The sequence below is a fragment of the Bubalus bubalis genome, chromosome 19, assembly GCF_019923935.1.
Source record: "Bubalus bubalis isolate 160015118507 breed Murrah chromosome 19, NDDB_SH_1, whole genome shotgun sequence".
Taxonomy (NCBI): domain Eukaryota; kingdom Metazoa; phylum Chordata; class Mammalia; order Artiodactyla; family Bovidae; genus Bubalus; species Bubalus bubalis.
Genome location: NC_059175.1, coordinates 101,337 through 173,425, shown reverse-complemented (window position 1 = coordinate 173,425; position 72,089 = coordinate 101,337). Strand labels below are relative to the sequence as shown.

Here is a 72,089-nt window from a genome sequence, read left to right as displayed (position 1 = left end):
AAAAAATAAATAAATAAATGAAGTTGGCATTGGTATCTACTTCCTCCTGATGCCATTTAGTTTTGCAGGCAAAAATGCAGCAGGGGAAGGGAGTCAAGTGGATTGGAAAGTCAGATGCAGAGGTCAAAGTTGGGAAACATAGTTTTATGCATAAATGTCTGCCTTTTATCTAAAGTGGTGATTTGCAGGATGTCAACTACAAACTCTTAAAGAGATGGGAATATCAGACCACCTGACCTACTTCCTCAGAAATCCATATGCAGCTCAAGAAGTAACAGTTTGAACTGGACATGGAACAACAGACTGGTTCCAAATAGGGAAAGGAGTATGTCAAGGCTGTATATTGTCACCCTGCTTATTTAAATTATATGCAGAGTACATCATGAGAAATGCTGGACTGGATGAAGCACAAGCTGGAATGAAGATTGCTGGGAGAAATATCAATAACCTCAGATATGCAGATGACACCACTCTTATGGCAGAAAGCAGAGAACTAAAGAGTCTCTTGATGAACGTGAAAGAGGAGAGTGAAGTTGGCTTAAAACTCAACATTCAGAAAACTAAGATTTTGGCATCTGGTCCCATCACTTCATGGCAAATAGAGGGGGAAACAGTGGAAACAGTGACAGACTTTATTTTGTGGGGCTCCAAAATCACTGCAGATGGTGACTGCAGTCATGAATTTAAAAGACACTTGCTCCTTGGAAGAAAAGTTGTGACCAACCTAGACAGCATATTAAAAAGCAGAGACATTACTTTGCTAACAAAGGTCCACCTAGTCAAAGCTATGGTTTTTCCAGTGGTCATGTATGGATGTGAGAGTTGGACTATAAAGAAAGCTGAGCACCAAAGAACTGATGCTTTTGAACTGTGGTGTTGGAGAAGACTCTTGAGAGTCCCTTGGACAACAAGGAGATCCAACCAGTCCATCCTAAAGGAGACCAGTCCTGAATATTCATTGGAAGGACTGATGTTGAAGCTGAAACTCCAATACTTTGGCCACCTGATGCAAAGAACTGACTCACTGGAAAAGACCCTGATGCTGGGAAAGATTGAAGGCAGGAGAAGAAGGGGACGACAGAGGATGAGATGGTTGGATGGCATCACCGACGTGATGGACATGAGTTTGAGTAGGTTCCGGAAGTTGGTGACGGACAGGGAGGCCTGACGTGCTACAGCCCACAAAGAGTCACAAAGAGTTGGACACAACTGAGCTATTGAACTGAGCTAAAGTACAAATCGGCACTTTCCAAGAGCATTGCCAATGACTAAACAACAAGGGCATTTGCCATCTCTCTCTGAGGAGACTGAACCCCTGCTGATGCAGCTGTTGACCTTCAACACCTGCTAAGGGAGTGCAGGGTGGAGTGAGGCACCCTGTGCTCGAGGGAATCTGGTGGGACAAATCTTTAGATAGTTGGATATTTTCAGGAACAGATTTTATGATCCCAATCCTTGCATCTCCTCATATCCAGAAAAGCACTAAATCGCTTCATGATGACACCATATACTGGTGACTAGCAGAAAACCTCTTGTAATGTAGGCACTTGATTGCACTGAACTCGCACTTTACTATATCTTATATATTGACCTTCCCTGACTGTCTCATTGGAGCAGTCTCTCAGAGCTATCAGAAGTGCTGCCTCCCCAGCTGCAGTCCTCATTTGGTCGCAAATAAAATTAACTCACAACTCTCAAGTTGCGCATCTTTTTAGGCAACAAGGGCTGTCCTGGTAATTCACTGGTTAAAAATACACTTTACAATGCAGGAGACATGAGTTTGATCCCTGGTCTGGGAAGATCCAACATCCCATGGGGTAACAGAGCCCATGCACATCTACTGAAGCACATGAGCCCTAGGGCCTGTGCTCCACAATAAGAAAAGCCACTGATGTCAAGCAGGGCCCTGTGGCACTCCAGGACATGGAGATGTTTCTGTCCCCCATTACTTGTAGGCAGGACTCCTGTCTCCATGAACTTCTCTGAGTTCCAAAGGGCAGTATCATTTCAGTGCAGTCGCTCACTCATGTCTGACTCTCTGTGACCCCATGGACTGTAGTATGTCAGGCCTCCCTGAGCATCACCAACTCCTGGGGCTTACTCAAACTCACGTCCATCACGTTGGTGATGCCATCCAACCATCTCATCCTCTGCCGTCCCCTTCTCCTCTTGCCTTCAATCTTTCCCAGCATAAGGGTCTTTTCCAGTGAGTCAGTTCTTTGCATCAGGTGGCCAAAGTATTGGAGTTTAGTTCAGTATCAGTCCTTCCAATGAATATTCAGGACTGATTTCCTTTAGGATAGACTGGTTGGATCCCTCACAGTCCAAGGGACTCTCAAGAGTCTTTTTAAACACCACAGTTCAAAAGCATTAATTCTTCAGTGCTCAGCCTTCTTTATAATCCAACTCACATCCAGACAGGACTACTGGAAAAACCGTAGCTTTGACCAGATAGACCTTTGTTGGCAAAGTAATGTCTCTGCTTTTTAACATGCTGTCTAGTTTGTTCATAGCTTTTCTTCCAAGGAGCAAGTGTCTTTTAATTTCATGGCTGCAGTCACCATCTGCTGTAATTTGGGAGCCTCCCAAAATAGTCTGTTACTGTTTCCATTGTTTCCCCATCTAATTCCCATGAAGAGATGGGACCAGATGCCATGATCTTAGCTTTCTGAATGTTGAGCTTTAAGCCAACTTTTTCACTCTCCTCTTTCACTTTCAATAGGCTCTTTAGTTCTTCTTCACTTTCTGTCATAAGGGTGGTGTCATCTGTATATCTGAGGTTACTGATATTTCTCCTGGCAATCTTGATTCCAGCTTGTGCATCTTCCAGCCCAGCATTTCACATACATAAAAGTTAAATAAGCAGGGTGACAATATACAGCCTTGATGTACTCCTTTCCCGATTTGGAACCAGTCGGTTGTTCCATGTCCAGTTCTAACTGTTGCTTCTGGACCTACACACAGATTTCTCAGGAGGCAGGTCAGATGGTCTGGTATTCCCATCTCTTGAAGAATTTTCCACAGTTTGTTGTGATCCACACAATCAAAGGCTTTGGCGTAGTCAATAAAGGGGAAGTGTATGTTTTTCTGGAACTCGCTTGCTTTTTTGATGATCCAGAGGATGTTGGTAATTTTATCTCTGGATCCTCTGCCTTTTCTAAAACCAGCTTGAACATCTGGAAGTTCATGGTTCACATACTGTTGAAGCCTGGCTTGGAGAATTTTGAGCATTACTTTGCTAACCTGTGAGATGAGTGGAATTGTGCGGTAGTTTGATCATTTTTTGGCATTGCCTTTCTTTGGGATTGGAATGAAAACTGAACTTTTCCAGTCCTGTGGCCACTGTTGAGTTTTCCAGATTTGCTGGTATGTTGAGTGCAGCACTTTCACAGCATCATCTTTTAGATTTGAAATAGCTCAGCTGGAATTATATCACCTCCACTAGTTTTTATTGTAGTGATGTTTTCTAAGGCCCACATGACTTCACATTCCAGAATGTCTGGCTCTAGGGACAGATCACACCATCATGGTTATCTGGTTTTCGTGGTTACCTTTTTTGTACAGTTCTTCTGTGTATTCTTGCCACCTCTTCTTTATATCTTCTGCTTCTGTTAGGCCCATACTATTTCTGTCCTTTATTGTGATCATCTTTGCTTGAAATATTCCCTTGGTATCTCTAACTTTCTTGAGGAGATCTCTAGACTTTCCTATTCTATTGTTTCCCTCTATTTCTTTGCACTGATCACTGAGGAAGGCTTTCTTATCTCTCCTTGCTATTCTTTGGAACCCTGCATTCAAACGGGTATATTTTTCCTTTTCTCCTCTGCCTTTAGCTTCTCTTTTCTCAGCCATTTGCAAGGCCTCCTCAGACAACCATTTTGCCTTTCTGCTTTTCTTTTTTGGGGGATGGTCTTGATCACTGCCTCCTGTACAATGTCACAAACCTCTGTCCATATTTCTCCAGGCACACTGTCTATCAGATTGAATCCCTTGAATCTATTTGTCACTTCCATTGTATAATGCTAAGGGATTTGATTTAGGTCGTACCTGAATGGTCTAGTGGTTTTCCCTACTTTCTTCAATTTAAGTCTGAATTTTGCAATAAGGAGGTCATGATCTGAGGCACAGTCAGCTCCCAGTCTTCATTCTGCTGACTATATAGAGCTTCTCCATCTTTGGCTGCAAAGAATATAATCAATCTGATTTTAGTAGTGACCGCCTAGTGATGTCCATGTGTAGAGTCTGCTCTTATGTTGTTGGAGGAGGGTTTTTGCTATGACTAGTGCGTCCTCTTAGCAAAACTCTGTTAGCCTTTGCCCTGCTTCATTCTGTACTCCAAGGCCAAATTTGCCTGTTACTCCAGGTGTTTCTTGTCTTCCTACTTTTGCATTCCAGTCCCCTGTGATGAAAAGGACATCTTTTTGGGTGTTAGTTCTAAAAGGTCTTGTAGGTCTTCATAGAACTGTTCAACTTCAGCTTCTTCAGCATTACTGGTTGGGGCATAGACTTGGATTACCGTGATATTGAACTGTTTGCCTTTGAAACGAACAGAGATCATTCTGTTGTTTTTGAGATTGCATCCAAGTACTGCATTTCAGACTCTTTTGTTGACTATGATGGTTACTCCATTTCTTCTAAGGTATTCTTTCCCACAGTAGTAGATATAATGGTCATCTGAGTTAAAATTCACCCATTCTGGTCCATTTTAGTTCACTGATTCCTAGAATGTCAACGTTCACTCTTGCCATCTCCTGTTTGACCACTTCAAATTTGCCTTGATTCATGGACCTAACAGTCCAAGTTTCTATGCAATATTGCTGTTTACAGCATGGGACCTTGCTTCTATCACCAGTCACATCCACAGTTGGGTGTTGTTTTTGCTTTGGCTCCATCTCTTCATTCTTTCTGGAGTTATTTCTCTGCTGATCTCCAGTAGAATATACTAAGAAGAGGTGGCAATAATACACAGAAGAACTGTACAAAAAAGAGCTTCACGACCCAGATAATCACGATGGTGTGATCACTCACCTAGAGCCAGACATCCTGGAATGTGAAGTCAAGTGGGCCTTAGAAAGCATCACTATGGACAAAGCTAGTGGAGGTGATGGAATTCCAGTTGAACTATTCCAAATCCTGAAAGATGATGCTGTGAAAGTGCTGCCCTCAATATGCCAGCAAATTTGGAAAATTCAGCAGTAGCCACAGGACTGGAAAAGGTCAGTTTTAATTCCAGTCCCAAAGAAAGGCAATGCCAAAGAATGCTCAAACTACCACACAACTGCACTCATCTTACATGCTAGTAAAGTAATGCTCAAAATTCTCCAAGCCAGGCTTCAGCAATTGTGAACTGTGAACTTCCAGATGTTCAAGCTGGTTTTAGAAAAGGCAGAGGAACCAGAGACCAAATTGCCAACATCCACTGGATCATGGAAAAAGCAAGAGAGTTCCAGAAAAACATCTATTTCTGCTTTATTGACTATACCAAAGCCTTTGACTGTGTGGATCACAATAAATTGTGGAAAATTCTTCAAGAGATGGGAATACCAGACCACCTGACCTTCCTCTTGAGAAACCTATATGCAGGTCAGGAAGCAACAGTTAGAACTGGACATAGAACAACAGACTGGTTCCAAATAGGAAAAGGAGAACGTCAAGGCTGTATATTGTCACCCTGCTTATTTAACTTATATGCAGAGTACATCATGAGAAACGCTGGGCTGGAAGAAGCACAAGCTGGAATCAAGATTGCCAGGAGAAATATCAATAACCTCAGATATGCAGATGACACCACCCTTATGGCAGAAAGTGAAGAGGAACTGAAAAGCCTCTTGATGAAAGTGAAAGTGGAGAGTGGAAAAAGTTGGCTTAAAGCTCAACATTCAGAAAACGAAGATCATGGCATCCGGTCCCATCACTTCATGGGAAATAGATGTGGAAACAGTGGAAACAGTGTCAGACTTTATTAATTGGGGCTCCAAAATCACTGCAGATGGTGATTGCAGCCATGAAATTAAAAGACGCTTACTCCTTGCAAGAAAAGTTATGATCAACCTAGATAGCATATTAAAAAGCAGAGACATTACTTTGCCAACAAAGGTCCGTCTAGTCAAGGCTATGGTTTTTCCTGTGGTCATGTATGGATGTGAGAGTTGGACTGTGAAGAAAGCTGAGCGCCAAAGAATTGATGCTTTTGAACTGTGGTGTTGGAGAAGACTCTGAGAGTCCCTTGGACTGCAAGGAGATCCAACCAGTCCATTCTGAAGGAGATTAGCCCTGGGATGACTTTGGAAGGACTGATGCTGAGGCTGAAACTCCAATACTTTGGCCACCTCATGCAAAGGGTTGACTCTTTGGAAAAGACTCTGATGCTGGGAGGGATTGGGGCAGGAGGAGAAGGGGACGACAGAGGATGAGATGGCTGGATGGCATCACTGACTCAATGGACGTGAGTCTGAGTGAACTCCCGGAGTTGGTGATGGACAGGGAGGCCCTGCGTGCTGTGATTCATGGGGTCGCAAAGAGTTGGACATGACTTAGCGACTGAACTGAACTGAACTGACCGACCTGAGGAGTTCATCTTTCAGTATCCTATCTTTTTGCCTTTTCATAGTGTTCATGGCATTCTCAAGGCAAGAATATTGAAGTGGTTTGTCATTCCCTTCTCCAGTGGACCACATTTTGTAGGAACTCTCCACCGTAACCCGTCCATCTTGGGTGGCCCTACGTGGTATGGTTCATAGTTTCATGAGTTAGACAAGGCTGTGGTCCATGTGATCGGTTTCGTTAGTTTTCTGTGATTGTGGTTACATTCTGTCTGCCCTCTGATGGATAAGGATAAGAGGCTTATGGAAGCTTCCTGAAGGGAGAGACTGACTGAGGCAGAACTTGGTCTTGTTCTGATGGGTAGGGTCATGATCAGTAAATCTTTAATCCAATTTTCTGTTGATGGGTGGGGCTATGTTCTCTCCTTGTTGTTTGACCTGAGGCTAAAGTATGGTGGAGGTAATGAAGATAATGGCAACCTCCTTCAAAAAGTCCCCTGCACACACTGCTGCACTCAGTGTCCCTGAACCTGCCTCCAGCCACTGCCAATCCATGCCTCTGCCAGAGACTCCTGGACACTCACTCCTGGGCAAGTCTGGGTCAGTCTCTTGTGGGATCACTGCTCCTTTCTTCTGAGTCCTGGTGTGTACAAGGCTTTGTTTGTACCCTCAAGAGTCTGTTTCCCCAGTCCTGAGTAAGTTCCGATGGCTCTGTGGTGGGATTAATGGCGACCTCATTCAAGAAGGCTGATACCATACCCAGGTCTGAACCCAGAGACCCTGCCCCTGTGGCAGGCTATTGCTGACCAGTACCTCCACAGGAGACAAACACAGTTCTGGCCTAGTCTCTGTGGGGTCTCTGGGTCCTGGTGCACACAAGGTTTGTTTGAGCCCTCCAAGCATCTCTGGCGGGTATGGGGTTTGATTCTAAACGTGATTTTGCCCCTCCTACTGTCTTGTTGAGGCTTCTCCTTTGCCCTTAGACATGGGGTATCTTTTTTTGGTGGGATCTAAAATTCTCCTGTCTGTCGTGGTTTGTGCATGGGTTGGAAAAGAATTTCCAGACATGAGACAGAATGAGAGGGAAATACATTATATTAGACTGGGAGACACTGTTAGAACAGCAGGCCAGCTCAAGGGAGAACCAACATTGGACAGGAGTCCTTAGTCCACTTTTATAGCCAGAGTACAAGGAGTGGGATAGGGGTCTTGCCAGTCATTTTCTGATTGGGTGAGGCATGTATACTGGGTGGGGGGAAGAGTAAGGTAAATACCTTTTCTCTATGGGGTACGACAGGAGACAGGTTATACTGGTCAGGAGGACCTGAAATTCCTTAGTAGTTACAACATTGGGGATGGGAGGGAAGGTTAATAAGGGTCTGGTTTTTCCATTCTTTTGTCCTTGGGTCACGACACTGTTGATGGTTGTTCAACAGCGAGTTGTAATTTTGGAGTTCTCACAGGAGAAGATGAGCCCAAGTCCTTCTACTCTGCCATCTTATAGTCAACACAATCAAAGTAGAGGCAGCAAGGAAACCACCTGAGGCAGAAGTTCATCAAGGTTAGGAGACAGACCACCCAGAATCCTTCATACACCCTAATCTTGTCAGCAACCCCATCCTTTTAAAACTGCAGAAGATTTAACTGCTTTTATCATTATCACGTACTCCTGCCTGACCATATAAGTTTCCCTACTCACAGTGGGGGCTGGGGGAGGGCACTAGTTGGTGCTTACTGTGTTCCTCCTTTGCTGGTAAAATAATGAAGCCACACTTTTTTTCTTCACCATTATTCTGTCTGCTTATCTCTGTTTGGCATTGGTGCACAGAGAGCCAAGATTCTGGTAATATCACCAATGAGAAGGAGCAATGGCTGCGTGGCACAGGAGCAGCTGAGAGGAGATACCCCACATCCAAGGTCAGGAGCAGCGGCTGAGAGGAGATACCCCACGTCCAAGGTAAGGAGCAGTGGCCGGGCTTTGCTGGAGCAGCCATGAAGAGATACCCCATGTCCAAGGTAAGAGAAACCTAAGTAAGACGGTAGGTGCTGAGAGGGCATCAGAGGGCAGACGGACTGAAACCAAAATCACAGAAAACTAGCCAGTCTGATCACATGGACCACAGCCTTGTCTAACTCAATGAAACTAAGCCATGCTATGTGGGGCACTCAAGATGGACAGGTTATGGTGGAGAGGTCTGACAGAATGTGGTCAACTGGAGAAGGGAATGGCAAACCACTTCAATATTCTTGCCTTGAGAACGCCATAAACACTATGAAAAGGCAAAAAGATAGGACACTGACAGATGAACTCCCCAGGTCGGTAGGTGCCCAATATTCTACTGGAGATCAGCAGAGAAATAACTCCAGAAAGAATGAAGAGATGGAGCCAAAGCAAAAACAACACCCAACTGTGGATGTGACTGGTGATAGAAGCAAGGTCCCATGCTGTAAACAGCAATATTGCATAGAAACTTGGACTGTTAGGTCCATGAATCAAGGCAAATTTGAAGTGGTCAAACAGGAGATGGCAAGAGTGAGCACTGACATTTTAGGAATCAGTGAACTAAAATGGACCAGAATGGGTGAATTTTAACTCAGATGACCATTGTATCTACTACTGTGGGAAAGAATACCTTAGAAGAAATGGAGTAGCCATCATAGTCAACAAAAGAGTCTGAAATGCAGTACTTGGATGCAATCTCAAAAACAACAGAATGATCTCTGTTCGTTTCAAAGGCAAACAGTTCAATATCACGGTAATCCAAGTCTATGCCCCAACCAGTAATGCTGAAGAAGCTGAAGTTGAATGGTTCTATGAAGACCTACAAGACCTTTTAGAACTAACACCCAAAAAGATGTCCTTTTCATCACAGGGGACTGGAATGCAAAAGTAGGAAGACAAGAAACACCTGGAGTAACAGGCAAATTTGGCCTTGGAGTACAGAATGAAGCAGGGCAAAGGGTAATAGAGTTTTGCCAAGAGAATACATAGCAAACACCCCTTCCAATAATACAAGAGAAGACTCTACACATGGACATCATTCAGATGGCCAACACCAAAATCAGATTGATTATATTCTTTGCAGCCAAGATGGAGAAGCTATATAGTCAGCAAAAAAAGACCGGGAGCTGACTGTGCCTCAGATCATGACCTCCTTATTGCAAAATTCAGACTTAAATTGAAGAAAGTAGGGAAGACCACTAGACCATTCAGGTATAACCCAAATCAAATCCCTACAATTATACAGTGGGAATGAGAAATAGATTTAAGGGACTAGATCTGATAGACAGAGTGCCTGATGAAGTATGGATGGAGGTTCATGACATTGTACAGGAGACAGGGATCAAGACCATCCCCAAGAAAATAAATGCAAAAAAGCAAAATGGCTGTCTGAGGAGGCCTTACAAACAACTGTGAGAAGAAAGCGAAAAGCAAAGGAGAAACAGAAAGATATACCCATTTGAATGCAGAGTTCCAGAGAAAAGCAAGGAGAGATAAGAAAGCCTTAATCAGTGATCAACGCAAAGAAATAGGAAAACAATAGAATGGGAAAGACTAGAGATCTCTTCAAGAAAATTAGAGCTACCAAGGGAACATTTCATGCAAAGGTGGGCTCAATAAAAGACAGAAATGGTATGGAACTAATAGAAGCAGAAGATATTAAGAAGAGGTGGCAAGAATACACAGAACTGTACAAAAAGAGATGTTCATGACCCAGATAATCACGATGGTGTAATCACTCACCTAGAGCCAGACATCCTGGAATGTGAAGTCCAGTGAGCCATAGGAAGCATCACTACAAACAAAGCTAGGAGAGGTGATGGAATTCCAGTTGAGCTCTTTCAAACACTAAAGGATGATGCTGTGAAAAGCAGCACTTTCACATAGGTAGAAATCAGCAATTTTTCTCACCCCAATCTGGCATGGCTCACCATGCCAGCAAATCTGGAAAACTCAGCAGTGGCCACAGGACTGGAAAAGGTCAGTTTCCATTCCAATGCCAAAGAAAGGCAATGTCGAAAAATGTTCGAACTACCACACAATTGCACTCATCTCACATGCTAGTAAAGTAATGCTCAAAATTCTCCAAGCCAGGCTTCAGCAATATGTGAACCATGAAATTCCAGATGTTCAAGCTGGTTTTAGAAAAGGCAGAGGAACCAGAGATAAAATTGCCAACATCTGCTGGATCATTAAAAAAGCATGAGAGTTCCAGAAAAACATCTATTTGTTCTTTATTGACTATGCCAAAGCCTTTGACTGTGTGGATCACAACAAATTGTGGAAAATTCTTCAAGAGATGGGAATACCAGACCATCTGACCTGCCTCCTGAGAAATCTGTGTGTAAGTCAAGAAGCAACAGTTAGAACTGGACGTAGAACAACAGACTGGTTCCAAATAGGAAAAGGAGTACGTCAAGGCTGTATATTGTTACCCCGCTTATTTAACTTGTTTGCAGAGTTCATCATGAGAAACGCTGGTCTGGAAGAAGCCCAAGCTGGAATCAGGATTGCCAGGAGAAATATCAATAACCTCAGATATGCAGATGACACCACCCTTATGGCAGAAAGTGAGGAGGAACTAAAGAGTCTGTTGATGAAAGTGAAAGAGGAGAGAGAAAATGGTGGCTTAAAGCTCAACATTCAGAAAACTAAGATCATGGCATCTGGTCCCATCGCTTCATGGAAAATAGATGGGGAAACAGTGTCAGACTTTATTTTGGGGGGCTCCAAAATCACTGCAGATGGTGATTGCAGCCATGAAATTAAAATACACTTACTCCTTGGAAGGAAAGTTATGGCCAACCTAGACAGCATATTAAAAGCAGAGACATTTCTTTGCCAACAAAGGTCCATCTAGTCAAAGCTATGGTGTTTCCAGTAGGCATGTATGGATGTGAGAGTTGGACTGTGAAGAAAGCTGAGCACCGAAGAATTGATGCTTTTGAACTGTGGTGTTGGAGAAGACTCTTGAGAGTCCCTTGGACTGCAAGGAGATCCAACCAGTCCATCTTAAAGGAGATCAGTCCTGGCTGTTCACTGGAAGGACTGATGTTGAAGCTGATACTCTAATACTTTGGCTACCTGATGCAAAGAGCTGACTCACTGGAAAAGACCCTGATGCTGGGAAAGATTGAGGACAGGAGGAGAAGGGGACAACAGAGGATCAGATGGTTAGATGGCATCACCGACGTGATGGACATGAATTTGAGCAAGCTCCGGGAGTTGGTGAAGGACAGGTAGGCCTGGCGTGCTGTGGTTCACGTGGTCACAAAGAGTCGGACATGCCCTATCGACTGAACTGTACTGAATTGAACCAATGAGAAGCCTGAGCACAGCAACTAGAGAGTAGGCCCCATTCACTGCAACTAGAGAAAGTTTATATTCAGCAATGAAGACCCAGCACAGATAAAAACGGATATATATTATTAAAAAAAAAAATTCAGTGGTGATTTGCAAGTGGGAGCAATTTTTCTCACCCCAATCTGCCTGGGCTCAGGGCACAACTTTTGAAAGAATGACATAGCCCAAGGATACAACGTAAACCAATTAGAATCAAATGGGACTGACATGGCAGACAAGCCTAGACATTGATCTTCAATCAGCAAGTGAAGTGACATACCCAGAGGTGCCATGACAGTTCCAAGGCATTGTTACAAGACCAAGGAGCGGGCAGTGGCCCAAATCCTGGTATTCTTTGCCCCTTCCCCAAAATAGTTAGAATAATCTTCCCACTCATTAGCATATGAAATTACCCAGCCTATAAAAACTAACCTTGACAAATTTTGGGCCTCAAACACCCTCTGTGATGGCCACACTCTGTCTGTGGAGTGTGCTTCTCTCCAAATCTGAATAAATCTACTTCTTACCTATCACTTTGTCTCTCACTGAATTCTTTCTGCAATGAGATATCAAGAACCTGAGCTTCGTTAGGTCCTGAAACCAGGTACCATGGATTTTGGCAGAGTTTGAGTCCCAGCCACGTGGGTTCAAGTCCAAAGCAGGGTTTTGACTGGGTTTGAGTCCCAGCCACGTGGGTTCAAGTACCAAGCAGAGTTTTTGCTGGGTTTGAGTCCCAGCCATGTGGGTTCAAGTTCCAATCTGTGGTAAACGGTTTCACTACTACCATATTTTAAGTAGAAATTAGGGATACTGCTAGGTAGAAATCAGGAAGGCATCCTACAATGCCTTCCACAAAGAAACATCCAGCCCAGAATGTCAACTCTGAGTTCATTGGAAGGACTGATGTTGAAGCTGAAACTCCAATACTTTGGCCACCTGATGTGAAGAGCTGACTCATTGGAAAAGACCCTGATGCTGGGAAAGATTGAGGGCAGGAGGAGAAGGGGACAACAGAGGATGAGATGGTTGGATGGCATCACTGACTCAATGGACATGGGTTTCAGTGGACTTCGGGAGTTGGTAATGGACAGGGAGGCCTGGCGTGCTGCAGTTCATGGGGTCGCAGAGTCGGATATGACTGAGCGACTGAACTGAACTGAAAGGATTTCTTTACCACCTGAACCACAGTGAAATCCCATGGACAGAAGAGCCAAGTCCAGGGGGTCGCAAAGGGTTGTACATGACTGAGCACAAATGAACCTTGGAGTTAAGGGCCCTGAAGCACACACTGGATTCTTCCCACTGCTCCTAGAGTGACAATAAAGAACCTCACCATATCCCTCCAGGCTACCTGTTAGGGCAGTATGTCACCTGTTGGAAACAGCAATATCCCCAGGCTAAATCAAGTCAAAATGGAAGTTTATGGTGAGAATGCAAAGGTATTATGGAAAGTGTAATGGGGAAGAGCAAAACCTGACTCCACTTGGATCTACCTCTTACTCTTTAACCTTTGTCTTTCCTTGCTTTTGTTATTATAATCACTAAACAGATGCTATCCCTAGCTGGAAGCATACATAATGGCCTGCCTCAGGGAACCTGCCTTTCTGCCTGAATGTTAAAGTGCCTTTGTTCAACTCACAGGGAGACTTTATGACCCTGCCCACCTGTGAATGGCTGCAGAAAAGAAATTAACACACCCCCTCCTCAATGCTGGACTAGCCAAGAGATATTTTGCAAGACTTATGGCCTCCTGATACAAAGAGCCAACTTACTGAAAAAGACCTGATGCTGGGAAAGATTGAGGGCAGGAGGAGAAGGAGTGACAGAGGATGAGATAGTTGGATGGCATCATCAACTCAATGGACATGAGTTTTAGTGAAGGACAGGGAAGCCTGACATAGTGCAGTCCATGGGGGAGCAAAGAGTCAGACACAACTGACCAACTGAACAACAACAATGGCCTTTTTATTTTACTTCCTCACCTCCTCCCCTACTCAGTAAATGAAACTAGCATCCAGACCCCGATAGGATGGTACTTGGTACTCTAGGGTACTAGCCCTCCATCTTCTCCAAGCCCCAGCTTTTCAGATGAAGTTGCTGTTCCTTGCTTCAACACCTCTTCTCTTGATTATTGGCCTGTTGTGAGGCAAGCAGGAGAAGGGAATGGCAACCCACTCCAGTATTCTAGCCTGGAGAATCCCATGGTCAGAGGAGCCTGGTGGGCTGCTGTCCATAGGGTCACACAGAGTCAAACATGACTGAAGCGACTGAGCATGCATGCATGCTTTGGAGAAGGAATGGCAACCCACTCCAGTATTCTTGCCTGGAGAATCCCAGATACAGAGGAGCCTGGTGGGGTGCTGTCTATGGGTTTGCACAGAGTCAGACACGACTGAAGCGACTTAGCAGTAGCAGCAGTGAGGCAAGCAGACTGAGCTTGGATTCTCTAACAGAAACACACAATGTATAGGTTTAGAAAGTCACCAGGGGGACTTCCCTGGTGGTTCAATGGTTAAGACTCTGCACTCCCAATGTGGGGCTTCCCTGGTGGCTTAGTGCTAAAGACTCCACCTGCAAGCAGGGGCCCTGGGTTTGATCCCTGGGTCATGAAGATCCCCTGGAGAAGGAAATGACTACCCACTCCAGTATTCTTGCCTGGAGAATCCAAGGGACAGAGAAGCCTGGTGGGCTACAGTCCATGGGGTTGCAAAAGAGTTGGACACAACTGAGCAACCAAGCACACACTTCCAATGCAGGGGGCCCAGTTTTGAGCCCTGGTCAGGGAACTAGATCCCACATGACACAACTAAGAGTTCGCATGTTGCAATTAAAACCTGGTGCAGCCAAATTAAAAAAAAACAAACAATGACCTTTAATTTAAAAAAATAGAGAAAGCCACCAGGAGTCAGTGTGGCCAGTGTTCTCAGCCATCTCTACATCCCAGTTTTCTCTCCCAACAAATGCCTTTCTTTATGACTATCTTGCATATGGTCCAATATACTAGTCTTGGCTCCACTTTGACTCTAAAACTCCCCATGGCCTTTCAGCTTGACTGCCCTTAGTTAATTGGCTTCATCTGACAACAACCCTGTGATTCCCAGATGGATTAGATGCATGTAGCCTGGGCTAGTATTCAAGCTGACTTTGGCTACAGCCAGACAACTGCAATTGCCTGAGAGACCAGGATTGAGAACTGGCTAAATGAGATCAAGCCTGAGCTCCATGAGCAATAAAAAATAATTATTGCTGTTTTAAGCCATTATGTTTGGGTGACTTATTACACAGCAATAATTGGAACATATTTTGGTATTGGAAGCAAGTTGCTGCTATGACAAAAACCTAAACAGCATTACAATTCTGCTCCCAACATCTAAAGACCAAACACAGATTTCTTATTATAAATCACAGTATCACAATCATCCTTGGGTTTGATCAGCAGGCAGAAGCTGGAGGGGCCACAAAGAGCATGTCAGTGATCATCTAAAGTGGCTTTAGAGAGGAAAATGCTAGTGGGAGCTGGAGAAAACGGGACCCTTACAGGTGGTGGAAAGTTTGGAGACACTACTGTCTGTTGTAATATAGAAAAGTAGGGAACATATTTCTTAAACACGATTGTTACCAAGTCCAAGTTTGCTCTGCTTGCCCCAAGACAGGTCATTAAACTGAGAGGCGAGGTGGTGAGGCAAGGAACATGACTATTTGGAAAGCCCAGCAGACTGAGAAAATGGCAGACTAGTGTCTCCCAAAAAAAAAAAAAAAAAATCTTATTGGGTCTGGATGCTGGTTTATTTTATACAATCTGAGGGGGAGAGGTGGTGAGAAAATAAGGTAAAAAGGTCAATGATCTTGCAAACTATCTCCTTTATTAGCCAGCATCAGGGAAGGGATGTGTTCATTTCTTTTCTGCAGCCATTCACAGGTGATGGTTCCCTGTGGCAGGCCATTTTGTATGCTCACAGCTATAGACAGAGGTTATAATAATAAAAGCAAAGGTTAAAGTAAAAAGAAACAGATCCAACATGGAGTCAGAATTTGCTATTCCCTGTTACATGATGATCTGACCAACCTGCCTATTGTTATTGCTCCATTGCTAAGTCATGCCTGACTCTTTGTGACCCCAATGCAAAGAAGAGACAGCAGCTAAAAAAGGAACATTTTTGGCTTTCAGTTAAAATGTAGAGGGTATGTAAAAGAGCCAGAGTTTTCTGGGTTTGAAAATAAAAGTACTTCTCACTCTTAGCTTCTCCATAGGGCAAAATATTCTCAAATTAAAATGGCTTTCCAGCAAAGGATGAGCACAGTGTCTTTCATTAAGAGCTCAGAAATATCTAAAAAGGCACCTAGCTAACAGTTCCAAACAGATAAAATGCTTCTAAAGAGCATTATGCTGTATCTCCCTATCTCTCTTCATAAACAGTAAGAAAAAAAGATCACTTTTTTTGGTTGTTGTTATTATTTAGAAAACCTCTTAGAAAAAAGACGTCTAAGATTCTTAAGGGCAGCCTGAAAAGGCATTCATGATAGAAAAGGACATACAGGGGCCAAAGAGTTCTGTGGCCATGGCTTTTTTTCCCATGTAAGGAACTCTAGGAAATCATTTAAAAATCCTATTTTTTAGAATCAGTTTGAAGGGGAAAAAAGGAGATACATAACAATATACATCGGAGAAGGCAATGGCACCCCACTCCAGTACTCTTGCCTGGAAAATCCCATGGACGGGAGCCTGGTAGGCTGCAGTCCATGGGGTCGCTAAGAGTCAGATATGACTGAGCGACTTCACTTTCACCTTTGACTTTCATGCATTAGAGAAGGAAATGGCAACCCACTCCAGTGTTCTTGCCTGGAGAATCCCAGGGACGGGGGAACCTGGTGGGCTGCCGTCTACGGGGTCGCACAGAGTTGGACACGACTGATGCAACTTAGCAGTAGCAACAATATACATAACAATCTGATCTATATCTTTGAGTTCTGTAGGAATTAAGGCAGCCACTCAGGTGGAGGATGGTAATGGGATGCTAAGATCCCAGACTGCTCAGAACCTAAGGAATACTGACTTTCCCTGACTCTTGTGACTTCAATCAACCAAAACTTGAGCTCTGTCAACCTCTGCCCCATTTCTCTGCTCAAGCCCCTTCATGAATATGCATGTACCCTAAGCTTAAAACTTCCCCAGTTTTGCTTTGGGGAAGATCCCTGGTGTTCTCCTTGCTGCTGCAAGTAATAAGTCTTTCCTTCTCCCACTCTTTGATTTGCGTATGTCATTTGGTTTCCACACTCACTATGAAGTAAACCCAGATTTCAGATAACAGGCAGAGCTGCAAAGAAACACTGAATAGAACTAGACCCTGATCAAGGAACCCTCAATACATTTACTGCAGTGTTCAGATGCCTAGCCCACAGTTGGATATTGGATGTGGAAGACAGGTGGATTGTTTTTTTAATCCACAGATACTCAGATTGAGAAGACTCATTCTTTAAGAAGACTCATTCTTAAATAGCTGTAACTAAGAAAGCACAGGCAATGCATCTCAGTCATACCTGGAAGCCAAAGACAAAATCCTGGACTTCAAGCCTGAACCCGAATGGCATGAGATGATTGTGAGAATCTTGGGATGGAATGACCACACAGTCAGAAGCAGATTGTGGCAGTTTTAAATATGACTTTCAAAATCTTTGACATTCCTGGCATTCCCTCCTTCTCCTCAGTTTTGGCTTGATCAACTGAACATAGCAGAAGTGGCCCTGGGTCAGTTTTCAGCCCAGATCTTAAGAAATGAACAGCTTCTACTTGTTTCTGTTTCCTTTTAGATCCCACACATCAGATTTAGAGGAAGCCCCAGGCCACAGGGAGAAGTCAAGTGTATCTTACAGCAGATACCCCAAGTAAGATCTCAGCATCAGGGGCTAGACATGAAAGTAAGAAGGCTTTAAGATGATTCCAGCTCAGTTGATATCCAGTCATAACCAGATGACAGAAAATGAGAGAGACACAACTAGCTAAGCCCAGTTAGGACCCCAAAATATGTGAGGTAAGAACTAAATGAGTGTTTTTAAGCCACTAAGCTTGGAGTGATTTGTTACACAGCAAGGATATCAAACCAGTCAATCCTAAAGGAAATCACCCCTTAAATACCCACTGGAAGGACTAATGCTGAAGCTGAAGCTCTAATACTTTGGCCACTTGGTGCAAACAGGTGATTCATTGGAAAAGACCCTGATGCTGGGAAAGATTGAGGGTAGGAGGAGAAGGGGGCAACAGAGGATGAGATGGTTGGATGGCATTACTGCCTCAATGGATCTGAGTTTGAGCACACTCCAGGAGATAGTGAAGGGCAGGGGAGTCTGGTGTGCTGCAGTTCACGGAGTCACAGAGTCAGACACAACTTAGCAAGTGAACAACAGTAACAATCTATAACCAGAACAAATAATTTCAGTAGTTTATATAATACCAAATTTTTGAATGTGTGACAATGAGCATAAATAACTTTAAAAATTATAAGAAGTCACTAAAAATTAAATTAAAATGTACTAATATGATACGCTTTGGAATCAGAAAGAATTAGGTTCAAATCTTGGTTGGCAGGCTTCCCTGGTGGCTCAGTGGTAAAGAATTTGCCAGCCAATGCAGGAGACACAGGCTTGATCCCCGATCCGAGATCCCACATGCCCTGAAGCAACTAAGCCCATGCGCCTCAACTACTGAGCCTATGCTCCAGAGCCCAGGAGCTGCAACTGATGAGCCCACAGGTGTCAACTTATGCGCCACAGAGCCCGTGCTCCACAGGAGAAACTAAGGCAGGATGGAGATGGGCCGCCCCAGGGTAAAGTGATTAGAGATTCATTCCCTGTGGACTGAAACTCCAAGGGGAGAACAGCAGGACAATTAAGGAGAGGAGGCTGGGCCCTGCCAGGACCACATATTTTTCATTCTTGAATTCAGGAAGACCTCGCTGACCACACATGTGCAGAAAAGCACCTTGGATGCCAAAAGGGGGTTATTATGTTCTACCTAGACTCCTTTTCAGTAAAATCCATCTTGGCTAAGAGATGCATGCACACACATGGAAGGATCATGATATACACCAAATATGGATTGTGAACTAGGCAAATCAAAATGATCGGCCAAAGGAAAACCAGAAGAAATACCCCATAAAAGTAATTCAAACTGCCATGAGGGTGTGACTCAGTGACTCTTTCTCTCCCTGAGTCTGCCCATGTGCCTATCTACACTTACTGCACCTTTTTTCTCTAAATAAATACTTTACTTATTTCACTACTTTTCATCTTTTTGGAAATTCTTTTCTGCAAAGCCGAGGGCCAGGGCCCTTCTCACTACCACTGGTCTAGTGGCTAGGATCTGGTGCTTTCACCACCGTGACCCAGCCCAATCTCTGGCTGGGAATCCAAGCTTCCCTCCCAGCTGTTGCAGGCTGGAGCCATCTGAGATCAAAACCGCCACAATGAGAAGCACCCACAACACAGCAACTAGAGAACAGTTCACACAGCAACAAAGACCCAGCACAGCCAAAACTAAATAAGTAAATAAAATTACTCAAAAAAAACCTAGTTGGCATCCTGTTAGACGTATAACATTAGATAAGTTACTTAGCCTCTATGATTTCCAGTTTCTTTCTCATTAAAATAGTTTAAAACAAGAACACCTATTGTCTAAGGTCATTGTGAGCTTTAAAATCAGAATAAAGGTAAATCCCTTAGCCCAGTATATGGTACATAGTTGCTCAATACACAGCTATTTACAGTAGGCAGGTAGCTAGGTATGAACAGAGAAATGGGGGCAGAGGCCAGGCTGCAGGAAAGCACACATCTTGTAAGGGGGATGGGGAGGTCCTTAGGCTAACAAATGAAAGCAGAAACTTTTAAACTGACAGGAAACCATACATTTTGTGTGATAAGGCAAGAGGAGAAGGGGATGACAGAGGACGAGATGGTTGGATGGCATCACGGACTCAATGGACATGAGTTTGAGCAAACTCTGGGAGATAGCGAAGGACAGGGAGGCCTGGAGTGCTGCAGTCCATGGGGCTGCAAAGACGATGGACAGGACTGAGGGGCTGAACAACAACAACAACAAAGGGTGAAAACAATGAAAACAGTAACAGACTTTATTTCCCTGGGCTCCAAAATCACTACAGATGGTGACTGCAGCCATGAAATTAAAAGACGTTTACTCCTTGGAAGAAAAGCTATGACCAACCTAGATAGCATATTAAAAAGCAGAGACATTACTTTGTCAACAAAGGTCCATCTAGTCAAAGCTATGGTGTTTCCAGTAGTCATGTATGGATGTGAGAGTTGGACTATAAAGAAAACTGAGCACCGAAGAATTGATGCTTTTGAACTGTGGTGTTGGACAAGACTCTTAAGAGTCCCTTGGACTGCAAGGAGATCCAACCAGTCAATCCTAAAGGAAATTAGTCCTGAATATTCATTGGAAGGACTGATGCTGAAGCTGAAACTCCAAAACTTTGGCCACCTGATGCAAAGAACTGACTCATTAGAAAAGACCCAGATACTGGGAAAGATTGAAGGCGGAGGAGAAGGGGACAACAGAGGATGAGATGGTTGGATGGCATCACTGACTCGATTGACATGAGTTTGTGCAAGCTCTGGGAGATGGGGAAGGACAGGGAAGCCTGGCATGCTGCCGTCGATGGGGTTGCAAAGAGTCGAACATGACTGAGACTGAACAACAACAACAAGCCTTCAGGAGAGAAGTACCCGTCATGCACCAAGGCCATGACACTTCTGATTTAAGCTAAATAAGGACAAAAATCCCTCTTCCCCTTGGAAAAATGGAGCTGGGATGAAAATCAAGGAAGATGGCCCCCAAACTCCTCCTTCCCCAGGAATATTTTACCCCTTCATTTGTATGCCCCTCATAACTAGTTTGCAAAAGAAACAGGATGGCAGCTCCTCACATGTCTGCCCACTCTACCTCTGAGAGTGTTATCTTTGCTTAAATAAGCTCTCACTTTCTCTTTTTTTTTTCCACTTTACTTTCTTAACCTCTCTGCACTGTCTCTGAATTCCTTTCCACAAAGAAAGAACTTTACATTCACTGGGAATATCACCATTGTTACCAACATGATGGATAGACAGGCCTCTGGTAATTGTGAACTACAAACTGGCACTTGCCAAGAGCATTGCCAATGACTGAACAAGGGATTTGCCATTTGCCTCTGTGGAGACTGAACCCTGTGCTTCTGCAGCTGTTGACCTTCAGCACCCCTGAGGGAGTTGAGGGTGGAGTGAGGCACTCTGTGACCCAGGGAATATGGTGGGACAGGTCTTAGATAGTTGGATATTTTTAGGGAAAGATTTTATGATCCCAATCCCTGCATCTCCTCATATCTAGAAAAGCACTAAGGGATGAAGGGATTCTTCATGATAACATCAGATCCTTGTGACTAGGAGAAAACCTCTTATAACATAAATGCTTGATTGCATTGACATTCCCCTTCACCAAATCCTTATATATTGACTTCCCCCCACTATCTTTTCAGAGCAGTCTCTCAGAACTCTCTCAGGTGCTGCCTCCTGGGCTGCAGTCCTCATTTTTCCCCAAATAAAACTTAACAATTCTCAAGTTGTGCATCTTTTTCAGTCGACATAGTGAACAGGCCTTCTCTCATATAAGAGCTCTAACAATTCTTTTAAGTGGGCTGGCCAAGTGCCAATTTGCCTTGTGCAACACTGGTTGGAAGACTCTGGAAATACACAGTCCAAACAGGGCCTAGCCATTTGTTTGGGTCCAGATGGAAATCACTCCTGAACAGTTACTACTGGAAATAAACACACTTTCTGAACTTGAGCATTGGTGGGTATGAAAGTAAACAGGTGAGAAGCGAGCAAGGTAAAGGAGACAGACTTCTATACCACAGACAAGATCAACACTGTACAAATGGAGTCAGTTTCTAAAGAGCAGATGGAGGATCTAGTGTGATTTTTACATTAGCTACCCAATTCAGCTGTTACTGAGTCCAAGCTCACCCTGCTTGCTTCACGACAGACCAATAAATCAGAAACGAGGTGCTAAGGAGATGAATCCAACTAACCAAGAAGATGGTAGACTAATGTCTCAAAATAACCATCCTATGAGGTCTGGATGCCAGGTTCTTTTATTGATCAGAGATGCAGGGAGGTAAGGAAATAAAGTAAAAAGCCATTAATTTTGCAAATATCTCAGAATGGCAGGCCTCAGGCAGTGTATAGTGTTAGTCACTCAGTTGTACTAGACTCTTTGAGACCCCATGGACTGCAGCATGCCAGGCTCCTCTGTCCATGCAATTTTTCAGGCAAGAATACTGGAGTGGGTTGCCATTTCCTTCTTCAGGAGATCTTCCTGACCCTGGGATCAAACCCAGGTCTCGCACGATTGAAGGCAAATTCTTTACCATCTGAGCCACCAGGGGAGCTTCAGGCAGGGGATATGTTAATTTCTCCTTTCCTGCTGTCTACAGTGGACAGGGTTATGAACAAAGGCACTTTAGCTTAACAGTCAGGCAAAGGGGCAGGATTCTCTGACGTGTACCATTATGTATGATTAAATTAGAAAAGCAAGTCAAAGAAACAGTTCCAACAGGGAGTCATAATTGGCTCTTTCCTTAAACAAGCTAGTAGAACTTCAATTAAATATTGAATTTTCACAAAGTCCTGAAGTTTATGTCACAGAACATCCAAAGCAAGAAGCAGTGGGGCTCATAACATAAGGAAGCATACGATCCAGTTCGATGTTAATTTAGTCATTCTTAACATTTCTTCACTCATTCCACTTCCAGAATGTGTTCCCTTGCTGGTTTCTTTGTCTCAAGTCCCACCTAAGCTGTTACCTTTACCTCTGCCCAAGTAGAGTTTATAAAATATGATTCTAATCCTGACACTCCCAAGCTTTTAAATCTCTGGTGGGTCCCTGTTTTTTGGACAAAGTCCAAACTCTTTAACACAGTTCAGAAAAAAACTTTACAGTCTGGGCTTCAAACCCTCCAATGGTATCACATTGCTTTGAGTATGTGTTTGTGTGTTCAGTTGCTAAGTGGAGTCAGACTCTTTTTGGCCCCATGGACTGTAGCCTGCCAGGCTCCTCTGTCCATGGGATTTCCAAGGCAAGAATACTGGAGTGAGTTGTCATGCCCCTCTTCAGGTGACCTTTCTAACCCAGAGATCAAACTCACATCTCCTGTGTCTCCTGTATTGCGGGTGGATTCTTTACTGCTGAGCCACTGGGGAAGCCCTTGCTTCTAGAATGGAATACAAATTATTCCCAGCATCCTGCTAAGTCACTTCAGTCATGTCCGACTCTGTGCAACCCCACAGATGGCAGACCACCAGGCTCTGCTGTCCCTGGGATTCTCCAGGCAAGAACACTGGAGTGGGTTGCCATTTCCTTCTCCAAAGCATGAAAGTCAAAAGTGAAAGTGAAGTCACTCAGTCGTGTCCAACTCCTAGTGACCCCATGGACTGCAGCCCCCCAGGCTCCTCCGCCCATGGGATTTTCCAGGCAAGAGTACTGGAGTGGGGTGCCATTGCACTCTCCGTCCCTGCATCCTACCAGGTCCCAAATGAACTGGATCCTCTCTGACCTCACCTCTCCCCACGTTCTTTCTCCCCTCCCTCATTCAATTCCAGACACACTGACCATCTTCTTTCCCTAACATGCCTCAGAGCCTTTGCACTGGCTCTCATCTCTGCTTAGAGAATTTTTCTTGAGTTCTTTGCATAGCTGATTCCTTCTTAAACCTTCCGAACCACGCAATCTGTTACACACACATCAAAGAGTCAGCTGACTTTCTTAACTGTGTTGCACAGGAGCCATTTCTGACTCTGCTCCAGAGAAGACAATTCTGACTCCATGTTGGAAACTGTTTCTTGAACTTGCTTTTCATCACGTTTGTTACTATAATCCTCCATAATGGCTTGCCTCAAAGGACCCTGCCCCTTTGCCTGACTGTAAACTGAAGTGCTTTGTTCACCTCATAGAGAGATAATCTGACCCTACCCACCTGTGTACAGCTACAACAACAACAACAAAAAAAGAGATTAACACACCCCTTTCAATGGCTAACCCTTCTTAGAGATGTTTTGCAAGACTAAAGACCCTTTTTACTTTACTTCTTCACTGTTTCTCCCTCTCTATTCTGCCTTTTCACTTTGGTTCCTCATTGCTTTTCTCTCTAAGACTCTGTAACAGAAACTAGTATCCAGACCCCAACAAGATGGTTACTCTGAGACATTAGTCTGCCATCTTCTTGGTCAGCAGGCTTTCTGAATAAAGTCATATTCTTTGTCTCAACAGCTCACCTCTCGGATTCACTGGCTTGTGGTGCAGCAAGCAGAGTGAAATTGGACTCAGTAACAAAAGCACTTATTATAAGCTGTAATTATCTCACTTCTTTATCTGCAGGCCCCATGAATGCAGGAATCCTATCAGCCAGGGTCACTGCATTATCCTCAACTCAGGAACAGTGCTTAGCATACAGTATGTGCTCAAAAATTTTGTTGGGCATGAATGAATTTCCATTTTCTAGACTTGAAATCAGACAGCTTAGGAGATTCACTTAAAGCAGCAGTGAGCCAAGTCTGATTTTGAAATCCAGGATCTAGACCAGTGCTGCTCAAAGCAGCAGGTCAACAAACAACTTGTTACTGGTATAAGCCTAAGGCAGTGACAGATTGTGCCCAAATGGGGAACAATACAATGCTGCCTTCATCAAGCTTGTGCGTGATTGTTCAGTCGCTCAGTCATGTCTGACTCTTTGCAACTCTCTGCACTGTAGCCTTCCAGGTTCCTCTGTCCATGGGATTCTTCAGGCAAGAATACCGGAGTGGTTTGCCATTCCCTCCTCCAGAGAATCTTCTCGACCTAGGGATGGAACCCACATCTCCTGTGTCTCCTGCATTGCCGGCAGATTCTTTGCCATGGAGCTGTCACACGAGTGTATGTTCCTCGGTTCTTTGTCTCATCACAACAAAGATTTGGAGCAACGGACATTAAAGCCCTAGGCGCATCACAGCTCTCGGGTCTTGGACAAACCGTGTTACAGCTCTTAGGCAAATCAGTGTTACAGCTCCATTTTATTTATGAGATAGCAGGAGAATCCAAGACTCGAAGAGAAGAGAGTGGAGGAGTGCGTGGGGAGGGAGAAAGAGAGAGAGACAGCGAGCGAGAGCGCGCGCATGCACGCGGGAGAGAGAGTCCCAGAAAAAGCACTTTGGCTCCTTCTTTTATATGTTTTTTCTTCCACCTGGGCCTGCCCTATGCAAATTGGGCTTAGCCAGGAGTGCTGTTTGTTCTGTTTGTTCTGCCTGAAGTCTTCACTCTGGTCCTCGGACCTTCCTTTGACCTTCCTTGTCTTTTAGCCACCGCCATTTTGGACTCCTTTTCCCTATTCTACCTACCTAACAGAGCCATCAGGGAAGCATGTTGAGCACGTCTTGCTATGAAAAAAAATATCCACTGAACCAGAAACAGTGTGCCTAGCAGTGTAGCTGATGTACATTCTGCAGTAAGCTCCTATCACATTGGGAATTCATCACAGACAGGTGGGGCTGGCACCCACCTGTGCCCCACACTTAGATTAGCATTAGTCTGGTGACCACACTGAACTCCTTACTCTTCACGTCTTAGCCAATAACTTCCTATGAAGCACCTGGTTTATTCCTTGCTCCTGCTTCCTCTCATCTGTGGGCTTGTGCACAGGAAGTGCCTGATCATTTGTATTGCAGATGAAGAGAATATTGAGAAGGTTTTTTCTTTCTTCTTTTAATCCTGCTTTTCAAAGACAGCAAATAAACCTTTTTTTTTTTTTTTAATAATTCCCCAGTTTTGGAATTTTCACGAGGCTCCAATCTTCAGAAAGCTATTCTTGCTGGCTAGCTGGCTAAGCTCTCAGTCAGAGCTCTGATTTCTGAAGCAGAACTGTGCAAACTATTCTTATTATACACACTGGCCTCACAGCCTAAGGCAGTGACAGCTTTAAAAATCTTGTGATGCTGGGGCCTGTCCTTAAGTGCTCTTAATCTCTCATTATACTGGTGCAGAGCTCCCTAACCAGAGCCTGCCCCTCCTTTTGATCACTGTGGACTTTCTACACATGCTTTCTCTTCTAAAACACACACACACACACATACACACACACTCCATGTCAAGGTAGCGTGCCAGTAAGAAAGATTTGCTCATTCAAATATTCAGTGAGAGCTTCCTCTGTGTGAGGAATCGTCTTAAGGATTAAAAGATATAGTCCTTGCCCTCTGGGATCTTTCTGAGCTGAGTGAAGAAGTCAGATGAAATATGACGCAAATAGTATCATGATGCATGCTATGAACAAGGATCCTAAAGTTTTCTAAGATAGCCAAACAGGCACCCTAGTCTAGTTTGCTTGTGTTCACCAGTAAGAGCAACGTGACTGCTAAACCACAGTTGTTTCCCACTCTTGGCGACCCTACAGACTATAGCTTACCAGGCTCCCCTATCCATGGGATTCTCCAGGCAAGAATACCAAAGTGGGTTGCCATGCCCTCCTCCACGGGATCTTCCTGACCCAGGGATCGAACCCGAGTCTCTTATGTCTTCTGCTTTAGTGGGCAGATTCTTTACCACTAGGCCACCTGGGAAGTCAGAAGAGACATTTAAACAAAGACTTAACTATCAGCATGAATGCTCTGTCCTTCTAATAGTCACCAACAAAGCTCTCATGTGTCAAGCACTTTAGATGTAGGAAGTCACTTCATTTTCACAAAGGCTGAAGAACCATTTATTTTTGGGCTTGCCTCCCAGCTTGTGGGATCTTAGTTCCCTGACCAGGGATTGAACTTGCACCTCTGACAGTAAAAGGGCAGCAGAGTCCTAACCCAGAGATTTGAGAGTCATTTTTATCCTCATTTTACAGATGAGGAAACCAAGACATTGAGAGGAAAAACTGCCACTCCAAAGTTTCACAACCAATTAGAGATCAGGACCTAGCCCTGTTGGATTGTGATATCTAGATTTTAACCATTGCACTCTGCTCTAATTTTGAAAAAGCTTTGATGAATACCCCTGCGTAGGTGTCCCAGGCGTGGAAGAGACCCATCTGTAATTAGAGTTGGCCCTGATTAAACACAGTGTTAGGAAATACATGATGGCTCCCAGGCCATATGTTCTTCTCCCTCATAAAGTACAATGATTCACTCCTACTAAATTGCCTTCGTTGCCAATAACTCTTGGTTGCTGGAAGTTTCTAGAAGAATGAGAGTTGCCAGGTTGCATCTGAAGGACTTAAACCCAAACTCATCCAGTCTAATTATTTGTGAGCCAACTTTCTGGATGAGACTCCATGTTAGGCTTGTGGATACTAAGCAGGATAAGCCACAACCCAAGCCCTTGAAGAGTTCATCAGGTATTAAATAGACAGGAGAGTAAATGGATCACTATATTATTATGCAATGAGTAGTGAAGACTGAAGCCTGTACAGGGACTGGAAGTAGCAAAGAGGAAGTCTTTCCAAAGGAGGGGATTTCTGGGTTGGGTTTTAAAGTATAAATAGGTGGTCAATAGGAACTCAAGAAGAGAGGCTATACATGCAGAGCGTTGGGCAGCAGCATGTACTCGGTTTGCTACAAGCAGTTTTGTCTTATCAGAGTATATAGCGAGGGTTGCGCAGATGCAAGAGATACAGCTAAAGAGGTTCCCAGCATCACGATGTGTCTTATGCCCTAGGATGGGATTTTATCCAGAGGAATGCACCATGGGACAGGCAAGGTTCTAAGCCCCGAAGATAAAACTGTCTGGTGTGCTTTGGAGAAAACTCATTCTGGCATCTCTAAGGAGGGCAGATGGGATAAAGCCAGCCAAGAGGCAGGAAGGACCTTTAAGAGTATAAATGTGAGACGCAGAGGCTGGTGCTCAGGCGAGAGCATTGAGGTTAGACAGGAAGGAATAGATATGAGGATAACAGCAAAAGGACGGGCTGAGTGGCTGATGCGGACTGTGTGGGAGAGAGAGGAGTCCAGGATGACTCCCAACTCTCTGTGTTGGGCGAGCGGGTGGAAGCTGGTACCACCAACTGAGGCAGGGCCTTCAGGAAAGTGAACAGGCAAGAAAGGAGGTGGTAGGAGGATGATGAGCTCCTATCTGAACTTGTTGAGGTTAATGAGCCAGGGGGTGGGGATCAGCAGGCAGAGCAGAGCTCCAGAGAAAGGCACTTCCCTGTTCCCACAAGGAAATACACAGGAGGACCTGTCCCTGGGCAGGGCAGGAGTATGTGACACCCTAGCTGGGGAAGCCTCTAAAATGCAAACCATCAACTACTGAAACCTATGACAAAGCCTGCATTACATCTCCCATCTGAGGAGAGGATGATCCTGGAGGATCAACAGGCCAAGGCAGAACTCCTAATTTTTCATCCATTTACTCCTCATGACCCTTTTCTTTGAAAGTGACACTACATACACCCCAGAGCTCAAGCCCAAACCATAAAACTTACCCTTCAAGCCTCCCTTTTCCTTCTCCCTATCCACTTCCATCTAATTTATCCTCAACTACCACTCTGTCTCAAACAGCCCATCATTCTCGATCCCTCATACTGTGTTAGTATTTTCATAGCATTTATACTATCTAAAATGAAAGTCACTCAGTCATGTCCAACTCTACACAGTCCATGGATTTCTCCAGGCCAGAATACTGGAGTGGGTAGCCATTTCCTTCTCCAAGGTATCTTCCCAACCCAGGGGTCCAATCCAGGTCTCCCACATTCCAGGCGGATTCTTTACCATCTGAGCCACCAGAGAAGCCCAAGAGTACTGGAGTGGGTTGGCCTATCCCTTCTTCGGCAGATTTTCCTGACCCAGGGATCGAACCAGAGTCTCCTGCATTGCAAGTGGATTCTTTACAAGCTGAATTATCAGGGAAGATCCATACTATTTAAATATACTTTCAAAGTTATATTCTCGAACATACTACTATATAGCAGCCTCCTTGTTTACCGTCTATGTCCCCCAGTAGAGTATAAGCTCCAGGACAGTGGGGGCTTTGTCCTGATCTTCACTGTATCCCTCACTGCTAGAACTGTGCCTGGCACACTGTAGGAGCTCCATAAGCATTGGTTAAATGAAGTTGTTGATTGGAGCACTTCTCTCCCTCTTTGCTGCCACCACAGATTCAAGCTTATCCTCCCCTACAGTTCCCAGAGTGCTCTGGGAGCTCCCTACTTCACTATAGACTTGGTAACTGATTCCATGATTCCAGAAGCTTGAGGTGACCAGTCTTTACAAGTCATGGCACGTCTCCAATCCACCCATTTTTCACAAAGCAGCCCTCAGAGTAGCCTTCTATAATCATAGGTCATGTGACTCCCCTGCTTAAAGTCCTCCAGAGGTCCTCCAAGCCCAGCACACCCATGTCTCCAACTCCACTTCTAATCACTTTACTTCTTGCTCTCTACTCCCCACATTCTGCTTCTGTCTCTCCAACCAAAACTACCTTTAGCAGCATCTACAACTCTGTCCTCCGGAGCAATTTACAGGAATCTCAGCTCATATGCCATCTCCTCAGAGAAGCCTTCTCTGACAATCCAAACTAAAATGCAGCCCTCCTCTTCTCCTGAAACCCCAGGCACCCTCCAGCACATTATCCTGGTTATTTCCTTCACATCACTTATCACAGCATATTCCTGTTTGCTGATTTAACTTATTGTTTCTCTCTTTCTTACCTCCCCCTCAGCCAGCATGTACTGCAGTATTCAGAACATAGTCAAAACTCAATTAATATTTGTTGGACAGAACTGTGTTTCCACTATCATGATGGTGATTATGGTGATGCCGATGACGCTCATACAAATGATGCTCCGCATGGTGAGATGCTGGTTTGATTCTGTAGATTCAAGGACTGACTGGAGCTTGTTCTTAACCATCTAATTAGAGACAGAATCCATTGTTACAAGCTTGGTCTGGGCTTTGAAGCTAGAATGTGTGTGTATTTGTGTGTGTGTGTGTGTTTTCTTCATACCAGGAGACCCCATAATCATCACTAGGTACCACCTACCACCTGTCTCCATGGAGACACACTCATTAAAGCAGGATGAGGGTGTGTCAGGTCACCTCTATCATGGTGCATGATGGGGTGGATTGTTTTCAGGAGACAATACATATTGAGACAGGAAGTGCTCAGGTCAAGGACTTCTCTTGGGGGCTTCCCTGGTGGTCCAGTGGTTAAGAATCTGCCTTGTAATGTAGCGGACACCAGTTCAATCTCTAGTCTGGGAATATCCCACATGCTGCAGGGCAACTGAGCCCTTGTTCCACAATTACTGAGCCCAGGCTCTGGAGCCTGGGAGCCACAACTACTGAAACCCATGAGCGCTACAGCCTGTGCTCTGCAACAAGAGAAGCCACCACGATGAGAAGCCTGTGAAACATAAGTAAAGAGTAGCCCCTGCTTGCCACAACTACAGAAAGCCTGCTCACAGCAACAAAGACCCAGCACAGCCAAATTAAATAAACAAATATTAAAAAAAAAAAAAAAAAAAAGAACTTCTCTTGGACCCTTTAGATTTTCCTTGCAGCTCCTGCACTTACTCTGCCAGGATGGGTGCTGAGGACATGCTAGGGAAAAGAGAAAAATGCAGTGAACCCAAAAACCTGAGGGAGGGATTGGGGCCGACAGCCGAAGGGGCTGCAGAAGATTCTGGCCAGAAACTGAAGCAACATGACCTGTCAGTTTCAGTAACACTGGAGAAAACTTAAAAGAAAAACATAGTGGAACTTACCTCCTATTAGTCCTAAAAAAGGGATATATGTTAATGAACTTTAATTCAGAGAGGGAAGAAATCTCAAACAATTGTTTCATTTTGCGGATGAGTAACTTGAACCCAGAGAGGAGAAAGGACTTTCCCAGGGTCATACAGAAATTCCAAGGCTGATCTAAGACTAGAATTCTACTTGTATTTGAAAGTCAAGTGTTTTTCTCACACGTGAGTGACATCACAAATGTAAGCCTAATGTTAAAGCTAAATTAAACTAAGCCATTCATGTATGGCCACAGAAACTAGCAAAAGCCTGTATCCAAATTCCTATGACTCTCATTTCCAGCTCGCTTTCCTTCTGGTCCATGGGCAGCCTATCACAAGGCAAAGGTGTCACTTCCCCTTTGACTTCCAAGCTGATGCCACGAAATAAGGCCTGAACCAACGAAAGATGTCTGTTGGTAGACAACAGAGTATGCACACTAGGCTTAAGCAGACAGTGAATCATATTAGATAGTGAACACTCCTTGGAACCATGTCAACCCGAAGTCATGGCTCTCACTTAAAAAAAAAAAAAAAAGTGGGAAAACAGGACTATTCAAGCGTAAGAGAATTCTAGATAGAATTCTGCATTGCAGGTGGATTCTTTACAAGCTGAATTATCAGGGAAGATCACCTCAGGGGTGTGTGTGTGTGATGGGGGGTGGGGGAGGTTAAAGTCTACTACTCAAGGTTCTAAGTTACCAGGTCACATATCTGGGAGCTCAGAAAAATGTATCTACTAAAAATACACATAAAAATATATTTCTAAATAATAAACGTGGAAACAGGGATCAAAATAACAAAAGATAAGGAACTGCAAAGCACCAATCAGACCTGGAATCCAATTCTAAGTAATTACCTTGGACAAAGAGTCTAGATATTTAACCTTTCTCCCTTATCTTTACAATAAGCATAATGATGGCAATAAAAACACAGTCATCCTTTGCCGATCACTTCCTATTGGACAGATAATGAGGTAAGCATTTTACATGCGTTCTTCCATCTCAGTCCTCATCCCTATCCTATTTTTTAGGCATCATTATTCCCAAGGAGCGGAGAAGGCAATGGCACCCCAGTCCAGCACTCTTGCCTGGAAAATCCCATGGACAGGGGAGCCTGGTGGGCTGCAGTCCATGGGGTCGCTAAGAGTCGGACACGACTGAGCGACTTCACTTTCACTTTTCACTTTCATGCACTGGAGAAGGAAATGGCAACCCACTCCAGTGTTCTTGCCTGGAGAATCCCAGGGACGGGGGAGCCTGGTGGGCTGCCGTGTATCGGGTCGCACAGAGTCCGACACAACTGAAGCGACTTAGCAGCAGCAGCAGCAGCATTCCCAAGGAGAATCAAAGAGATGAAGTAACTTGCCCAAATTTATAATCAATTTGTAGAACCAAGAAGTGAACAAGTTTGAATTTTTAATCATTATATTTCAAAGGGTGATGAGGATTAAACTTAAGTTAAAATTTAAGAAAAGCAACTTGTAAAGTGCTAGCTCTTCGTATCTGCTCCCTAAATGATGGTTTGTGTCCCTTCCAGTTCTTATTCACAATCCTTGTCATAATCTCCACAAAGAAGGTGCAGTAAGGCTCAGTCCTCCATTGCCAACTCTCAAACCATTTACTGCCACAGTCACTAAATTCCTGATCAGCTAATTGGGGAAGGGGAGGCCAGGAGAAGACCCTCCCCCGCAAGCTGTCCCTTCCCATTCCAGAGGACTCAGAACCTAGAAGGCACAGGGGAAGGAGTGCAAACAAGGGCACTTTTTTCCCTGGGAGTTAGTCTTCCCTTTGGAAGAAGGGAGCTGAGGGGACTTGGAACCGCAGCAAAGGGCGCGTTTTCTGCAAGTGACAACTTCTCAGATCCTGTCTCTTCTTCAAAATGAGTGATAAATAATTGCACACACTTCACAAAGATACTGAATTAAATAATTCCCCAAAAGTGCTTAGCAGAGTGCGCATGACTGTTGGTAGAATGGTTACTGAATGGTAAACATTCAGTAAATGGTACTTATTGTTATTGCCATTACTATGACTATTATCATCATCCCAACTCCAGCATTCGAAGTGTCTATTAAGCCAGCGGATTTCTTCGTGAATAACTTTAATTAACAAATGTATTCACCAGCACTTTTTAAAGAGCGACTCTAGAGCCCTGTACTTATAGCGTTTTTTCTGGCACACTGACCACATTTTCTGCCTCCAGGGGAAGTCTGCAACTTGCAGGACAGCCATGACAGCACCAGCAAAGAGTTCCTTCCCCTTCTCTCGCCACTGCCGGGCGAGGCTAGCGAGTTGGACTTCCGAAGCCCGCCCACATCAGTCTCCATTGGTTGCCTCGTCGCTGGCGTGATTAAAGCCCCGCCCCCTTCTCTCTGGGCCCACTCTGAGGCCACCTACGGAAGCACAGGGGCCTCGGAGGACGGCCCGCCATGCATCCTGGGTTTTGTAGTACATCTACAGGACTGTAGCCTGAGAGTGGGTCCTCGCCACTTGGGAAACTACAATCCCCAGCAGCCGGGCGGAGAGCGGAGGGAGGGGGGGCTTGCATCACGTGGGAGCTGGGCCTGGGCGGGCTGGTTCTCGGTGCGGCGGCGGCGGCTCAGGGGACCGGGGCCTTTTGTTTGGAGCGGCGGCGGGGGCCCCGGATTGGCGAGGCCGGCGGCCTGCCCCTGCTTGCTCGGTCCCGGCCGCCCCTCGAGGGGGTGGGGGGGCCGCCCCTTGGGCCGGGCCTAGCTTTAGGCGCCGCCGCCCCGCCCTTGGCCCGCCCAGCCCGGCCCGAGGGGAGGAACCGGCCCGGCCTCCCCGCGCGGCCCAGAGCCACCTCTGGAGTCGTAGCTACTGCCCTCCGCGCGCCGGACTAGAGGCTACCCCTCGCCCCTCAGGCAGACGCCATGAAGATCAAGGATGCCAAGAAACCCTGTAAGATGGGGGTTTGGGTTCGTCGGGTTGGGAGAGCACATCAGGCCGCGTCTCGAAAGCCCTTGGCCGGGCGGCCTGCTTCGAAACGGGTTGCTCCCGCCGGCACCGCGCGGGATGGGGGCGGAGGGACGTTTTCAGCACCAGGTTCCAGGCTCTCTTCCCATCCCCCTAAGCTCGACTGGCGAGCGCTTGCCGCCCCCCTGGCATTTTCTCGCACTTCCTCCCTGAGATCTGGGAGGTGCAAGCGGGAATTTTTGTTTCGGGGTTTGGCAGGCAAGATTAGAGCTACCAGTCCGCGCTCCCAGCTTCCTCTGAAGTAAAGCTGCAAACTGGTGGTCACGGCTGTCAAATTGCGCGGGGACATTTATAACTTTTTTTTTTTTAATCTCTGAGTTTTTTGCTTGTGTCCTTGAAATCCACGGTTCCCGGGAGTTGTCACTGTTGTTATAATTAGAGCTTTTAAACACACGCGCGTGTAACCTACCGGTGGGTGATTACCATAGTGTGCTTTTATTTAGAATGACAAATAGTTCTTCGTTGTTAAAAGAGCAAAACTACCGGTATTCCCGCCACTCAGAGCAGACCTCTAAGAATGTTTTGGTGACTACTCATATAGAGATTTTTTAAGACTATAGAGCATGTACTTAAAATTTTTTTCCCCATATTTAAAGAGAGTAGGTCGCTTTTATTTGCTTCCTTTTATTTTTAGACTATTTAAAACTTCTATAAATGCCTAATTTAATCACTCAGCCATTGTCATACTTGAAATCCATTCTTCAGGGCCACTAGGAATACGGGATGCATGCCTCTGTCTTAGAAATGTATTGGTATTTTGCCATTTTACAGTGTCATGTGATTCTCTTAACAGTTCTAGGAAATCTCTTGCTGTAAAAACGGAGCGCGATCTTGCCTTTTACCGCCCCTCCGGTTTTTTGAAAACCTCCGTGGAGAGTCAACATACCAAAGCACTCTGAAATCTGCTTATTGTCATTTAAATGTGAGATAATTTAGTTTTAATTTAATGCTGAGGAAATTGAACTTACTGGGCACCAGAGTAACTTTTCCGAGGCTGCACCGACCTACTCTATGCTAAATGAGGTTCGATGCCCTCGGGCTCCTGACTCGTAGTCCTGCGGTTTTTTTTTTTGTTTGTTTGTTTTTTTGTTTTTTTGCACCTGTAGGGCATAGTCTGAATACTTAGGGAAGCACAAACCTTTCTGATCTAGTAGTTTTATCTGCCAACTAAAACACGTTGGGTTTTTTTGTTTTTTTTTTTTTAAATGTTTATTTGGCTGCTTTGGGTCATCATTGCAGCTGGGTCTTAAGTTTCCCAAGCAGGGGTTGGACCCTGGCCTGCTGCATTGTGGGTGCAGAGTCTTAACCACTGAGCCACCAGCGAAGTCCCCTAAAACATTTTTTAAACAATGATTTTTTTAAAAGCATGGTAGATAAAGAGTTCTCCTTCATCAGTGTATACAATAGTGATGTGAAGGCTTTAATGACAGTAATATAGAAACACTTCTAATTTAACATTTGCTAAATCAAATGAATCTTAAACAGATGCTGTAAAGTAGAACAGTTGGACATCTTCCTTCAACACATACGTTTTCTCAGCCTGTTTTAGAATTTCCATTTAGGAAAGTGAGTTTAGCCATGACAAGCATATATTCTGACCCCGTGGTATTTTATTTTTGCCACAACAACAGTTTGATTACTTAGATTGGGCAAACTTGTAATCAGGTGTGGATACCATCTCTGTCAAAGGTGTTTCATATTTAGCAAAGATGATAATTTAGAGTTTATAAAATAAACAGGTTTGAGGACTAATACCTATTTTTATGTGTTTATTTTTTATCTTTTAATTTTTTTGTAGTGGGGTATAACCCTCTGACAAAGTTGTGGTAGTTTCTGGTGCACAGCAGAGCAGCTCGGCCATTCTCCCCCAAACCCACCTCCCATCTAGGCTGCCGCATAACGTTGAGCAGAATTCCATGCCCTGTACAGTAGATCCTTGTTGGTTATCCATTTTAAATACAGCAGTGTGTATGTGTCCATCCCAAACTCCCTAGGAATCCCTCTCCCCCTTCCCTGGCAACCATAAGATCACCTAGTTTTTTAGAAGTAATTTACTTATTACTACGTTGTGGTACATTGTGAGACCATTAATTATGCTGAAAAAGTCAGTTAATATGATTTAGAAGCCTGAAATAACATTTCCAGTTTCTAATATGCGGAAGATGACTTTACTGTCTACTCAGTTCTTTACAATAAAAATAAAGAACGTCTTGTTTTTGTGCCGTGGTAAAGAAAGTATTTCAACTATGAACTGTTGTGGATAAATACATACATACATACATACATACATATATATATCTGGAACGTATTATTTCTTTTCTTTGTTTTTTGGCCCAAGCTGCACAGCATGTGGAATCTTAGTTCCCAGACCAGGGATGGAACCCTTGCCTCCTGCATTGGGAGCTTCGAGTCTTAAGCACTGGACGCCCAGGGAAATCCCTGGACAGTATATCTGATGTTTCAAACCACTTGGGTTAGCTAAAGAAATATTTATTTTGTTTTGTTTTGAGTTCCTGTGTAGGGCTTCTTTCTTTGATTATAACTTTAGTGAGCACCTGGTATGTAAGGCATGTGTCCATGCGTTGCGTTGTTTACTCCTTAGAGGGGCACTAATAACTCATGGGGTGTGTCTCATACTAGGTAAGCAAGCGACTTTGGTGTGGCACACTTCCTTAACAGTTAGATAAGTGTTAGAAAACATTGGTTTTTTGATGCATCACTAATAATATACCAGCTTATAAACCACATGCATGTATTTAAGCAGAAAAGAAGAAAAGGAATTCATCTTCTAGATTGTATAACTAAAGGGTGAGCATTTGATATTGTGTATTAATTTAACTCCAGGGGAAGGATGAAGTGAAACATTAATGAAAATTTTTTGCTAAAACCAAAACGATGGCAATATTTGCTTTACCTTTACTTGTGTTCTTCACTCTACTTAAATAATAGGTAATAAAGGTCTAAACAGTGGTGGTCCTCTGTATCTCAGCTCATGTAACTTTCTAAGTTAAGGGTCAGCCTTTGTTTTGGTTACCTGTATGGCATGCAACATGATTAACAAGGTGATAATAAAAGTTTTATATATAAAGGAATTCCCTGGCTGTCCAATGGTTAAGATTCTGAGCTTTCACTGCTGTGGGCCCAGGTTCTGTCCCTGGTTGGGGAACTTAAGAGCCCACCTGCTGCAGGACAACTAATCCCACACCCCGCAGAGAAGACCCAGTACAGTACATCCCCCCTGCCCCCGCCCCGTTTATATACATATTATAATGTGGTGCGGTATAGGTTTGTATGCGTGCTTTGCGGATCCAAGCAGTCAGATACCTGAAGGTTCTGTCGAGACCAGAGAGAAGTATGTAGCATATGTGTGCTGTTTGCTTCTGTGTAATTTGGCCTGTTTATAAACTGAGTCACTACTTAGGAAGAATCACTTCAAATGGATGGTAAGGTGCAGTTGAAGGTGATAGTTTCTGATATCCCCTGAGATGTCACTAATTTATCAAAATGGGGAATATCTTCTGAAGCTTGTCTGAGGAATTATAATACTGAAGGTGTGAAAATGGCTTATTTTCTTAGTCTGTCTTAAAACAGCACTTTTATTTGGAATGATTCTTGGGAAGAGTGAAATGCCTTTTATTCAAGAACTTGAGCCATATCTGGAATTTACTAGTGCATGTGTCCAGTTTAGAATTTTGTTCCTTAAAACAATCCACTAATGCTTTGAACATTTTCAGCTTTTGCCTTCTCTTTCTGCTAAAGAACAATTAAATCTAGTTTGGCATAGTATCCCTTTGGGCTAAAATCTGCATGGGGCCAGTCGCAATTAAATAGCTCTTTAAGGCTTCTCCCCTACCCTTACCAACACTTAAGGAAAGACCAAACTTTTATTTAGTTAGTTAGTTTTGGCCACACCAAGCAGCTTTTTGCTTTGCTTTGGTTCCCCAACCAGGAATTGAACCCTGACCATGGCAGTGAAAGCTGGGAATCCTAACCATTTGGCCACTAGGAAACTCCTGCACAGCTTGTTGGAAATGAACAGTCTGCCCTTGTAGCTAGAATATCTTCTGTTTAATTATCTGAAAAGACATTCAGTTTTCTTCTTTTGCATACATAATCTGCCTGGTAGGTAGCACTCTGCTTAAGGTGGTTCTGGATATTTTTGTTACTTATGGGGGACTGATAGAGCAGTTCTCTTGGGCTTAGGTCAGAAATAGAGTAGAAGCTCCTGTTTTTTGGAGGGTCACAAATAGATCTTGAGAAATTCTAGGAAATGCTCAAAAGACTGGAGAAGGTAATGTTTATTTGCCATCATCAGAGGAGTGATTTATATTTATAGATTGTGTATTTTGTTCATTAGATGTGTATTTTGGTTCCTCCCCCCCCACCCACCCCCCCCACCCCCCGACAGTGGAGAGTTTTATTCCCAAAAGAATGAGAAATGCTTAGGCTATATGTAGGAAGTAGGATGCTTTTGCACTGTAACCTACTTTTAACCTGTCTCTAGGCTAGAAGCAACAAAGCTATTGATAGATTTGCCTGATTTCTTTAGAAAGTGATATTTTTCTTACCTCTTGGAGCTATCAGTAGGCCTGTGGTTGTACTTAACTTTGTAGTTTTATTGCAAGTAAAGAAACTTTAATTTCGTGGCCATTCTCCCTCTCCCTTTGGTTAATGACAAAATAACCAGCTTAAATATTTGCTTTAATGGCACTGGCAGTTAGATCACTTGCTAGAATGAAAGGAGTGGATCATAATTAAGAACATGTATTTTCTGTATTCTGATGGCCTCCTCCATACTTTTTGAATGGTGATTGCTTCTTTGGCATAAGGAAATAAATTCTAGAACTCTGCTGAACTGAAGGGATCTCTGTGCAGGAAAGCAGGGAGCTATCATGTTCTAGTTTGTATGTTATGGTTACTAAAACGTCATGATCTGCATTATAGCGTCTCCAGTTACCCCTCCTTTAAGAGCTGACTTTATTTTTTTTACTTATTTAAGATGGCCTCCATTGCTAGCCACCTGACAAAACTGAGAAAATTTAGTTTCTTCAGCATCTTAGTTGTTTATACAAATCTATAGGTGACAAGAGCATAGTGCCTGAACAGAGAAATGTACAGAATCCTTTCTCATTGAGTTGATGTTCCCAGTTTCTAACGGTACACTCATATCAAGTAAATATGAATGCTGAAGAAACAGTAGAATTTTAGAGGGAACTACTTATCCTTGACAACTTATGCATAATGAACTGTTAAATACCTGCTGTTAGGCATTTTGTAATCTATGTATCTTAACTATGAAATTAGTTTTCGTTCACTGTCATGATGATTAAGATTCCAGAGAAGAGAAAGAGACCTTAAGGAAACTAAGGTTTTGACAGGTTAGTGGTTTCTCCAGTGTCATACAGCCCAGTTAGTAAGAGTACCAAGTCCCAAATCCAGATGATGCTCCCTACCCAAGTGTGCCTGTCTCCAGGTAGGTTTGCCTTCAACGTTATCAACAGCTAATTTTTATTAACCAGAGGCCCTTAAAGAAGCCTAGTAAGTTTAATGGGCAAAGGAAAAAGTTTCTTATAAGGAGGTTCTTTTCTCTTGGGTTACTTGACATGATTCTAGACCAATTTTATTACATTAAAATCTTTTTACAAACATTTTCAAAAGGTGATGACATACTACTAAGACAAAATTGGTCCTATTTTTTGTCTTAATCTCCTGGAGCACATGATAAGTATATAATAAATGAAAAGAAATGCCTACTTGTGACAGGTGTGTGATGTATGGTTTCTGCCATACATCAGCATGGATTACCCATAGGTATACATATGTCCACTCCCTCTTGAGCCTCCCTCCCACCCCTCTAGATTGTCACAGAGCAAGAATTAAAAGGTCCTTGGGATCCAGGAATCCTAGGTTTCAGGGTTTTTAGAAAATGCACAGAGTAACACTTTAAAGGGAAAAGGGTGAGTTGCATATGGAAGATGTGTCTTACCTCATAAGTTGACTGAGTGCGTGGTTCGCAGTAAATAAAGTTTGTGGCTAATTAACTAGTTCCTCATTTGTATTTCCAAAATCAAGATATATATTTTAATTTTTTATCCACAGCTTTCCCGTGGTTTGGCATGGACATCGGGGGAACTCTGGTAAAGCTATCATATTTTGAACCTATTGATATCACAGCAGAGGAAGAACAAGAAGAAGTTGAGAGCTTAAAAAGTATCCGGAAATATTTGACTTCTAATGTAGCATATGGATCCACTGGTATTCGGGATGTACACCTTGAACTGAAAGATTTAACACTTTTTGGCCGGAGAGGGAACTTGCACTTTATCAGATTTCCAACCCAGGACCTGCCTACTTTTATCCAAATGGGAAGAGATAAAAACTTCTCAACATTACACACGGTGCTATGTGCTACAGGAGGTGGTGCTTACAAGTTTGAAAAAGATTTTCGCACAGTAGGTATTTCACTCAGAGGCAAAAATTGATACCCGTTCTCTTCAATTTTTAAAATATGAGGCTTGGTTTCTGTCTGGTATGTTCCTTGGACTGGTTCTCTGTGCTGATGCAGAGGAAGTATATATTCTTGACTTGCCCTTTTTTTTTTTTTTTTTTTTTAAATTTTTAATAGGATATTTGCTTTACAATGTTGTGTTGTTTTCTGTCATACATGAGCATGGATTCCCCATAGGTGTACATATGTCCACTCCTTCTTGAGCCTCCCTCCCACCCCTCTAGGTTGTCACAGAGCACCAGGTTGAGCTCGTGTTGTAGAGCAAATTCCTGCTGGCTATCTGTTTTACATTGGCATGGTAAAGAATCCGCCTGCCAGTGGAAGTGATGCAAGAGATATGGGTTCAATCCCTGGGTTGGGAAGATCCCCTGGAGTAGGAAATGGCAACCCACTCCAGTATTCTTGCCTGGAAAATCCCAGGGACAGGAGCCTGGCAGGCTGTGGTCCATAGAGCTGCAGAGGCAGAGGCGACAGCACGCACACAGTGCACGTGTTTCATTGGAGCTCTCTCAGTTCTTCCCAGCCTCTCCTTCCCCAGCTGTGTGCACAAGTCTGCTCTATCTGTGTCTGTATTGCTACCCTGCAAATAGATACATCAGTACCATTTTTCTCGATTCCATATATATATGTTAATACATGATATTTGTCTTTCTCTTTTTGACTTAGTTCACTCTGTAAAACAGGCTCTAGGTTCATCTGCCTCACTCAGTTCAGTCGCTCAGTTGTGTCCGACTTTTTGCGACCCCATGAACTGCAGCACGCCAGGCTTCCCTGTCCATCACCAACTTCCGTGTCCATTGAGTCGGTGATGCCATCCAACCATCTCACCCTCTGTCATCCCCTTCTCCTCCTGCCCTAAATCTTTCCCAGCGTCAGGGTCTTTTCCAATGAGTCAGCTCTTCGCATCAAGTGGCCAAAGTATTAGAGTTTCAGCTTCAACATCAGTCCTTCCAATGAACACCCAGGACTGATCTCCTTTAGAATGGACTGATTGGATCTCCTTACAGTCCAAGGGATTCTCAAGAGTCTTCTCCAACACCACGGTTCAAAAGCATCAATTCTTCGGTGCTCAGCTTTCTTTATAGTCCAACTCTCACATCTGTACATGACCACTGGAAAAACCATAGCCTTGACTAGGCGGACCTTTGTTGACAAAGCGCTTTTCAATATGCTGTTTAGGTTGATCATAACTTTCCTTCCAAGGAGTAAGCAATTTCATGGCTGCAATCACCACCTGCAGTGATTTTGGAGCCCAGAAAAATAAAGTCTGACACTGTTTCCACTGTTTGCCCATCTATTTCCCATGAAGTGATGGGACCAGATGCCATGATCTTAGTTTTCTGAATGTTGAGCTTTAAGCCAACTTTTTCACTCTCCTCTTTTACTTTCATCAAGAGGCTCTTTAGTTCCTCTTCACTTTCTGCCATATGGGTGGTATCATCTGCATATCTGAGGTTATTGATATTTCTCCTGGCAATCTTGATTCCAGCTTGTGCTTCCTCCACTGATCAAATTCTTCCTTCTTGTGACTGAGTAATATTCCATTGTAAATATGTACAACTTAATTTATCCATTCATCTACATGACTTACTTTTGATTAGACCATTTAAAAACCTTTATACAGTGAGTAAAAATTGGCCAGAGTTAGGCCTGTTATACATAATATTTGGTAAAATCTGGTAAGTTTAGGAACTGCTACAAAGTTACAGTAGACATAGACTCCAGTGAATTTGGTAGTGTGCAAAGCCAGATATAAATGGGGCTTGAAATATTTGCATATTATTATTCTGTGTTTGCCTGGTTTTTTGAGTATTGATCTAGTCATCTCTCCTAAGGACACCCATCTTCCCAGACTCCAGCTGAAGTCTGTATGTTTTGATTAATAGACACCTGAATGAAGTTCCTATTACCCCTTTTTTTCTTGGGTTTTATATCATCAACCCCACCACATTTGAATCTTGAAGTGGGGGGAGGGGGTCATTTGGATGTGGCAAGAGGATTATGCAAGCATTGATTTCTGTGCTAGTAGGGGTTTGCCAAGCTTCCAGTCCTTCCCATTAGAACAAAGATTAACAAGTTGATACTTAGATTTACTGAAATTTGTTTTTCTTGAAAATATGCACGCTGCTGCTGCTGCTAAGTTGCTTCAGTTGTGTCCGACTATGCGACCCCATAGACGGCAGCCCACCAGGTTCCCCCGTCCCTGGGATTCTCCAGTCAAGAACACTGGAGTGGGTTGCCATTTCCTTCTCCAACGCATGAAAGTGAAATGTGAAAGAGGACCATTTAAATATGCCTGTGATTTTCTCAAAGTCATGTAAGAAAAATCTATTAATAGAGCATAAGTGATCACTTATATGGCTCACAGAAGTGAATACCTTGTAATTTGGGGTAGCTTAAAAGTCTATAAGTTTTTACTAAAAATTTTTATGATGAGTAGTACTGATTTGTATTCAGTTTATTGAGTAATCTGACCATAAATTTCATGAATTTGAAACCAGTTTGTTTGGATGTGTGATACTTAATGGTTGCCAGTGTTCTTGCCAAAAGGAGTGTCCTTGAATCCACCTCTTGTCAAGCCATTGGAAATACTGGTATTCAAATTGGAGAGTTCTAATTTTTCTTAAAAGAAATATAAGTATTTTCTAGTGATGAGGTTTTATAATATTTGTTTTTGTTGGTGTTCAGTCATTTATTAAGTTAATATTTGAGCATCTAGTATTTATTAGGTTATTGTGCTAGACACTGAGAACTCAGCTAGGAATAAGACACAGACTAGGCTGTCAAAGAGTACAGTTTCCTAGACCACATGGTTAAGTGAATTACAAATAGAAGTATAGTGCATTATAGTTAATACTATTGCTATGAAAAGAGATGCCATGGGAACTCAAGGAGGATACCTGATAAGTATCCTCAGGAGTGATACCTGATAAGTCCTTAGAGAATGGGAAAGCATTATCAAAGCTGAGATCTTTTATAGCAAATATAATCTACTCTTTACTAACCAAATAATAATTTCACATTAGTACTGAAACTATAATATAAACATAGGAAATTAAGGTATAACTGATTAATTTTGTATATCGGTAAGTAGAAGTAGGTAGATTCTCTGGTAGGGTTACACGGGAGGGCATAATGAAGTAGTTAGATTTAGATGCTTGTATGGACATAGATTAGGGCTTTCCAGGTGGCTCAGTGGTAAAGAATCCTGCCAGTGCAAGAGATGCAGTTCGGGAAGATCCCTTGGAGAAGGTAATGGCAACCCACGCCAGTATTCTCACCTGGAAAATTGCCTGGGTAGAGGAGCCTGGCGGGCTGTAGTCCGTGGCATCACAAAGAGTCGGACAGGACTGAGCAACTGAGCACCCACTTATGCGTGTACATAGATCTTAATTTCTAAAGCCACACATGCTAGATTGATACAGTAAATTTTATTGGAGAATCAAATATGTAAGTGGTGTTGCTATTGTGATATTACACAAGATAAAGTTCCAAACAAAAGTGCAACACTTCTTAGTTTATATGATGGTTGCATTCCTTGCAAATTTAGGATGTATTTAAAACCGTGTAAAAAATACCTTGTATTTATACACATACATAGATAAAACACTTGTTTACATAGGCTCAGGTTATTAAAAACATTTTCCTACTACTGTCTAAACAAAAATATCTGTCAGAATGTTCAAAGATAATGCAGAAAAAGGGTTAATTCTTTGTTTTGCACAGCTGCCCACCCACTCCAGATATCTGGTACCCCACCCAAGTCCCTGCCCACTAAGTGTTAGTTTGATTCTTCCCTCCTCCCCATCTTGGTGAAAACTAAAATGTCCCGACAGATTTTCAGAATGCCTCTGGAAGTAATACTACCACTCCTGAGAACCACTGGGCTAAATGAAGCCCCTGAGAGATTTGGGGGCTTCAAAATCAAGCAAGTAAAAATGCAGGGGTTGTAGCTGGTTTTGAAGTTTTGTGAAGTACATGAAAATTATATAGTTAAGTATTTTGAGTGCTATTCTTTGTTCACTTTATAAAACTTGTTTTGGGGTTTGTTTACAGATTGGAAACCTCCACCTGCACAAACTGGATGAACTTGACTGCCTTGTGAAGGGCTTGCTGTATATAGACTCTGTCAGTTTCAATGGACAAGCAGAGTGCTATTATTTTGCTAATGCCTCAGAACCTGAGAGGTGCCAAAAGATGCCTTTTAACCTGGACGACCCCTATCCGCTCCTGGTAGTGAACATTGGTTCGGGAGTCAGCATGTTAGCAGTCCATTCCAAAGACAACTATAAACGAGTAACCGGAACAAGGTGGTAGCATTTTTGTTCTTAGAGCAGCATTCATATTGTTTTATTCTTAGAAATTGTGAAATCTATCTATCTATCTATCTATACGGTAGCTTCATCAGAAAAAGTGTATTGTGCAATAGCTAGAAATGTAGATATGTAAGTAAAAGTTGTAGTGTTGCAGATAGTACTGTTTTATACGGCATGTGTGTAGACTCAAACTAAAATCATGAAATGTTTGTATTGGGTAGTGTCAGTTGTCATTAAAATTTCCATAATGAAGCGTGAATTTTTATCTGGAACAATTCCAATAATACTTTTATTTTCCAAAACATTTTTCTCATTTTTATATAGATATATTTAAGCCTAAAGCTTACCATCTGCTTATTTGATTCATATTTAAAGTGCAGAGTATTTGGGGTTTCCCTGATGGCTCTGTGGTAAAGAATCCACCTGCCAATGCAGGAAACATGGGTTTGATCCCTGATCTGGGAAAATCCCACATTCTGCTGAGCAACTAAGCCCACGCACCACATTATTGAACCTGTGCTCGAGAGCGTGGGAGCCACAGCTACCGGAGCCTGCGCGCTAGAGCCGGCGCTCCGCATCAGGAGAGGCCAGCACTGGGAACAGCCTGTGCCACAGCTAGAGAGTAGATCCCGCTGTCCCCTCTGTGAAGTTGCCCATGCAGCAACAAAGACCCAGTGTAGCCAGAAATAATAGTTGTGTTTTGTTTTTAAGTTGAAGTATTTAGCAACCTTGTAATTAATTCAATAGGATGAATTTAACATGAGTTCTTACCTGGTGGCTCAGATAGTAAAGAATCCGCCTGCAATGCAATTTAGAAGAACCAGTTCAATCCCTGGGTTGGGAAAAATCCCCTGGAGAAGGGAATGGCTACCCACTTCAGTATTCTTTCCTGGAGAATTCCATGGACAGAGGAGCTTGGCAGGCTACAGTCCACAGGGTCACAGTCGGACATGACTGAGCAACTTTCTTTTTTTCTATAATACCTGAAATACAGATGTGAAATGAGATTTTTAAATTTACCTTATGATTCTAATATGTACTTTATCAACTTTTAAGGAAACTTGATGAGGATAGATTTTAGGATTCTTAAATTAGGTTGTTTTGTGGCAGCGAGGGTGTGGGAGTGGAAAACACTTTATTTTTTGGCCTCTCGGTGTAATGTGAAATCTTAGCTCCTAGACCAGGGAACAAACCCACAGCCCCTGCTTTGGCAGCACAGAGTCTTAACCACTGGACTGCCAGGGAAGTCCCCAGAAAAACTTTTAATTTCAGTATAGTATGCCTATTTGAATGGTACTTAAATTTAATTAGTATTCTATTTCTATGGTGACTGAAAATCTACCTCCATTGTAACTCTATGCCAGAGAATTACAGGGAAGTATTACCTACTTAAGTCAGTTCAAAAAGATAGAAATTCAGTCTGTTAACTAGATTCCAACAGTGATTCAGGAGTAGAACCTGTTCAAAGTTCAGGTGAGATTAAAGGAGCAAAGGTTTTGATTTTCAGGATTAGAGAAACATGATTTCATTTTATGAGCATATTCAAAGAGTATTAGAACCAAGTTAATTTCTGTCTTTAAATGATCTCACTGTATTCATTTGAGAGTCATGTAAATGTTTATGTGTTGACTTAGAGTTACAGTTTTCCTCCGTTTAATTTGTGTGGTGCTAACTTTTTTTTAAACACTCGTCTTTCACGCACACAGTGACATGCATTTTCAGCAGTTACAGTGTGCAGTACCAGGTGAGGACAGGAGACACAGAAGGTCTCCTGTGTCATGTTGTTTCCGCAACAGGATTTTTTTCCTTTGGTTTATTCTTTGACCTGATAAGTTTGGTTTTGCTTTGCATTTTTCTTAGGTTTAGTAAATGTTTTCTATTCATGTGTTTAATTGAATAAGTGAGTGCTCCATCCTTTTACATTGGAGAAAGAATGCAGTGTGTAAATGCAACTTACCACATTTTGTTTGTTTTCTTTAGCCTTGGAGGGGGTACCTTTCTGGGTTTATGTAGCTTGTTGACTGGCTGTGAAAGTTTTGAAGAGGCTCTTGAAATGGCATCGAAAGGTGACAGCACACAAGCTGACAAACTCGTCCGTGATATTTACGGGGGAGATTATGAAAGATTTGGTCTGCCTGGCTGGGCTGTGGCATCTAGGTAAGTTTAACATTTACACTGTAATTAAGCTTGCTTACTTAGGTTTTAGAAAGCAGTGTATCAGGAAGTTGTAAGGGGGCTTCCTTTTACCCAGTTCAGTTATAAGTTTTGAACATCTGTGTGATTTCAAAATTAAATTTACATTACGAAGTCTCCCCTCAGTGCACTGTAGGAAACTTCTATTCATTCTTGAGTATCCGTCCAGTGTTTCTCTATGCAAATACAAATACATATCCTTATCCTCCTCTTATAAAAGGTAACTTTTAGAAGATAACATTAAAATGCCATTCTGTAGCATTTTATAGCATACAGTATACAGTTCGCTCCCCTTACCACGGTCCTGCACCTACACAGTCAGCCATCCTCAGGTTAAAAATATGTCCCGAAAGTTGCAAAAGCAAAATTTGAATCTGCTGTGCCTGGGCAGCTATTTACATAGTGCTTATATTGTATTAAGTAATATGGAGATGATGTATATATATATATAGGTTATATGGAAATACTATATCATTTTGTACAAGGGACCTGAGCATCTATTGATGTTGGTGTCCAGGGAGGGTCCTGGAGCCAGTCCTTCATGGATAAGAGGGGTGGTTGTATCGTCTGTAACAGCAGTATTTGCTAGTCTGTTTGCCTGCTCCCTTACCTCTCTCTCTTTTTCCCTCTTTTTCTGCCTCCATCTTCCTCTTTGTCCTCCCTTTTCTGCGTCCCCTCCTTCCTTCTCTCTCTTTCATGAATAGTTTCATGGTGTTTCATGGCGTGACAATCAGTTTGATGTGTGTTTGGGTTGTTCCCAGTGTCTGCTATGTGCAGGTCCTTGGGTCATTAAGTAACTTTGTACATGTATACCTTATTTTGCACATGTGTAGATGTATCTGTAGGCTATAGTTGCAAAATGTATGAGATGTTGCTTGTTAATCAGCAGATTTGATTTTGTTTTTCATTTCTCTGCAGTTTTGGGAATATGATTTATAAGGAGAAGCGAGAATCTGTTAGTAAAGAAGATCTAGCAAGAGCTACTTTAGTTACTATCACCAATAACATTGGTTCTATAGCACGAATGTGTGCTGTTAATGAGGTAAATTTTTTTAATTACATGAAAAATGTGAGTTGGAGTTTTCTGTACATGTAGCAGGATTCTTAAGGAGGCCTCTAGGATTTAGATCTCTTAGTCCATTAAATCCAAAGGTACACTAATATATATGTTACCTACCCAACTGTGATAGTTCATTTAAAGAAAGGAGCAGATCATTCAAATCGGAAATTAGGACAAAGAGATATTTACATTTATCCAGCAACCTTTTCGGAAATGTATGGCCTAAATATCTTGAAATCGTAAAAGAGAGATTCCCCCTAAACAGTAAAACATTTTGAGGTAACTAAATACTGAAAGTGTGCGTGCTTTGTGGTTTTTCTTCCTGTTAATGTTGCACTTGATTAGAACTTGGAGGTTTCCTTGCCGCCCTCGGCTTCTTTACAGTGCTGCCTTGTTGCATATGGATCAAGCAGCATTGTACAGGGCTATGAGGGCACTGAGGCCTGCTCTTCACACGACGTTTGAGTGGTGGACACTTACAGAATTCATGTACTGCTGGGTTTACCTCATAATTGGTTATGTTTATTAAAGAAGATTCTACAGTTCTGCCTTCATGTAGTAGGTATATGTGCCCATTTAGTTTTTGTAAATATAGTTGGAAATTGTACTTTATAAAGGACTTCTTCATTTGTTCACTCTTTCGTTTATTCATTGAATAAATATTTGCAGAGTATCATTTGCCAGGTATTATTCTGGGCACTTGAGGTAAATTAGTGAAGAAAACAAAAATCCCTGACTTTGTGAAGCTTACAGCTGTTCTAGTGATACAGTAAATAAGTAAATTGTTTAGTATTAGGTAGGAAATGCTATTTTTTAAAAAGGGAAAATTACGGACTTTCCTCGCGGGTCAGGTGGTTAAGACTCTGAGCTTCCATTTCAGGGAGTGTGGGTTCAATCCCTGGTCAGGGAACTAAGATCCTATATGCCAGGTGCAGCAAAAAAAAAAGAGAGAGAGAAAATGAAACAGGTTAAACAGAATTCTGAGTAGACCAAAGACTGGCAGAGGAAAAATTAAGTAATTAGGTAGTTAAAGGAAGCCTTTGTTGAAAATGTGACTCTTAGGCAAAGATTTGAATAAGGTGAGAGAATCATGGGTGCAGATCTTTGGGGATAGGGAGGCTCCAGGAGAGAGAACAACTATGCAAAGGCTTGAATTAATGCTCTGAATTATTCCAAATTTAAAATCAGAATTCTGTCTTTTAAGTTTCTTTATAACAGTGTAGTAAGTTAGTTGAGGGAGCTACTAGCAGGTGTTTTAACCTAAAGTTGGGAAATATTTCACTTTGGGGGGCTGACAGTAATCTGGGACCTTTTTTATTAGCTCTTACAAGTCCATTTTCACTGACGAATTAACAGTAATTAAGGCAATAAACCACAAGACACCAAGTCACAGGTTCCGAAATACTGTGTTTAGTTGCTCTGTTACGTCCAACTCCTGTGACCCCATGGCCTATAGCCCACCAGCTCCTCTGTCCATGGGATTTTCAGGCAAGAATGTTGGAGTGGGTTGCCATTTCTGACCCAGGGCTTAAACCCTTGTCTCCTGCATTATACGCACATTCTTTACCACTGAGCCATTTACCACTTTACTACTGAGTTCAGTTCAGTTGCTTAGTCGTGTCCGACTCTTTGTGACCCCGTGGACTGTGGCATACTGCACCTCCCTGTCCATCACCGACTCCTGGAGTTTACTCACACTCATCTCCATTGAGTCAGTGATGCCATCCAACCATCTCATCCTCTGTCTTCCCCTTCTCTTCCTGCCCTCAACCTTTCCCAGCATCAGGGTCTTTTCCAATGAGTCAGTTCTTCGTATCAGGTGGCCAACGTATTGGAGTTTCAGCTTCAACATCAGACCTTCCAATGAACACTCAGGACTGAGCTCCTTTAGGATGGACTAGTTGGATCTCCTTGCAGTTCAAGGGACTCTCAAGAGTCTTCTCCAAAACCACAGTTTAAAAGCATCAATTCTTTGGCGCTCAGCTTTCTGTGTAGCACAACTCTCACATCCATACATGACCACTGGAAAAACCATAGCCTTGACTAGACAGAGCTTTGTTGGCAAAGTAATGTCTCTGCTTTTGAATATGCTGTCTAGGTTGGTCGTAACTTTCCTTCCAAGGAATAAGTGTCTTTTAATTTCATGGCTGCAATCACCATCTGCAGTGATTTTGGAGCCCCCAAAAATAAAGTCAGCCACTATTTCGCCATGAAGTTATGCAACTGGATGCCATGATCTTAGTTTTCTGAATGTTGAGCTTTAAGCCAACTTTTTCACTCTCCTCTTTCACTTTCATCAAGAGGTTCTTTAGTTCTTCACTTTCTGCCATAAGGGTGGTGTCATCTACATATCTGAGGTTATTAATATATCTCCTGGCCATGTTGATTCCACCTTGTGCTTCCTCAGCCCAGGATTTCTCATGGTGTACTCTGCAAACAAGTTAAATAAGCAGGGTGACGATTTACAGCCTTGACGTACTCCTTTACCTATTTGGAACCAGTCTGTTGTTCCATGTCCAGTTCTAACTGTTGCTTCCTGACCTGCATACACGTTTCTCAAGAAGAAGGTCAGGTGGTCTGATATTCCCATCTCTTTCAGAATTTTCCACAGTTTATTGTGATCCACACAGTCAAAGGCTTTGGCATAGTCAATAAAGCAGAAATAGATGTTTTTCTGGAATTCTCATGCTTTTTCAATGATCCATTGGATGTTGGCAATTTGATCTCTGGTTCCTCTGCCTTTTCTAAAACCAGCTCGAACATCAGGAAGTTCACCGTTCACATATTGCTGAAGCCTGGCATGGAGAATTTTGAGCATTACTTTACTAGCACGTGAGATGAGTGCAATTGTGCGGTAGTTTGAGCATTCTTTGGCATTGCCTTTCTTTGGCATTGGAATGAAGACTGACCTTTTCCAGTCTTCTGGCCACTGCTGAGTTTTCTAGATTTGCTGGCATATTGAGTGCAGCACTTTCACAGCATCATCTTTTAGGATTTGAAATAGCTCCACTGGAATTCTATTACCTCCACTAGCTTTGTTTGTAGTGATGGTTCCTTAGGCCCACTTGACTTCACATTCCAGGATGTCTGGCTCTAGGTGAGTGATCATACCGTTGTGATTATCTGGGTCATGAAGATCTTTTTGTACAGTTCTGTGTATTCTTGCCACCTCTTCTTAATATCTTCTGCTTCCGTTAGGTCCATACCATTTCTGTCCTTTATTGAGCCCATCTTTGCATGAAATGTTCCCTTGGTATCTCTAATTTTTTTGAAGAGATCTCTAGTTTGCCCATTCTGTTGTTTTCCTCTGATCAGTTCTTTGCACTGATCACTGAGGGAGGCTTTCTTATCTCCTTGCTATTCTTTGGAACTCTGCATTCAAATGGGTATATCTTTCGTTTTGTCTTTTGCTTTTCGCTTCGCTTCTTTTCACAGCTATTTGTAAGGCCTCCTCAGACAGCCATTTTGCTTTTTTGCATTTCTTTTTCTTGGGGATGATCTGATCCCTATCTCCTGTACAGTGTCATGAACCTCCATCCATAGTTCATCAGGCACTCTGTCTATCAGATCTAGTCCCTTATATCTATTTTTCACTGCCACAGTATAATCATAAGGGATTTGATTTAGGTCATACCTGTATGCTCTAGTGGTTTTCCCTACTTTCTTCAATTTAAGTCTGAATTTGGCAATAAGGAGTTCATGATCTGAGCCACAGTCAGTTCCTGGTCTTGTTTTTGCTGACTGTATAGAGACTGTACTGAGCCATTGGGGAAGCCAATCAAGGGCATAGTTTTCACTATTCACAAATTCAGTATGCAAAAATGTATACTCTATTATTGTGAGAGTAGATACAGATTTTTCTGGAAATTCAAACATTGCTTTCTCCATCAGTGATTTTCTAATCTTAGAGGTACCTAAGGAACCAAATTAAAGAGTGACTTGATGGGTTAGGCTGGGTACAGAGAATGCTGGAACCCTGGGAATTGGATGGCTATGCGAGTATTCCAGTCCGTGTTATCTCCAGTGCTAAAGATAAAGTTCTCATATTGCTGAGCATAAGCTGCAACATGCTGACCAAGTTTACAGCTTTTTTAAAAAATTAAACACCTCTGACATACTTTCTTTGGTTTGTCTCCTTTTATCTCATCAGTAATGTTTCTCCAAATTACTTTCTTTGCTAAATGTATTATTTATAGCCATTTTCAAAAACAAGTCTGTCTCTAGATCATTTAGCTAGAGACTTTCTAAACCATTTCTCTTTTGATTAGGCTTTAGTTTTTAGAGCAGGTTTAGGTTCATAGCAAAACCGAGTGGAAAGTCCAGAGTTCGCATGCAGCCTTGGCCCTGCGGATGCGCAGCCTCCCCCGCTCTCAGTGTCCAGCCCAGTTCGGTCCGTTGTTGCAGTTGGTGAACCTCACTGAGAGTCCATAGTTCACTTTTGAGGTCACTCTTAGTGTACATTCTGTGAATTTTGGCAAGTGTAATGACTTGTCCTGAAATAATTTTTTAAGTGTTCAGGATTATGAAGGCATATAGCAGGAATGTAGAAGGCACTAATAAAAGGTAGTAATTGTTTATATTTGTAAATAGAGCTCTCATCTGTATTGTATTGTAAAATCTACCTGATAATTCTTTTTTCAAGTTACCTTCCGTCTTGTTTTCTTTTAGAAAATAAACAGAGTTGTCTTTGTTGGAAACTTTTTGCGTGTCAATACTCTCTCAATGAAACTTTTGGCATATGCACTGGACTATTGGTCAAAAGGTCAACTGAAAGCATTATTTCTGGAGCATGAGGTATGATATGAAGAATCAAGTTTTGTGAATTTTAATAGCATGCTTTTGTATACAGGTGTCGTATATTGTTCCTTGCCTGGTACTTTTAAAGTAAAGTATAAAAATGTGATTTACCTGAATAATGTATGGTTCCCGCACTTCAGTTGTGTTCGGGGGTGGGGGTCACTGAAACCTTGCAGGCTTCCCTTTAGGATGAGAATCTCACAGTTCTGACCAAGAGAGAGCAGTGTCAGATCTGTGAGCTCATTAAATTCTGGGGCTGCTTTTATACTTAGTGGATTTGTTAAATTGTTTTGTTTTTTTCTCCCTGAGAGAACAAATGTTAAATATAAACAGTAAAAATATATATATAATTTAGTAATGAAAATCTCTTTATTCCTCCCACCACAACCTCACCCCTACCTCCAGAGGTAACCTCAACCACTGTTAACATTTTTGGAGTTCATTCTTCAAGATTTTTTTTTTTTCTTTCACTATATCCAGTTACTTTCTGACCTGGCCAAATATCAGTTCACAAAATGTTTTGAATTATGTAAACTTACCTTGAATTGGTTTGTTTCTGATCAGTTAGATACTTTATTAACCATCTTAATAATACAGATTCTGAGTGTCTGTTCTGCTCTCAGGAGCTCCCATGTGTTGTTGCCGTAGCTCTTGCTGTACAGGTGAGAACGGGCACTTCTGTGCAGGTCCACCTGGCATGCCCTGTGCTGTCGGCAAGCAGAGCCCCAGGAGCTTTGTTCAGGAAAAGCAAGGAGAGCACAGAATTGCCGTAATAGTACAGGAAGCTTTAGTATCTAGAAGTCACTGTTTATATATTTCAGAGGTCTATATCTTGAGAATACAGGCTTGAAGAAAAATTTTTTTTCAATAGCTGATAACAGATTGGTAGCTTTCTTCTTTTTTTTTTCTTTATTTTTTTTCTTTAAGTGTATAAAAATTTGTTAGAAAGTTAGGGAATTCCCTGGTGGTTCAGTGGTTAGGCTTCTGAGCTTCCATTGCTACAGGCACAGGTTTGATCCTGATCAAGGAACTGGGATCCCACAAGCTGTGTGGAGCAGCAGCCAATAAATAAGCTTTAAAAAAAATAAGTTGTCTGTTCTTTTATCCCAAGCATCCATCCAGCTGCCTGTCAGCTGTTAAGATGTTTGATTACTGTCATAAATGCCCTTGAAATCTTCAGGATAACAGAACATACACCTTTGCTTAAAACCCCTTGTTCCTTGCATTATAGCCACTACCTTTCTTCACACCCCGAGGAAGCCATCCGTTCTGAATTGATGTTCTTAAATAGATTATACCAAATATGTGTTTATAATAATGGTAATAGTACATGCTAACTTAAAGCTGCACGACATGAACAATTGTTTTTAAATTATACAGGGATATTTTGGAGCAGTCGGTGCACTTCTTGGTCTGCCAAATTTCAGCTAAAGTATCAGGTTTATCTCTGCTAATGTCATTCAAGAGGAACTGAAAACCAGAGGCATTATTACTGAGTTATTTTTCACTGGGAACCAAAGGATAAAAGAGTAGCACTCTTCCTGTTGATTTTTAAATGTCAGAATGGTAAGCTGCTAAATGTTGCCATGTTAAAAAGAGAGCTCCAGTAACATGAAATATTTCTAATTGGATTGCTTTTCTTTCTGTATATAGCCAGTGTTAAATCCTTAAATGCAATACAGCCTCTGATGATTGAGCTTCCTCTCAAAAAGACTTTCTATTTATTTTATGTAGCCAGCATTGCAGTACTGTATGTTCAAACATGAATTTTAAAGTCTCAGAAATGTTTCACTCATGAAAATAATTGATTCTGAATATTTGTTACAAATCTGTTCTGTGTGTGTTTTGGTTACTAATACATGGATAGTAACATACCCTGTGTGGAATCTTACTGAAATGGCAATTAGAAATGATTGTTTTTATGTGATTTTAGAAATGTTAAAGAAATATTAATTATTCATTATTGTTTTCCAAAAACATATCTTCTCCCAAAAAGGGTGTTTATGTGATCTACCCCCAGAAGTATAAGCTCTTTCAAATGCCATAATTTAATAGAAATACTATTGTTAAACATTACCTGGAATTTCAGAGTGAACCCTAGGAAATCACCACATAGTTGGCGATACTGCATTTTTTGTATTTTGATTATCAGTACATTTATATGTTTATCAGTACATTTAAAAATGTTTTTTAATTGGAGGCTTAATTACTTACTTGAAAATCTGTTCGTTGAGGTCCCAGGATGCTTCAAATGGGGCGTAGTTAGTTGATGTGTATTGGTAGGGTTCTGTGCTCTTTCTACACCACATCTATCTTAGGTCCAGAGTTAGCCATTTCTGTTTACTTACATCTGAAGCATCAAAGCTAAAGACTTTCTTCTTTTATGAGCAGCAACAAAATCATTTATTCTAAATGGATGTTAAGGAAATCTAAAGGACAATGGTTTTGAAACAGGGAATCTGAGGCAGTATTGCAGAATTATGAAAGGATCATTGTATATTCTGGTAATAAAAACATTATAGTTCCAAAATTTGTATATCTGTTTGCCTTGGAATTCTATATTTTGAAGTCATTTTTAAATAATGCTATAAATTTTTTCAGATGTTTACTTTTGCAGTAACGTTTTGGAGATCCAATAATAGTTCAGCGAAGTTTTCTGAGACTGTTAGTGATGATTTTAGGTAGTTGAAAGACTTGGGGAAATTAGGAAAAAATAATTCACTTCCTTAAATTACATCTGGATGTAATCTGGATGTATTTTGAAAATCTGGATGTACTTTGAAGAGCTTAAAACTTGTTTACAGAAAGGAAGAAGTGTTACAGTATGTTTTTACAGTACAGTTTTGCTCCATAAAGAACAATTTTCAGCTGACTCTCAAGAGCTGCTTGATAAAGATATTTCTCAAGTTTTGCGTTCAAATACTTAAAATTCAGTTTTTCTTTCTCTGTAGACATGAATATATGAATAAGAGTAATGTTCAGAGGGGAAAGCATGTGAAGGTAATTTTTTAGAATTTAGAATGTTTGGAACTTTGAATTCATTTCAGTCAGTGGTCATTTTGAAAATCTACAATGATTAAACATTTTCTGCTTAAATGTTTGCATTTTGTGACTAGATATTTCAGCCAAAAGCTATCTGTTTATTTTAGAATTTTGTGATTTGGGCATCTGTACAAAAAGATTTTGCTTTAAAATGATAGCTTTAAGTTTTACACTTGTGACAAATCATATGTTAGCAGTTATAGGTTTGGGGCTGTCTTTAAAAGAAATGGAATGGTAAAAGTATATAAAATTTAGTTTGATCAATACTTTGGTTAATTTGGGACTATGATTCATACTTTTTGTCTTTTGAACCTGAAGCTCTGCCTGCTAAAATGCATATAAAGTGAACGACTTGGCTTTTCTCTTGTACAGTCTAGAATGACTGGAATAACTAATAAGTATTTTCTAATAAGAACATAGAGTTGTGATGAAGGCTGCCAAGATTCTAGTTTTTTATTACAATCCCAAGAAAATGCTTGTAAGCATACAGTGGTAAATTAGGTTTGGTTCTAATCCCAGTCAACTTAATGCTGCAGAGCTCCTAAGTACTTGAACAGTGCGAATAGAAATCAATATGAGAAATCAATGTCTAGTAGACACATTTAAAAAATAAAAAGAAACAGATGAGATTCTTTTAAATTAAATATTTTTATTTAATGCAGTGTATGTTACCATTTCAACATGTAAAACATTTAAAAAGTTACCTAGGAGTTTTTTAAAGGATTGTTGCTCCTTAGTCTTCAAAGTCAGCATATACTTCACACTTAGAGCACAACTCGGTTTAACCTATTTCAAGTTTTCAGTAACCACAGTTGAGTAGTGGTTACTGTACTAGTGCAGTTTCTGGAACTAGCTCTTAGAACTATGAATATGGGAACCTAATTTTTAAAAAAACAAAAAGAGGGAAAAGAAGTACCTTGTTTGGCCTAGTTTATTTTACTCAGGCTGTATTTCTGACCATTCCAAAAATTATCTTACATTGTATCCTGCCATCTCATTATAGTATGTATCAGTCTTCTAATGATACTAATAAAATTACCCAAGACACATGCTGACCATCCTCATCAGTCTGTCAAAATGTGTATTTCCTTCACTGAAGTAAATGTGATGATTCCAGTGTCTTAAACTCCCCTCGCCCCCCCCCCCCCGCCACCCCTGACATCTTGTCTAACTGAACTTTGAGGAGCCAATTCTAAAGAACTAAAAACAGACCCTTTTAGTTCTTCACTGAGTTCCGTACACACAAAGAGAATCGCGTTTATAACTTTTGTCTTTGATTTTTGTTTTTAAACCCCGGCAATAACATTTTCAAATGCAGGGGGCACTGCCAGTTTGTTTTGGGGCTGGGTAAAGAGCACAAGGTCTTGAACCTTCCACCCCCACTACCACCATCCTTTCCCACAGAAGATTACCTTTTAACTCGACTTGGAGAATTAATGGCCTTCTCTTCTACACCCTAACTTCTCCCAAGACAGCGTACTTGTAGACCTCCTTGTTTCTTGACATGGGTGTCCCCTACTCGGCTGCTGTAGTTTAAATAGGTGGACTGTGCCAGTGATATATGTGGTGTCTTGACAGTCCTTCTAGAAGTTCAGATTGTTTGCCAAATGTTAGACTTTATAAAGATTGCTGAGTTTTTTTACCTTTGTGTGCAAATGTGTTTGTTGTACTTTAAGTACCAGTTCCTAAAAGACCATTTCTGTAAGAAAAATTCTGTAGCTCAAAGGGAAGAGGTTTCTTCTATGTTCAGCGGTACTCTTGCCTTCTAAGAGCAGTCTACCACATCTTGCCTTGATTTCTAAGATTACATTCTTAGGTGGAAAGCTTAGCGAGGCAATAGTTTCCAAATGTCCTTTATAACCACTCTGCTGATTATATGCAAAGTTTTTTATATCTTGTTTATTTTTTTTCTGTTGAGCACTTTATGCTTTTTAGTCTGTTGCATTTGAGAGTGGTTTAGAAATTTTTTCTCTTCTAAAAGCCATGTAAAAACTGATAAAGGATTATCACTAGAAAAATGAGTATGTATTATTTTGTATTTAACTTATTTGTTTTGTGGTATGTATAAGCAAAATATTAGAAATGTACTGCATTTTTGTAATAATACTTTTGACCTTAATTTAACATGATTTGTCATGAAATGTCTCTGATGTCCTATTTTCCCAATAAGGTTGATTAGGGTGTTTTATTGTAATATGGAAGGAATTCAGCCAACTTTGTTTCTGTCATGAGATAATAATCTCAGAAAATAATGTGCTTTATCTATATTACTGCCTGTTTTCAGTATTGGAGACAGTTGCTTTATATTTCTACTGAGCCTAGTAAAAGATTAGCAAAGGCCTCAAAAAATGAGTAATTTTTTTAAAGATATTTTAATAACCTATTGAAAATAATGGTTCCATGAAAAGTAAACCACCACATCTTTTCAGACATAAAATTTTGTTTTAATTTATTGTAATTGGGGGCTAATTACTTTACAATATTATGGTGTTTTTTGCCATACATTGACTTGAATCCACCACGGGTGTACATGTGTCCCCCATCCTGAACCCTCCTCCCACGTCCCTCCCCACCCCATCCCTCAGGGTCATCCCAGTGCACTAGCCCTGAGCACCCTGTCTCATGCATTGAACCTGGACTGGCAATCTGTTTCACATATGGTAATATACATGTTTAAATGCTATTCTCCCAAATCATCCCACCCTTGCCTTATCCCACAGAGTCCAAAAGACTGTTCTTTACATCTGTGTCTCTTTTGCTGTCTCACATACAGGGTCATCATTACCATCTTTCTAAATTCCATATATATGTGTTAATATACTGTATTGGTGTTTTTCTGACTTACTTCACTCTGTATAATAGGCTCCAGTTTCATCCACCTCATTAGACCTGATTCAAATGTATTCTTTTTAATGGCTGAGTAATACTCCATTGTGTATATGTACCACAGCTTTCTTATCCATTCGTCTGCTGATGGGCATCTAGGTTGCTCCCATGCCCTGGCTATTATAAACAGTGCTGCGATGAACATTGGGGTACACGTCAGACACATATACATTTTCAGTGAGTTCCACTTCCACAAAGTTTAAATCCGTTATCTGTCTCGTGTCTTCAGTGGGTGTGGGATCATAACTTGGCATTGTATTAGAAATAGCACCAGGAGCTGATGTAACGTCTTTGAATGTTATCTTATTTGTGAAATGAAGGTTTAATTTGTTAACACTGGGGAATGACTGGATAATCATCAGGATCCTGAGAAAGATAGTTAGTTGCTCCATTCATGGAAGCATTTGAGATGACAGCATTTGAGATTGTTCAGCTATGTGGCATCATGTTTTATAAAGTTCATTTTATTTCTGTCTGTTAAGAGATACTAACTTTTGGATTCTCACCAACAGAATGATATTAGTTTTGTTATCGCCTGTAATGGCCAAGTAATAGATACACCTTAAAGTACTATCAAGGGTTTATATATATATATATATAAACTTGTGTATATGTGTCTGTGTGTGTGTGTGTGCTTTAATCTGTTAAGCTATCTGGGATTTTGTTGTGCTATAACTTCAAAATTATATGGGCATTATTAGAACTTTTACATTGTACAAAAAGAAACATACCACTAAATTTATGGATGTTTGAATGTTAAATACATTTGGGATTTTCTTCAGTAATCCTTTTCTTTAGTGTTGACCCCCTGGACTGTAGCCCACTAGGCTCCTCTCTGTCCATGGGATTCATACTGGAGTGGGTTGTTATTCCCTTTTCCAGAGGATCTTCCCGACCCAGGGATCAAACCCAAGTCTCCTGCATTGTAGGCAGATTCTTTACCATCTGAGCCACCAGATTTTTGATCATTTTGAGTGGATACAGATGTGGGATAAACCCCTCCTAGAATTATTTATTGCTTTTGTCAAACACAATTCATAGTGGGATTTATAAAACACAATATTACCTGTGAGTTGAAATATCATGGATTATAGTTATCTACATCAAATATGATAAAGACCTAAAATACCTTTATCGTTTGGATTACCTGAGAATAATCAGACTGGGCATGTATCTGACATTTCCAGCTTAATAAATTTAGCAGTGAGTTGATTTTGGGACTTCAGGTACTACAGTTGGTACTGAATGATGTGTTTGAGAGGAAGTCAATGTTTTTTCCCTTAAGAAACCCCCTAAGTCTTAACATTCTGGCTCTTTTTGCAGTCAAGAGGTTATCTCTCTTTTTAGATTTTCAGTCTTTTTTTGCTGTAGTTGCCATTAATTTTGTGTTTAAAGAACTAATGAGGAATATATTTTCAAAGGCGTGAATAAAGTTAAAATTCAAGATTTTGAATTGTATAAATATGCAACCAAGTTTCAAGATTTGCTCGTTTGTTTTTTTTTTTTTTTTTTTCTATTTCTTAACATCTTTCATACATTGCAGTGCTTACAGTTCTCAGTAGCTTTCAGAGAAAACATTTGTTTTGTATAATTTGTGGAATGTACATCAATAGTCTGAGATTATTTTAGCTATACATCGTATCTGAATCATGGATCTCATTCCTAGCAAAGTAGGTAGTCAGCACAGGTTTTAAGCCATTTTGAAATCTGCTACTTTTTTCTGAGGTGCCCTTTTTAGTTAACATTTAGAAACAAAAGATAACTAGATAGACCTAACATCATATTCTGGTCTCCTTGTCTCAAATATAATTAATGGAATATGGATGTAAGTCGGGTTAAGATGTTTTGTCATTTTTTAAAAATACATAGTGTGCTCTGACTTTTTATTTGAACTAAAGTGAAATGATATAGTGATTTGACTTTTTAACTGAAGTTGAATGGCACTTGTCTTAATTCTGTCCACTTACAGAGTCGAATCATACCTAGAATATGTTTAATTATGCTTATACAAGCCATTTCCATTTCAGTTGCCTTATTCTGTCTATTGCATTATTCTTGCCAAGTCTAACCTCTGTTATGTTGAAATTATTCTAACACTGAACCTGTGATGTAAAAATGTATGATGTGCTACAAATTTTATTCATAATAAACTAAGTTATAGCCTATTGTAACCTATAAAACATTTCTTGTAAATCATCTAATTTATTTTTTCATTTATGTACAGTTTATGTAAAAATTTAAAATATTTGTTGTGATCTGTTCTATAAACATTCCCTTTTTCTTTTCCTTAAGTCTTATCTGCATGAAGGAAACTTGGGTTTTGCTTGTTGTATTAATTGGCCAACTTAAGTACTCTCTACCTTCTATAGTTTAACTTTTTCTAGTTTTGTTCATATTCTAAATAAATGTTAAAATCATGCTTTTTATTTCCTACTTTGCAAATAAATTCTCTAAGTTATTTACCATGTTATCTTTTTGCTTCTTTATTTTAGGTATTTTACTCCCACATTTCTACTTCAATTAAATACAAGGTTTTAACTGCAATTAACTACAAAGATCATCTGTAGCTGAAGGCTACATACATAGTTTTAAGTGTTTCATTCAAAATAAATTTATTCCAGGAGGGAAAGAAAGGCCTTATGTTGGCTTTTATATGTATAGCTGTATACATTTTGAAAGGAAGACATCTCTTTTCTGTTGACATGTTCTTTAAAGGCTTCTATTGTGTGTTGAATATGGTTAATTTTTCTGCACCTAAAAGTCTTGATAGTCTCCTATGCAAAAAGCTTTATAAACTTTTAAAATATTGCTATGCTTCTGGTTATAGGAGTTTTTAAGTTTTGTTTTCTAAAATAAACTTAGAAAACCTGACTCCTGTATTTTAACAATTTTAATAAAGAGTCCTGATCCCCTGTGTTTTCAAATTTCCTAGACACCTCTTCAGGTTTTCAGGACAACTGTTTAATACCTCAAAAAATTTATTTCAGTGAAATTTAAACTACTTCTACTGGTTTTTGTTTAGTTTTTGACCTCTTTTTTGTAATCAAGTTTATTGAGATATGGTTTTAAGTACAATAATATATATGTGTGTGCATATATAAATGTTTATTTGGCTGTACCAGCATGTGTGATCTTTAGTTGCAACATGTGGGATCTGGTTCTCTGACCAGGGATTACAACTGGGCCTCCCCCATTTAGAACACAAAGTCTTCCCTGGACCACCAGGGAAGTTCCTGAAGTACAGTAGTACTTCACTTCTTACAATTAAGTGAACATGATAAGTTTATGTACTCACGTAACCACCCCTCCAAGATACTTCCATCATTCCAAAAAGTTCTCTTGGCCTCTGTCCTAGGCAGTCCCTTTGCCACCCCATCGCCTGCCAACCACTGATCTGCTCTGTTACTAGATTCAGTTTATTTTCTCTACAGTTGTCATGTAAGTGGGCTTGTACAGTATGTACCCTTTTTTCGTTTCCCAGTCCTCCATTCCTCCCACCTCTAAGGCTTTCTAGAGCTACTACAGGCAGACATCAGAGATATTTTAGGTTCTTTCCAGGCAACTGCAACACAGCAAGTTACATGAATTTTGTTTCCCCAGTGCAGTGTGCAATAGCATTATGTCCAAAAAAAAAAAAAAATGTGAATACCTTAATTTTAGAATACTTAATTGCTGAAAAATGCTAACCATCATCATCTGCATCTTTACTGAGTCATAATCTGGTGGAGGGTCTTGCTGCAATGTTGATGGCTGCTGACTGATCAGTGTGGTGGTTGCTGAAGGTTGGGCTGGCTGTGGCAATTTCTTAAAATAAGACAACAGTGAAGTTTGGTAGCACTCTGAAAAGTGAAAGTTGCTCAGTCGAATCTGACTCTTTGCAATTCCACGTGCATGGAATTCTCCAGGCCAGAATACTGGACTATTCTGAAGGAAGGTAGCCTTTCCCTTCTCCAGGGGATCTTCCTGACCCAGTGATTGAATCCAGGTCTCCCACATTGCAGGCGGATTTTTTACCAGCTGAGCCACAAGGGAGGCCCAAGAATACTGGAGTGGGTAGCCTATCCCTTCTTCAGCAGATCTTCCTGACACAGGAATCAAACCAGAATCTCCTGCTTTTCAGGTGGATCCTTTACCAACTCAAGTATCAGGGAAGCCCAAGGTGAAATTTCTTTAAAGTTGGAATCAGTCTTCTCAAGCCCTGCCACTGCTTTATCAACTAGGTAATAATTCTGAATGCTTTGTTGTGGTTTGAATAATCACTAGGAATAGATTCTATCTAAGGAAACCACTTTTTCCTCATCCATAAGAAGCAACTCTGCATCAACATTTTATCATGAGAGTTCAGTGATTTAGTCCCATCTCCAGGCTCCACTTCTGTTTCTCTTCTTTCCACACATCGTGTTTATACACACTGGCAGTTAACTTCCCCTCCCCACCCCTTGAAGTTTTGAACCACTCAAAGTCATCCATGAGGATTGGAATCAACTTCCAAACTCCTGGTAATGTAGATATTTTGAGCCTTTGCCATGAATCACAAATGTTCCTAATGGCTTTTAGAAAAAAATAATAACCACTCACACTTATGTCAACATATCCTATTCCCTCTCCTGACTCAATGAAATTTATAGTTCAGCCAATTCTGGACACTTAAGAAAACTCATTACTGTGTTTTCATGGGTTTCTTCCATAATGCTACTTTAATCTGAAATCTTCCCAGTGCTGTGAAGAAAGGAAGGCTATCTTGCATCTTAGATATAACTCAGTAAAGCTGGAAATTTTTTTTTTTAAACAGTCTAAGACCAAAATTCAGATTAGAGATGTCCTAGAATCTTTTCATACACCAAGAGCCGAGTTTGGGCATAGAGAATCCAAGAGTTAGGAGGACTTTCAGACTGTTGGTTTAAGCTCACGATTTTATAGGGACGAATAAAGCGCAGAGAAGTCAGACTGTCCTATGTCACATACAGGTACCTGGCAGAACCAAAACTTAACTGTCTCTCTCATCCCATTACAGTGCTTTAAAAAAAAAAAAAATCCTCGTCCTGTTGGGCAAGCAGCAGAATTTTATACAAATAAAAATTTTAAATAGGTTATAATATCCAAAGAGAAACCAAAATAGAAAAACTATAAGTACACTAGAAAAATCACAGATAAAATATAAGTATCTCCATAAACAAATATAAACAGACTAAGTTTGCCAATTAAAGGAAATTGATTGGGTTTGAAACTAAAACAGTAGTGAGAATTCCTTGGCAGACCCCAGTGGTTAGGGCTCTGCACTTCCACTGCAGGGTGTGTGGTTTGACCATCGGTCAGGGAACTAAGATCCTATTAGTTATGGGGTGCCACAAAAAAAAAAAAAAAAAAAAAAACAAACCAGTAAGCTTTTTGTAAAAGATGTTAGTAAAAGGATCTGGACAGTTTGAAATCAAAAGGGTTAAAAAAAAAAAAAAATGCAAACACTAACCAAAAGAAAGTTTCAGTCATTTCAATTCAGGTGCTCAGTTATATCTGACTTGTGGCTTCCCTGTCCTTCACCAATTACCAGAGCTTGTGGAAAGTCATGTCCATCGAGTCGGTGATGCCATCCAACCATCTCATCCTCTGTCATCCCCTTCTCCTCCCGCCTTCAATCTTTCCCAGCATCAGGGTCTTTTCCAATGAGTCAGTTCTTCACATCAGGTGGCCAAAGTATTGGAGCTTCAGCTACAGTGGAAGCTCATTGGAAGGTGATGACCTTCCAATGAATATTCAGGACTGATTTCCTTTACAATTGACTGGTTTGATCTCCTTGTATTCCGACTCTCAAGAGTCTTTTCCAACACCACAGTTCAAAAGCATCAATTCTTCAGCGCTCGGCCTTCTTTATGGTCCAACTCTCATATCCATACATGATTTCTGGAAAAACCATAGCTTTGTCTAGACGGTCCTTTGTTGGCAAAGTAATGTCTCTGCTTTTTAATATGCTGTCTAGTTTTGTCATAGTTTTTCTTCCAAGAAGCAAGCGGCTTTTAATTTCATGCATGCAGTTACCGTTTGCAGTAATTTTGGAGCCCAAGAAAGTAAAGTCTGTCACTTCCCATCTATGTACCATGAAGTGATGGGACCAGATGCCATTATCTTCATTTTTTGAATGCTGAGTTTTAAGCCAGATTTTGCGTTCTCCTCTCACTTTCATCAAAAGGCTCTTTAGTTTCTCGTTGCTTTCTGCCATAAGGGTGGTGTCATCTGTATATCTGACGTTATTGATATTTCTCCTGGTAATCTTGATTCCAGCTTTTGCTTCATTCAGCCTGGCATTTCACATGACGTACTCTGCATATAAGTAAAATAGGCAAGGTGACAATATACAGCCTTGATGTACTCCTTTCCCAGTTTGGAGCCAGTCCAGGTTCCATGTCCAGTTCTAACTGTTGCTTCTTGACCTGCATACAGATTTCTTAGGAGGCAGGTAAGGTAGTCCGCATTTTCCACAGTTTGTTGTGATCCTTACAGTCAACGGATTTAGCATAGTCAATAAAGCAGAAGTAGATGTTTTTCTGGAATTCTCTTGCTTTTTACATGATCCAATAGATGTTTGCAGTTTGATCTCTGGTTCTTCTGCCTTTTCTAAATCGAGCTTGAACATCTGGAAGTTATTGGTTCAGTTTATGTAGTTATAAAAGCCATCAGAGGGGATGAGTTCATTATGTAATCATAAAGTGAACCAAGAAGACAATCACAGTTTAAAATATATATGCAAGTAATTAAATGGCTAAATAAATAGAAGATAAATGTAAAAGTGATGAAACTTTCAGGCATGAGACTCATCATGGTGAGAGATTTCAACACCTCTCTCAAGTATTGCTAGTTCAAGAAAACAGAAAATCAGTGAAATATGGGCTTGAACAGGGTTAAGCTGAATTCGGCACCCAGCAATGAGAGTGCACGTTATTCTCAAGCACACATGGAACATGTACAAAAGTTGATCATGTATAGGCCATAGCATTAGTCAATAAATTTCACCAGATGATCAATACCAAAAGAAGATTGATTATATTCTTTGCAGCCAAAGATGGAGAAGCTCTATACAACCAGCAAAAACAAGATTGGGAACTGCCGTGGCTCAGATCATGAACTCCTTATTGAAAATTCCGACTTTAGTTGAAGAAAGTAGGGAAAACCATTGGACAATTAGGGTATGACCTAAGTCAAATTCTTTATGATTATACAATGGAAGTGACAAGTAGATTCAAGGGATTAGATCTAATACAGTGCCAGAAGAGCTATGGATGGAGATTCATAACATTGTATAGGAGGTGGTGATCAGAACCATCCCCAAGGAAAAGAAATGCAAAAAGGCAAATGGTTATCTGAGGAGGACTTACAAATAGCTGAGAAACGAGAAGTGAAAGGCAAGGGAGAAAAGAAAAGATATACCATCTGAATGTACACTTCCAATGAATAGCAAGGAGAGAGAAGAAAGGCTTCTTAAGTGAACAGTGCAAAGACATAGAGGAAAACAATAGAATGAGAAAGACTGGAGATCTGTTCAAGAAAATCAGAGATACCAAGGGAATATTTCATGCAAAGATGGGCACAATAAAGAACAGAAGTGGTATGGACCTAACAGAAACAGAAGATATTAAGAAGAAGTGGCAAGAGTACACAGAAGAACTATACAAGAAAAGTCTTAATGGCCCAGATAATCACTCACCTAGAGCTAGACATCCTGGAGTGTGAAGTCAAGTGGGCCTTAGGAAGCATTACTATGAAGAAAGCTAGTGGAAGTGATGGAATTCCAGCTGCGCTATTTCAAATCCTAAAAGATGATGCTGTTTAACTGTTGCACTCAATATGTCAACAAATTTAGAAAACTCAGCAGTGGCCATAGGACTGGGAAGTCAGTTTTCATTCCAATCCCAAAGAAGGGCAATGCCAAAGAATGATTGCCGGGAGCCACCACGGGAGATCCCACCCATGACAAAGGTCATGTGGAGAAGACCTGACAGGCAAAGGCGGATCAGGACTCGAGGGATTCCCTGGATCTGCTCGAGCATCTACCCCGATACCAAAATCTGTCTGTCTACTGTTTATTATATCATGCCTTTTACCAACTCTTCTGACATTAACAGGGGCTATCCCCAACTGTCTTTCTTTGAAGGAAATCAACTTAGAGCTCTAGTTAATAAGTCTCCTGGACATAATAGGAGTGTTCCAATTCAAACCCCTCAGATGGCTTTCTAACTTGCCTGACAGGTTTATCCGGACTCTTACAACTACACATGTGATTGTTTACAGCCTCCCAACCACGAGAGGCATGGAAAGCTTAAGACATTCTAACAATATAGAGCTTTTCGAGGAGTTAAAAATTATTAGAATAGAACTGGTGAAGGATTTCATTGTTGAGCCAATGCTTGCTGCCAAGTTTCCATATCCCTTACCCACGGTGTCCCTGGGAGTATATTAATTGATATAGTCAGTATATAGAGAAAATAAGTAGTAACCTTGATGTTAACAACCTTAGACCCTTGAGTTAATAAATTCTTTCCTTGTTATCCCCCACTGCACCTTTGCCCTATAGGAATGCAACTTTATCTAGTGCTTTCGGAGGGTGGCGCCAAACTTTAGAAAAATCACCTTTAGAGAAAATAAGTTTTCTGGTTAACTAACCTTTATCAGAGAAAAAATGTTAACAGGCCTCCTGGCCAGAAGATGATGTAAATCACCTAAAGCCTTTTGCATACGATAGGTTTGCAGAAAGAAAGCCTGGTCTCGATAAGGGTCAAGGACTTCTGACCCTGCATGACTCCACACTCTTTATTTTCCTCTATGTACAACTGAGGGTATAAAAGCTCCTTTTAAAAATAAAGTTATGGGCCTTGCTCACCGAAGCTTTGTCTCCCCGTGTCATTCTTTTTTCCCTTTTCTCTCTTTTTCTCTCTCTTTTTCAGGATGACTCTTTGGAGCACAGAGGCTCTCTGAGTTCACTTATCTGCCCGGGCTTCTAAGACTCAATTGGGAAGGTGCCTAGCGTCTTCAGGGGAGGGGACGCCCTGCGTCTTCACCCCACCAAGAGGGCGCCTGTGGCCTCCGTGAACAGAGCAAGTCTGGTGTCACGGACTTTATTGGCTTTCTGTGTAAACCAAGGAAGATCAAGCCTCTTTTTCTCCCCTTTACCTTTCCTCTCTCGCTGACACTGTTCCTCCTGAGGGTATCCCTGGATCCTGCCAGGGCTGGACCCCGGTAAATGATCCTCCCAGAGCAGGGATCAAACTGTAGTCCCCTGCATTGGCAGGTGGATTCTTATCCACTACACCACCAGGGAAGTTTGTTTGTTGTTTAGTCATCCAGTTGTATCCAACTCTTGCAACCCCATGGATTGGGATTTTTCCAGGCAAGAATACTGGAGTGAGTTGCCATTTCTCTTCTCCAGGGGATCTTCCCAACCCAGGGATCAAACCTGAGTCTCCTGCACTGCAGGTGGATTCTTTACCCTTGAGCCACTGGGGAAGCCCCACTAGGGAAGTCCCTCCTCTCAATGTTTATTGTTTCTTAATTGGCCTTACTGTAATAAACATTTTAAAATGAGGAACTTGATGCCATGAAAAAATAAAATGTGATCTATAATTTTTGCATTTGCACTTGGTCACTGGATTCGATAATATTTTTTTAAGCAGCATGTTGGGGTTTTTTTTTTTGATAACTATTTCAATAAAAATAGCTAAAGTCATTTTCTGAGAAGAAAGCACCTTGGATGCAAATAATTTTCTAGTCCTGAGCTAGCTCTGTTGGTTAAAGTAGTGATATTTAGGATCAATAGCCATGGTTTTTATGACCAGAAGAATTTTTAATTACTGTTACTCAGTCCCAAAGACACAGACTGTTAACTGTATATTTCCTGATAAAGCATGTTACAAAGTAATACAAGATAAGTGAACAAACCACTGCCTCTATCATCTGTCTATTTACCTGTTAACCAAAGTCCATAATTTATTCAGATTTTCTTAGTTTTTAACCTAATATCCTTTTTCTGTTCCAGGATCTCACATTACATTTAGTTGCTGTGTCTCCTTAGGCTCATATCACTGTGACAGTTTCTCATTATTTCCCCATGTTTTTTGATGACCTTGACAGTTTTAATGAGCCCACTACTGAACCTCATCTGCTATTTTTCTCATGATTAGACTGGGTTAGGGGTTTATGAAAGGAAGATCACAAAGGTAAAGTGCCATTTTCATCACATCATATCAAGGATACATAGAATCAGCATACTTTATGGCTGTTGATATCAGCCTTAATCACCTGACCAAAGTAGCATTTCTCAGGTTTCTCCACTGGAAAGTGATTCTCCTCTGACCCTTTTCATTCTTTGGAAGGAAATCGCCATGCACAACTCACTTTTTCACCAGTTACTTTTGGAAAAGTTTAATGTGCATGCCTTTCTGACTATAGATTAGTAGGAGACTTCTGTTTCAGTTTCAATAAATTAAGGAAAACTAAGACTTTGCGTAGAACATTATAACTGAATAATGTGGATATATAAATAAATAAAGTGGTTTTAGAGAAAGTTTCCATGGGGAGAGTTGTTGGAAGAGGATGTTTGCTATGACCAGTGCGTTCTCTTGGCAAAACTCTGTTAGCATGTGCCCTGCTTCACTTTGTACTCTTAAGTCCAAGCTTGCCTTACTCACCAGGTATCTATTGACTTCCTACTTTTGTATTCCAGTCCCTTATGATGAAAAGGACATCTTTTTTTGGTGTTAGTTCTTAAAAGGTCTTGTAGATCTTCAAAGAACCATTCAACTTCAGCTTCTTTGGCATTATTGGTTGGGGCATAGACTGGGATTACTGTGATACTCAATGGTTTGCACTGGAAACAAACCAAGATCACTCAGTCATTTTTGACATTGCACCCAAGTACTGCATTTCAGACTCTTGTTGACAAATTGGGCTACTCCATTTCTTCTAAGGTCAGTTTTTACTCCAATCCCAAAGAAGGGCAATGCCAAAGAATGTTCAAACTACCACACAATTGCACTCATTTTACATGCTAGCAAGAGAATGCTCAAAATCCTTCAAGCTAGGCTTCAACAGTATGTGAATGGAGAACTTCCAGATGTACAAATTGGATTTTGAAAAGGCAAAGGAGCCATAGATCACATTGCCAACATCAATTGGACCATAGAAAAAGCAAGATAATTCCAGAAAAACATATACTTCATTGACTATGCTGAAGCTTTTGACTGTATGGATCACAACAAACTGTGGAAAATTCTTAAAGACATGGAAATACCAGACTACCTTAGCTGCCTCCTGAGAAACCTGTATGCAAATCAAGAGGCAACAGTTAGAACCAGACATGGAACAACGGACTGTTTTAAAATTGGGAAAGGAGTACATCAAGGCTGTATATTGTCACCCTGCTTCTTTAACTTATATGCAGAGTACATCATGAGAAATGCCAGGCTGGATGAAGCACAAGCTGGAATCAAGATTTCTGGGAGAATATCAACAACCTCAGATATGCAGATGACACCACCCTTATGACAGAAGCAAAAAGGAACTAAAGAGCCTCCTGATGAAAGTGAAAGAGGAGAGTGAAAAAGCTGGCTTAAAACTCAACATTCAAAAAATTAAGATCATGGCATCTGGTTCCATCACCCCATGGCAAATAGAGGAAAAAAACGGAAACAGTGGCAGAGTTTATTTTCTTGGGCTCCAAAATCGCTGCAGATGATGACTGCAGCTATGAAATTAAGAGACACTTGCTTCTTGGAAGAAAAGCTATGACAAACCTATACAGCGTATTAAAAAGCAGAGGCGTTACTTTGTAGAGCTTCCATGGTGGCTCAGACAGTAGAATCTGCCTGCAATGCAGGAGACCTGGGTTAGATCCCTGCGTCGGGAAGGTCCCCTGGAGTGGCAACCCACTCCAGTGTTCTTGCCATGGATGCAGGAGCCCAGCAGGCTACAGTCTAGTGGTCACAAAGAGTCAGACACAATTGAGCAACTAACACTTAATTTGCAGACAAAGGTCCATATAATCAGAGTTATAGTTTTTCCAGTAGTCACGTACAGATGTGAGAGTTGGACCATAAAGAAGGATGAGCACTGAAGAAATGATGCTTTCTAACTGTGGTGCTGGAGAAGGCTGTTGAGAGTCCCTCAGATACCAAGGGAGTCCTGAATATTCTTGGAAGGTCTGATGCTGAAGCTGAAGCTCCAATACTTTGGCTACCTGATGCAAAGAACTGACTCATTGGAAAAGACCCCGATGCTGGGAAAGATTGAAGGCAGGAAGAAAAGGGGATGACAGAGGATGAGATGGTTGGATGGAATCACTGACTCGATGGACATGAGTTTGAGCAAGCTCTGGGAGTTGGTGATGGATAGGGAAGCCTGGTGTGCTGCAGTCCATGGGGTCACAAAATTGGACACGACTGAATGACTGAACAATAACAGCAACTGGGAGGATCATGCATGATGCAGACCAGCTAAGCCCTTGTGCCACAGCTACTGAGCCCATGTCCTGCAACTGCTGAAGCCCTCGTGCCTAGAGCCTGTGCTCTGCAACAAGAAAGAGAAGCCATGCACCACAATGAAGAGAAGCTCCCACCACAGCTTGAGAAAGCCCACACACAGCAATGAAGACCCAGCACAGCCAAAAATAAACAAACAAAACAAGACAAAAGCAGGCAGTCTGCTTCTGGTTCAAGATGGTGGAGCAGGAGGACATGTTCACCTCCTCCTTCAAAAACACCAAAATCGCAACTAGCTGTGGAACAACCATCAACAGGAGAATGGTGGAACCCACCAAAAAAAGATACCCCACGTCTAAAGACAAAGAAGAAGCCACAGCAAGATGGTAGGTAATTTATAAGTAAATTAAAATTATTTATAGTTTTTGATAAATAACAATTAAGAGCTTAGCTTATTATGAAAGAAAACATGAACTGTGATAATTTTTTTCTGTATATAATACAGAAAATATATATATCATACACAGGTAACCAAAAGTTGAATATATGGTATTATGCTATTTAAATAAAATCAATAGACAAAAAGATTGGGATGAAATATATTACATCATTAATTGTGGCTGTCTTTGAATGATGGATATATTGTTGGGCTTATGTTCTTAGCATCTAGAATGATGACAGCAATATTTTTAGTATTAAATAGGTTTTTACTTCACATTACTTCAACATGGTTATACAAGATCTCTGAATCACCCAAAATATATTTCAAGTGATGTGATACAATAGCATTTCCCCCTCATTTTTTTCCTCTAAACCTTTTTTTCCTTCAGAAGCATATTGTGCTTGTTCTTGTATTTAGCTTCTTATTGTGTCCAACTCTTTGCCACCCCATGGACTGTAGCCCACCAGGCCCCTCTGTCCATGGGGATTTTTCAGGCAAGAGTACTGGAGTGGGTTGCCATGCCCTTCTCCAGGTGATCTTCTGGACCCAGGAATCGAACCAGGGTCTCCTGCATTGCAGGCAGATTCTTTACCAGCTGAGCTACCAGGGAAGCCCCTGTAAGCAAATTACTCTATTCTTATTCCTGTTTTAGTTTTCCAGTTAAGTATATTTTACATAAATTTCACCTCACTAGTACTATTTTTTAGGGTCACATTGAATTTT

The 72,089-nt window shown here is 41.5% G+C and overlaps 1 protein-coding gene across 2 annotated transcripts; it reads left to right on the top strand.

Moving 5' to 3' along the window:
• The first annotated feature begins 33,361 nt into the window (after window positions 1-33,361).
• On the top strand, window positions 33,362-56,626 carry PANK3 (pantothenate kinase 3). 2 transcript variants are annotated; one of them, XM_006075511.4, is made up of 7 exons: window positions 33,366-33,586; window positions 39,761-40,113; window positions 44,226-44,479; window positions 46,466-46,642; window positions 47,597-47,720; window positions 52,407-52,532; window positions 53,916-56,626. In XM_006075511.4, the coding sequence occupies exons 1-7, from the start codon at window positions 33,559-33,561 to the stop codon at window positions 53,964-53,966; spliced, it is 1,113 nt and encodes a 370-aa protein (XP_006075573.1). In that variant the 5' UTR covers window positions 33,366-33,558; the 3' UTR covers window positions 53,967-56,626. The 2 variants fall into 2 exon arrangements, 1 of the variants encoding a protein (XP_006075573.1); XR_003105009.2 differs by lacking the exon at window positions 47,597-47,720 and having other exon boundaries at window positions 33,362-33,586; window positions 53,916-53,939.
• The last annotated feature ends 15,463 nt before the right edge of the window (window positions 56,627-72,089 follow it).

Bases quoted from the DNA above. Each gene is read 5' to 3' on its own strand.
- PANK3 (XM_006075511.4), top strand. From the start codon at position 33,559: ATGAAGATCAAGGATGCCAAGAAACCCT. The intron at 40,114-44,225 runs GTAGGTATTTCA...GTTTGTTTACAG, and splicing joins TTGAAAAAGATTTTCGCACA to ATTGGAAACCTCCACCTGCA. The intron at 44,480-46,465 runs GTGGTAGCATTT...TGTTTTCTTTAG, and splicing joins AAACGAGTAACCGGAACAAG to CCTTGGAGGGGGTACCTTTC.